The 72089-nt window shown below is 45.7% G+C and overlaps 1 protein-coding gene across 1 annotated transcript; it reads left to right on the top strand.

The window, feature by feature from the left end:
• Nucleotides 1-19565: 19565 nt before the first annotated feature.
• LOC136543892 (uncharacterized) lies at nt 19566-52188 on the top strand. The gene is made up of 8 exons (XM_066536219.1): nt 19566-21284; nt 21733-21908; nt 22437-22447; nt 22533-22861; nt 23960-24074; nt 49349-49704; nt 51307-51466; nt 51815-52188. Exons 1-8 carry the CDS (start codon nt 19566-19568, stop codon nt 52186-52188), a joined length of 3240 nt encoding a protein of 1079 aa, XP_066392316.1.
• The last annotated feature ends 19901 nt before the right edge of the window (nt 52189-72089 follow it).

Raw genomic sequence — 72089 nt, 5'->3', positions numbered from 1 at the left:
AACCCCAAAAGTTGCAGGTAGCTCAAGTTTGTATGCATTATCATTAATCCTTTCTAACACTTTAAAAGGACCATCGGCTCTAGGCAGCAACTTAGACTTTCGCAAATCAGGGAACCTATCTTTTCTCAAATGGAGCCAAACTAGATCACCAGGTTCAAAAATGACATGTTTCTTCCCTTTGCTACCAGCTAGTTTATACTTTGCATTCATGCACTCTATTTTCTCTTTAGTGGTTTCATGCAATTTTAAGATCAGTTCAGCATGTTGTTTAGCATCAAAGTTCACTCGCTCCGAGGTCAGAAGAGGTAACAAATCAATAGGAGCACGTGGCACAAACCCATAAACTATCTCAAAAGGGCTTTTCTTAGTGGTAGAATGCTGTGAACGATTATAAGCAAACTCAACATGAGGCAAGCACTCTTCCCACATTTTTATATTCTTTTTCAAAACAGCCCTAAGCAAAGTAGATAATGTTCTATTGACAACCTCAGTTTGTCCATCAGTTTGGGGATGACAAGTAGTGGAAAATAAAAGCTTAGTCCCTAGCTTAGCCCACAAAGTTCTCCAAAAATGACTAAGAAATTTTGCATCCCGATCAGAAACAATGGTGTTAGGCACACCGTGCAATCGAACAATCTTACGAAAGAACAAATCAGCAACATGTGTAGCATCATCGCTCTTATGACATGGTATGAAATGTGCCATTTTAGAAAATCTGTCCACAACAACAAACACACTATCCCTCCCCTTCTTTGTTCTAGGCAGTCCTAAAACAAAGTCCATTGAAATATCTTCCCATGGTGCACTTGGAACAGGAAGAGGCATGTATAAACCATGAGGATTAAGGTGTGACTTAGCTTTCTGGCATGTTGTGCAGCGAGCAACGAACCTCTCCACGTCTCTCCTCATCTTGGGCCAAAAGAAATGACCAGCAAGGATGTCCACTGTCTTTTTCACACCAAAATGTCCCATGAGTCCTCCTCCATGCGCTTCTTGCAACAATAACAAACGCACGGAGCTAGCTAGAATGCATAGCTTGTTAGCTCTAAAGACAAACCCGTTGGTGAGGACGAATCTGTTCCATGTTTTCCCCTCTTGGCAATTCAGCAATACATCTTTGAAATCATTGTCATGTGCATATTGTTCCTTAATAGTTTCCAAACCAAAGATTTTAAAGTCAAGTTGTGAAAGCATGTTGTAACATCTAGACAAAGCATCAGCAATTATATTTTCCTTCCCCTTTTTGTGTTTGATGACATAAGGAAAGGACTCGATGAATTCAACCCACTTGGCATGTCTACGGTTCAGTTTTGCTTGACTACGGATGTGTTTCAATGATTCATGATCAGAATGTATGACAAACTCTTTGGGCCACAAATAATGCTGCCATGTTTCCAAAGTCCGAACTAGAGCAAGCAATTCCTTATCATAAGTAGAATAGTTCAAACTAGGGCCACTCAACTTTTCACTGAAATATGCCACAGGTTTTCCCTCTTGTAACAGCACACCACCCAACCCAATTCCACTAGCATCACATTCAAGCTCAAAGGTTTTGTTGAAATCAGGAAGTTGGAGTAAAGGTGCATGAGTTAACTTATCTTTGAGCGTGTTGAAAGCATCCTGTTGGGCTGCAGCCCAAGTGAAGGTTGCACCCTTCTTGGTGAGTTCATGCAGCGGGGCTGCAATGGTGCTGAAGTCCTTCACAAATCAACGGTAGAAACCAGCAAGTCCTAGCAAACTCCGCACTTGTGTGACCGTGCAGGGAACAGGCCAGCTGTGTATGGCCTCAACCTTGGCTTGATCAACTTTGATTCCCTGCGGTGTCACAACATATCCAAGAAAAGAGACTCGATCTGTGCAAAAGGTGCACTTCTCAAGATTGCCAAACAAGTGTGCATCCCGAAGAGCATTGAAAATGGCATGCAAATGATCAAGATGTTCCTCTAATGATCTACTATATATCAAGATGTCATCAAAGTATACCACTACAAATCTGCCAATAAAAGAGCGTAAAACCTCGTTCATTAATCTCATGAAAGTGCTGGGTGCATTAGTCAATCCAAAGGGCATGACAAGCCATTCATATAAACCAAACTTAGTTTTAAACGCTGTTTTCCATTCATCTCCTAGCTTCATACGAATCTGGTGGTAACCACTACGCAAATCAATTTTAGAGAACACAATTGAGCCACTCAATTCATCAAGCATATCATCTAACCTTGGAATAGGATGACGATATCTGATTGTGATGTTGTTTATCACTCTACAATCAACACACATGCGCCATGATCCATCCTTCTTAGGAACTAAAAGCATGGGAATGGCACAAGGGCTAAGAGACTCACGCACATAACCTTTGTTGAGCAATTCTTGTACTTGTCTCTGAATCTCTTTTGTCTCGTCCGGGTTGGTCCTATACGGCGCATGATTAGGCAAGGAAGCCCCTGGGATGAGGTCAATCTGGTGTTCAATCCCTCAAATTGGTGGCAGCCCCGGTGGTACCTCCTTTGGAAAAACATCGGCATACTCTTGCAAAAGATTAGTGACAGCAGGAGGCAAAGAAATAGATGTATCTTCGAGTGAAAATAAAGTTTCTTTGCAAACCAAAACATAGCAAACAGTAGTACTAGCATCAATCTCATCCAAATCAGATTTGGTGGCAAAGTAACAAGAGCCTTTCAGCTTGATCTCATTTTTATTATGATGAACAGATTTGCTAGACTTCTTCTTATGTTTCTCAAGTTCATTAGCGACAATCTGATTTTCACTAGCAACAGCCTGATTCTTAAGTTTGCTAGATCTAGCAAGTTCATCTCTTAGAATAGACTCAGGGGACATGGGGTGCAACACAATCTTCTTGTCATTATGCATAAAAGAGTATTGATTTGTTTTACCAGAGTGCAAGGAATCTTTATCAAACTGCCATGGTCTACCTAACAACATAGAGCATGCTTGCATAGGCACAACATCGCAGTCAATGGAATCATGATAAGAACCAATGGCAAACTCTACCCTTACCAATCGGGTTACCTTCACCTTGCCGCTGCTGTTAAGCCACTGAATGTAGTAAGGCTGCGGGTGTGGTTTTGTGCTCAATGAAAGCTTCTCCACCATTTGAGCACTTGCCAAGTTGTTGCAGCTTCCTCCATCTATGATCACACGGCAAGAGCGTTCCTTGATCACACACTTGGTTTGAAACAAAGTGTGGCGCTGATTTTGTTCAGCCCTCTCCATTTGGGCACTTAGCACCCGCTGCACCATGAGGCTCTCATAGTGCTCAGCAGCTTCAGCCCAAATGTGCTCTTCGTCTTGTTGGAAATCATCTCCTTCCGCTACATTGTTAGCAGCAAGCAAAGCATATGTTTCTTCATCAAAATCACTAGCAGAGGAATACCCACCATCAGCTCGCACAATCATCACACGTGTGCTTGGGCAGTCCTTGCGTATGTGGCCATATCCTTTGCAGCGTAGGCACTGAATATCCCTTGTTCTCCCTGTGGATACCACCGAGGATGAACTCTTGGCAGATGTAGCCGTTGCTCCTCTAGTTGGTTCACTTGGGCATGGTACAGAATTTGTTGTAGAGGAGCATGGCTTGATGGTCGAGGAAGATTGTGGGGGTGCACGCGTTGACGGTGCAGCAGCATTGGAGGGTGTCCACGGGCTAGCACGACCTGCAGGAATGTTAGCCCTCATGCTAGCTCGTCGTCCCTGCACTTCTCGTTCAGCTTTACAAGCAAGGTGAAATAAACGATTGACAGAATTATATTCCTTATAAGCTAGAATGTCCTGAATCTCCCAGTTCAGCCCACCCATAAATCTAGCTATGGCACCATCCTCATTTTCCTCTAGCCCGCAACGAAGCATACCCATTTGTAGCTCTTGATAGTACTCTTCTACAGATTTGGATCCTTGCCTCAATTGTTGCAACTTATGTAAAAGATCACGGGCATAATAAGAAGGAACAAATCTGGCCCGCATGACCCGTTTCAAAGCATCCCAAGTTGGTGTGTTATTTGGGTTCTTACGATGGTATTCAGACCACCAAACAGAGGCAAAGTCAGTAAACTCACTAGTTGCAGCCCTAACACGTTTGTCCTCAGGGAAATCATGGCAAGTAAATTTCTGATCAACAGCTAATTCCCAACTAAGGTACATATCAGGATTATACCTCCCATCAAAAGCAGGTATGGTGAATTTAATCTTGCCAAATGAGTCATCGGCACGTACCTCTTGCCGTGGTCGGCGAGGACCTATCTCATGGCGGCGGCGATGTTGTTTGATGCGTCGATGACCATTCAGCTCCTCATCAAGCTTAGTGTCCGCTGCATATTCTTCTTCATCATGACCAGCAGCACTGCCCATGGTGTTGTTGTTGTTGTGATTGCGTCGTTCGAAACCATCACAGCGATTATGTTCCATCCTCTCCAATCGCTCCAAGACACCTACAAGAGATGTATTAACAGAACCAAGAGTGCCTTCCAAGGAAGCCAACTTGGTGTTGGTCTCAATCTGAGCCGTCTCCAATTGACCAAGGCGCTCATTGGTGACACGGACATCCTCATCAAGGTGTTCAGCATGGAGCCTCACTTTGCGTTCAAAGTGTTGCAGCAAGGCTTTTGATCGAGGTGATTGTGGAGGGGTCCTTTCACCTTCTCCTGCCATGGTTAGTATGTAGCAAGGGAATCACAAGAAAATATGTCCTACCAACTAACTGAATTAGGTGGCAACAATTTTCATTCTCTCAGCATGTGCAACCGAGTTCTTACATGTCCTTACCTTGCTATGCAGATGGTGTTGGCGACGACAAGAACAACACAAGTAGTAGCAAGTAGAACCCTATGACGTTGTAGATAATTTGTGGAGCTGTAGGTGGCTTAAAAAATCAAGGTACAACTGGAACCACATTAGTCAATGCAAGTTGAATAAGTGTTCAAAGATAGTATCGTGCTGGTCCTAGGCTAACCCGTGCTAGAGACGCGAGCCTAGACACAAATGTTGTCACCAAACAGTAGCAAACAATGGAAATGATGAGAGTAAATAGCATCAACTTAACCCTTCTTTTTTTCTTTCTTTCTTTCTTTCTTTCCTCCTTTTCCTTTCTTTTTCTTTTCTATTTTCTTTTCTTTTCTTTTCTTTTCGACAAGTAGCGCACAAACTGAACTTTTGCAATATGATTATAACAAGAATGCAGCAAGTAGCATAGACTTTCTTTTACTAGGGATAAGGATTGCAACAAGTAGTACAAATATGCAATTTGAACTCTCTTATTTTTAGAACTGAGTGTACTCAGATTTGCACCAAAAGGACAGGTGCATAAGGTAGTGTTTGTGTAGGCGCGACTAAAGGTGATGGTGGTGAGGGTTTCAGCGAAAAGGTGGAGAGAGCAGCGGCTGAAGTGGGGGGGGGGGGGGGAAGGCAACAACGGACTGTGTGGTGACTAAAACGTGACAAGAACTCGAAACTCTAAAGGATTAGAACCTAAGAACCAGCACTTGACACCACGATGTAAAGCACAAACTCAACAAGCAAAGAACTAAGCAGATCAGCAAGGCTCAAACTTGTGTTTGGAATTTCAGTTCTATCCTATTTTTATATTTCTGGACTATAGGTAAAGTAATGAACGGTAAATCACTCACCAAAGAACCTTGCTCTGATTACCACATGATGGGACTAGGGGTTGTTCCTGATCTTTTGGTGAGTGTGGATAAACTCGATTTGGGTGGATTCGACGTTGGCTGTCCGACTACAACGACCACAAGGTTGTTGCGCCTTAGCAACAGGTACACCGGCTCCGATTGTGATGTTCTTGCTGTGCCAAGAACACCAAGAACCTGCAAGCAACCGAGAACAAGCAAGAACAAGATGAACAAGCAAATAACTCACGGATTTAAGCCAAAGGATGAATCTGAATCACAAGTTGGGGTCTTGAAACAAGCAAATCGGGTGGTCTAGCCGACACACGCGTTTACAAGGAAGAAGCAGCAGCTATCTTGCATCTAAACAAAACCCACCCTCATTCTGATGGCTGCTGGCTCTATTTATAAGGAGGAGAGCACAAGGGGGAGTGGGAAACCCTAATCTGGGCGTCCCTCAAAGGGTTGTAGTTAGTACAAGGCCCAGGCCCAAGCTGTAGGTCTCTACGTCCTTTGGCTTGCTGCACACAGCTTCGGTAGATTCTGATAGTGGGGTTGGACCCATGTGAAAGAGGACGACGCGCTCTTTCCAACAAGTCAAAAACCAGCTTCATTGGATCTCATATCAAGGAGTTATGGTACTTTTGATGGAGTGTCCCCTGCTGTCTCGAGATGAGCTGTGCGCCCCATTAATGATGATTCCCACTTGTTCGTCTGCTCCATCCTCATCATGGGGTCTAAACATGAGGCAATGGAGTCTTGACCAACATTCCTAAGAATAAGACAATCATCACCATGATTTAGTAGCATCCAATTCTGAGACGAGTTTGTATGAACAGCGATGAACGACTTTACCTGATAATTAAGTTGTCATGCTCGAGCTCTTGTCATCGGACCTTGTTGTGCAGCAGGTGTGGTTGTATCAATGGAAGGGATGTCCTCATCAAACACAGTCTCCAAACAGAAAGAAGGGATATTCCACATGACCCACATCACCTAGGAGTTCCATCAGTTAAGTCCAAAATGATTTGTAAGCCTATGGTACATCTAGCGCAAACAATGCACCTTTCTTGCACCGACACTAACACTCTCTCCAAACGGAATGAAGTGAGATTCCACATGACCCACGTCACCTAGGAGTTCCATCAGGTGCGTCCAAAATGATTTCCGATCCAATGTTACGTTTGATGCAAACCGTGCACCTATCTTGCGTCAAGATTAGCACCATGTCTGAAAGGCCAAAATGAGCTTCCAGTTGACCCTATGGTACGTCTAGCACAAACGATGCACCAATCTTGCACCAACATTAACACTGTCTCCAAACAGAAAGAAGTGAGATTCCACATGACCCACATCACCTAGGAGTTCCATCGGGTGCGTCCAAAACGATTTCTGAGCCAATGGTACGTTCCACGGAAACCGTGCTCCTATCTTGCGTCAAGATTTGCACTATATTCAAAAGGCCGAAACGAGATTCCACTTGAGCCTCGTCACCTAGTGGTACCATCGGGTGCGTCCAAAATGATTTATATGCCTAAGGTACAAGTAGCGCAAACCATGCACCTATCTTGCACCGACAGCAACACTGTCTCCAGATGGAAAGAAGTGAGATTCCACATGACCCATGTCACCTAGGAATTCCATCGGGTGCGTCCAAAATGATTTATAAGCCTATGGTACATCTAGCGCAAACCATGCACCCATCTTGCACCGACACTAACACTATCTCCAAACGGAATGAAGTGAGATTCCACATGACCCACGTCACCTAGGAGTTCCATCTGGTGCGTCCAAAACGATTTGTAAGCCTATGGTACATCTAGCGCAAACCATGCACCCATCTTGCACCGACATTGACACTGTCTCCAAACAGAATGAAGTGAGATTCCACAAGACCCACATCACCTAACCGACACCAACACTGTCTCTAAACAGAAAGAAGTGATATTCCACATGACCCATGTCACCTAAAAGTTCCAACGGTTGCGTCCAAAATGATTTGTAAGCCTATGGTACATCTAGTGCAAACCATGCACCTATCTTGCACCAACACTAACACAGTCTCCAAATGGAATGAAGTGAGATTCCATATGACCCACGTCACCTAGGAGATCCATTGGGTGCGTCTAAAATGATTTCCGATCCAATGGTATGTTTGACGCAAACCGTGCACCTTTCTTGCGTCAAGATTAGCACCATGTCCAAAAGGCCGAAACGAGCTTCTAGTTGAGGCTATGGTACGTCTATTGCAAACCAAGTACCTATCTTGGACCGACATTAACATTGTCTCCAAACAAAAAGAAGTGAGATTCCACATAACCCACAGCACCTAGGAGTTCCAACGGGTACGTCCAAAATAATTTCTGAGCCAATGGTACATTCCACGCAAACCGTGCACCTATCTTGCGTCGAGATTAGCACTATATCGGAAAGCCTGAAACGAGCTTCCACTTGAGCCTCGTCACCTGGTGGTACCATCGAGTGCGTGCAAAACGGTTTATAAGCCTATGGTACATCTAGCGCAAACCATGCACCTATTTTGCACCGACACCAACACTGTCTCCAAACGGAAAGAAGTGAGATTCCACATGACCCACATCACCAAGGAGTTCCATCGGATGCGTCCAAAATGATTTGTAAGCCTATGGTACATCTAGCACAAACCATGCACCCATCTTGCACTGACACTAACACTGTCTACAAGTGGAATGGAGTGAGATTCCACATGACCCACGTCACCTAACCGACACCAACACTGTCTCCAAAGGGAAAGAAGCAAGATTCCACATGACCCACGTCACATAGGAGTTCCATCGGGTGCGTCCAAAACGATTTGTAAGCCTATGGTACATCTAGCACAAACCATGCACCCATCGTGCACCGACACTAACACTGTCTCCAAACAGAATGAAGTGAGATTCCACAAGAGCCACGTCACCTAACCGACACCAACACTGTCTCCAAATGGAAAGAAGTGATATTCCACATGACCCACGTCACCTAGGAGTTCCATCGGTTGCGTCCAAAATGATTTGTAAGCCCATGGTACATCTAGTGCAAACCATGCACCCATCTTGCACCGACACTAACACTATCTCCAAATGGAATGAAGTGAGATTCCACATGACCCACGTCACCTAACAGACACCAACAATGTCTCCAAATGGAAAGAAGCGATATTCCACAAGACCCACATCACCTAGGAGTTCCATCGGTTGCGTCCAAAACGATTTGTAAGCCTATGGTACATCTAGCACAAATAATGCACCTTTCTTGCACCGACACTAACACTGTCTCCAAATGGAATGAAGTGAGATTCCACATGACCCATGTCACCTAGGAGTTCCATCGGGTGTGTCCAAAATGATTTCTGATCCAATGGTACGTTTGATGCAAACCGTGCATCTATCTTGTGTCAAGATTAGCACCATGTCCGAAAGGCCAAAACGAGCTTCCAGTTGACCCTATGGTACGTCTAGCGCAAACCATGCACCTATCTTGCACCGACATTAACACTGTCTCCAAACGGAAAGAAGTGAGATTCCACATCACCCACATCACCTAGGAGTTCCATCGGGTGCGTCCAAAACGATTTCTGAGCCAATGGTACGTTCCACAGAAACCGTGCTCCTATCTTGCGTCAAGATTTGCACTATATCCGAAAGGCCGAAACGAGATTCCACTTGAGCCTCGTCACCTAGTGGTACCATCGGGTGCATCCAAAATGATTTATATGCCTAAGGTACATGTAGCGCAAACCATGCACCTATCTTGCACCGACACCAACACTGTCTCCAACGGAAAGAAGTGAGATTCCACATGACGCATGTCACCTAGGAGTTCCATCGGGTGCGTCCAAAATGATTTATAAGCCTGTGGTACATCTAGTGCAAACCATGCACCCATCTGGCACCAACACTAACACTGTCTCCAAACGGAATGAAGTGAGATTCCTTATGACCCACGTCACCTAACTGACACCAACACTGTCTCCAAACGGAAAGAAGCGATATTTCACATGACCCACGTCACCTAGGAGTTCCATCAGGTGCGTCCAAAACAATTTGTAATCCTGGGGTACATCTAGTGCAAACCATGCATCTATCTTGCACCGACACTAACACTGTCTGCAAACGGAATGAATTGAGATTCCACATGACCCACATCACCTAGGAGTTCCATCGGGTGCATCCAAAACGATTTCTGAGCCAATGGTACGTTCCACGCAAACCGTGCACCTATCTTGCGTCAAGATTAGCACTATATCTAAAAGTCCAAAACAAGCTTCTACTTGAGCCTCGTCACCTAGTGGTACCATCGAGTGCGTACAAAACAATTTATAAGCCTATGGTACGTCTAGCGCAAACCATTCACCTATCTTGCACCGACACTAACACTGTTCCAAACAGAATTAAGTGAGATTCCACATGACCCACGTCACCTAACCAACACCAACTCTATCTCCAAACGGAAAGAAGCGATATTCCACATGACCCACGTCACCTAGGAGTTCCATCGGTTGCGTCCAAAATGATTTGTAAGCCCATGGTACATCTAGTGCAAACCATGCACCCATCTTGCACCGACACTAACACTATCTCCAAATGGAATGAAGTGAGATTCCACATGACCCACGTCACCTAACAGACACCAACAATGTCTCCAAATGGAAAGAAGCGATATTCCACAAGACCCACATCACCTAGGAGTTCCATCGGTTGCGTCCAAAACGATTTGTAAGCCTATGGTACATCTAGCACAAATAATGCACCTTTCTTGCACCGACACTAACACTGTCTCCAAATGGAATGAAGTGAGATTCCACATGACCCATGTCACCTAGAGTTCCATCGGGTGTGTCCTAAAATGATTTCTGATCCAATGTACGTTTGATGCAAAACCGTGCATCTATCTTGTGTCAAGATTAGCACCATGTCCGAAAGGCCAAACGAGGCTTCCAGTTGACCCTAGGTTACGTCTAGCGCAAAACCATGCACCTATCTTGCACCGACATTAACACTCTGTACTCCAAACGGAAAGAAGTGAGATTCCACATCATACCCACATCACCTAGGAGTTCCAATCGGGTGCGTCCAAAACGATTTCTGAGCCAATGGTACGTTCCACAGCAAACCGTGCTCCTATCGTTGCGTCAAGATTGCACTATATCAGAAAGTCGAAACGAGATTCCACTTGAGCCTCGTCACCTAGTGGTACCATCGGGTGCAGCAAAATGATTTATAGCCTAAGGTACAGTAGCGCAAACCATGCCACCTATCTTGCACCGACACCAACACTGTCTCCAAACGGAAAGAAGTGAGATTCCACATGACGCATGTCACCTAGGAGTTCCATCGGGTGCGTCCAAAATGATTTATAAGCCTGTGGTACATCTAGTGCAAACCATGCACCCATCTGGCACCAACACTAACACTGTCTCCAAACGGAATGAAGTGAGATTCCTTATGACCCACGTCACCTAACTGACACCAACACTGTCTCCAAATGGAAAGAAGCGATATTTCACATGACCCACGTCACCTAGGAGTTCCATCAGGTGCGTCCAAAACAATTTGTAATCCTGGGGTACATCTAGTGCAAACCATGCATCTATCTTGCACCGACACTAACACTGTCTGCAAACGGAATGAATTGAGATTCCACATGACCCACATCACCTAGGAGTTCCATCGGGTGCATCCAAAACGATTTCTGAGCCAATGGTACGTTCCACGCAAACCGTGCACCTATCTTGCGTCAAGATTAGCACTATATCTAAAAGTCCAAAACAAGCTTCTACTTGAGCCTCGTCACCTAGTGGTACCATCGAGTGCGTACAAAACAATTTATAAGCCTATGGTACGTCTAGTGCAAACCATTCACCTATCTTGCACCGACACTAACACTGTTCCAAACAGAATTAAGTGAGATTCCACATGACCCACGTCACCTAACCAACACCAACTCTATCTCCAAACAGAAAGAAGCGATATTCCACATGACCCACGTCACCTAGGAGTTCCATCGGTTGCATCCAAAACGATTTGTAAGCCTATGGTACATCTAGCACAAACATGCACCTTTTTGCACCAACACTAACACTGTCTCCAAATGGAATGAAGTGAGATTCCATATGACCCACGTCACCTAGGAGATCCATCGGGTGCGTCTAAAATGATTTCCGATCCAATGGTACGTTTGACACAAACCGTGCACCTTTCTTGCGTCAAGATTAGCTCCATGTCCAAAAGGCCGAAACGAGCTTCCAGTTGAGCCGATGGTACGTCTAGTGCAAACCATGTACCTATCTTGCACCGACATTAACATTGACTCCAAACGGAAAGAAGTGAGATTCCACATGACCCACAACACCTAGGAGTTCCAACGGGTGCGTCCAAAACAATTTCTGAGCCAATGGTACATTCCACGCAAACCGTGCACCTATCTTGCATTGAGATTAGCACTATATTCGAAAGTCTAAAACGAGCTTCCACTTGAGCCTCGTCACCTAGTGGTACCATCGAGCGCGAGCAAAACAATTTATAAGCCTATGGTACGTCTAGCGCAAACCATGCACCTATCTTGCACCGACACCAACACTGTCTCCAAACGGAAAGAAGTGATATTCCACATGACCCACGTCACCAAGGAGTTCCATCGGGTGCGTCCAAAACGATTTGTAAGCCTATGGTACATCTAGCGCAAACCATGCACCCATCTTGCACCGACACTAACATTGTCTCCAAATGGAATGGAGTGAGATTCCACATGACCCACGTCACCTAACTGACTCCAACACTGTCTCCAAACAGAAAGAAGCAAGATTCCACATGACCCACATCACCTAGGAGTTCCATCGGGTGCGTCCAAAACGATTTGTAAGCCTATGGTACGTCTAGCGCAAACCAAGCACCCATCGTGCACCGACACTAACACTGTCTCCAAACGGAATGAAGTGAGATTCCACAAGAGCCACGTCACCTAACCGACACCAACACTGTCTCCAAACAGAAAGAAGTGATATTCCACATGACCCACGTCACCTAGGAGTTCCATCGGTTGCGTCCAAAACGATTTGTAAGCCTATGGTACATCTAGCGCAAACCATGCACCCATCTTGCACTGACACTAACACTGTCTCCAAACGGAATGAAGTGAGATTCCACATGACCCATGTCACCTAACCGACACCAACACTATCTCCAAATGGAAAGAAGTGATATTCCACATGACCCACGTCACCTAGGAGTTCCATCGGTTGCATCCAAAATGATTTGTAAGCCTATGGTACATCTAGCGCAAATAATGCACCTTTCTTGCACCGACACTAACACTGTCTCCAAATGGAATGAAGTGAGATTCCACATGACCCACGTCACCTAGGAGTTCCATCGGGTGTGTCCAAAATGATTTCTGAGCCAATGGTACGTTCCACAGAAACCATGCTCCTATCTTGCATCAAGATTTGCACTATATCTGAAAGGCCGAAACGAGATTCCACTTGAGCCTCGTCACATAGTGGTACCATCAGGTGCATCCAAAATGATTTATATGCCTAAGGTACATGTAGCGCAAACCATGCACCTATCTTGCACCGACACCAACACTGTCACCAAATGGAAAGAAGTGAGATTCCACATGACCCACGTCACCTAACCGACACTAACACTGTCTCCAAACAGAAAGAAGCGATATTCCACATGACCCATGTCACCTAGGAGTTCCATCGGTTGCGTCCAAAATGATTTGTAAGCCTATGGTACATCTAGCGCAAACCATGCACCTTTCTTGCACCGACACTAACACTGTCTCCAAACAGAATGAAGTGAGATTCCACATGACCCACGTCACCTAGGAGTTCTATCGGGCGCGTCCAAAATGATTTCTGATCCAATGGTACATTTGACGCAAACCGTGCACCTATCTTGCGTCAAGATTAGCACCATGTCTAAAAGGCTGAAACAAGCTTCCAGTTGAGCCTATGGTACGTCTAGTGCAAACCATCTACCTATCTTGCACCGGCATTAACATTGTCTCCAAACAGAAAGAAGTGAGATTCCACATGACCCACGTCACCTAGGAGTTCCATCGGTTGCGTCCAAAATGATTTGTAAGCCTATGGTACATCTAGCGCAAACCATGCACCTTTCTTGCACCGACACTAACACTGTCTCCAAACAGAATGAAGTGAGATTCCACATGACCCACGTCACCTAGGAGTTCCATCGGTTGCGTCCAAAACGATTTGTAAGCCTATGGTCCAAAACGATCTGAAAGTCCAAAACGAGCTTCCGCTTGAGCCTCGTCACCTAGTGGTACCATCGAGCACGTGCAAAATGATTTATAAGCCTATGGTTCGTCTAGTGCAAACTATGCACCTATCTTGCACCGACACCAACACAGTCTCCAAATGGAAAGAAGTGAGATTCCACATGACCCACGTCACCTAGGAGTTCCATCGGGTCTGACCAAAATGATTTGTAAGGCTATGGTACATCTAGCACAAACCATGCACCCATCCTGCACCGACACTAACACTATCTCCAAATGGAATGAAGTGAGATTCCACATGACCCACGTCACCTAACCGACACCAACACTATCTCCAAACGGAAAGAAGCGCAATTCCACATGACCCACGTCACCTAGGAGTTCCATTGGGTGCGTCCAAAATGATTTGTAAGCCTATGGTACATCTAGCACAAACCATGCACCCATCTTGCACCGAATCTAACACTGTCTCCAAACAGAATGAAGTGAGATTCCACAAGACCCACGTCACCTAACCGACACCAACACTGTCTCCAAACGGAAAGAAGCGATATTCCACATGACCCATGTCACCTAGGAGTTCCATCAGTTGCGTCCAAAACGATTTGTAAGCGTATGGTACATCTAGCACAAACCATGCACCCATCTTGCACCGACACTAACACTGTCTCCAAACAGAATGAAGTGAGATTCCACATGACCCACGTCACCTAACAGACACCAACACTATCTCCAAACGGAAAGAAGCGATATTCCACATGACCCACGTCACCTAGGAGTTCCATCGGGTGCGTCCAAAATGATTTGTAAGCCTATGGTACATCTAGCGCAAACCATGCACGTATCTTGCACCAACACTAACACTGTCTCCAAACGGAATGAAGTGAGATTCCACATGACCCACGTCACCAAGGAGTTCCATCGGGTGCGTCCAAAATGATTTCTGATCTAATGGTATGTTTGACGCAAACTGTGCACCTTTCTTGCGTCAAGATTAGCACCATGTCTGAAAGGCCGAAACGAGCTTCTAGTTGAGCCTATGGTACGTCTAGTGCAAACCATGTACCTATCTTGCACCGACATTAACATTGTCTCCAAACGGAAAGAAGTGAGATTCCACATGACCCACAACACCTAGGAGTTCCAACGGGTGCGTCCAAAATGATTTCTGAGCCAATGGTACATTCCACGCAAACCGTGCACCTATCTTGCGTCGAGATTAGCACTATATCCGAAAGTCCAAAATGAGCTTCCACTTGAGCCTCATCACCTAGTGGTACCATCGGGCGTGTGCAAAACGATTTATAAGCCTATGGTACGTCTAGCGCAAACCATGCACCTATCTTCCACCGACACCAACATAGTCTCCAAATGGAAAGAAGCGAGATTCCACATGACCCACGTCATCTAGGAGTTCCATCGGGTGCGTACAAAATGATTTGTAAGCCTATGGTACATCTTGCGCAAACCATGCACCCATCTTGCACCGACACTAACACTATCGCCAAATGGAATGAAGTGAGATTCCACATGACCCACGTCACCTAACCGACACCAACACTGTCTCCAAACAGAAAGAAGCGATATTCCACATGACCCACGTCACCTAGGAGTGCCATCGGTTGCATCCAAAATGATTTGTAAGCCTATGGTACGTCTAGCGCAAACCATGCACCTATCTTGCACCAACATTAACACTGCCTCCAAACGGAAAGAAGTGAGATTCCACATGACCCACATCACCTAGGAGTTCCATCGGGTGAGTCCAAAATGATTTTTGAGCCAATGGTACGTTCCACGCAAACCGTGCTCCTATCTTGTGTCAAGATTTGCACTATATCCGAAAGACCAAAATGAGCTTCCACTTGAGCCTCGTCACCTAGTGGTACCATCGGGTGCGTCCAAAACGATTTGTAAGCCTATGATACATCTAGCGCAAACCATGCACCTATCTTGCACCGACACTAACACTGTCTCCTAATGGAAAGAAGTGAGATTCCACATGTCCCACATCTCCTTGGAGTTCCATCGGGTGCGTCCAAAATGATGTCTGATCCTATGGTACACTCGACGCAAACCGTGCACCTATCTTGCGTCAAGATTAGCACTATATCCGAAAGGCCAAAACAAGCTTCCACATGAGCCTCGTCACCTAGTGGTACCCTCGAGTATGTCCAAAATGATTTATAAGCCTAAGGTACATGTAGCGCAAATCATGCACCTATCTTGCACCGACACCAACACTATCTCCAAACGGAAAGAAGTGAGATTCGACATGACCCATCTCACCTAGGAGTTCCATTGGGTGCGTCGAAAATGATTTATAAGCCTGTGGTACATCTAGCACAAACCATGCACCCATCTTGCACCGACACTAACACTGTCTCCAAACAGAATGAAGTGAGATTCCATATGACCCACGTCACCTAACCGACACCAACACTGTCTCCAAATGGAAAGAAGCGATATTTCACATGACCCACGTCACCTAGGAGTTCCATCAGGTGCATCTAAAACAATTTGTAAGCCTATGGTACATCTAGCGCAAACCATGCACCTATCTTGCACCGACACTAACACTGTCCACAAAAGGAATGAAGTGAGATTCCACGTGACCCACATCACCTCGGAGTTCCATTGGGTGCGTCCAAAATGATTTTCGATCCAAAGGTACGTTTGACGCAAACCGTGCACCTTTCTTGCGTCAAGATTAGCACTATGTCCGAAAGGCTGAAACGAGCTTCCAGTTGAGCCTATGGTACGTCTAGTGTAAACCATGCACCTATCTTGCACCGACATTAACACTGTCTCCAAACGGAAAGAAGTGAGATTCCACATGACCCACATCACCTTGGAGTTCCATCGGGTGCGTCCAAAACGATTTATGAGCCAATGGTACGTTCCACGCAAACCGTGCACCTATCTTACGTCAAGATTAGCACTATATCTAAAAGTCTGAAACGAGCTTCCACTTGAGCCTCGTCACCTAGTGGTACCATCGAGTGCGTACAAAACAATTTATAAGCCTAAGGTACGTCTAGCGCAAACCATGCACCGACACTAACACTGTCTCCAAACGGAATGAAGTGAGATTCCACATGACCCATGTCACCTAACCGACACCAACACTATCTCCAATGGAAAGAAGCGATATTCCACATGACCCACGTCACCTAGGAGTTCCATCGGTTGCGTCCAAAACGATTTGTAAGCCTATGGTACATCTAGCGCAAACCATGCACCCATCTTGCACCGAATCTAACACTGTCTCCAAACAGAATGAAGTGAGATTCCACAAGACCCACGTCACCTAGGAGTTCCATTGGGTGCGTCCAAAATAATTTCCGATCCAATGGTACGTTTGACGCAAACCGTGCACCTTTCTTGCGTCAAGATTAGCACCATGTCCGAAAGGCCGAAACGAGCTTCCAGTTGAGCCTATGGTACATCTAGTGCAAACCATGTACCTATCTTGCACCGACATTAACATTGTCTCCAAACAGAAAGAAGTGAGATTCCACATGACCCACAACACCTAGGAGTTCCAACGGGTGCATCCAAAATGATTTCTGAGCCAATGGTACATTCCACGCAAACCGTGCACCTATCTTGCGTCGAGATTAGCACTATATCCGAAAATCCGAAACGAGCTTCCACTCGAGCCTCGTCACCTAGTGGTACCATCGAGTGCATGCAAAACGATTTATAAGCCTATGGTATGTCTAGCGCAAACCATGCGCCTATCTTGCACCGACACCAACACAGTCTCCAAATGGAAAGAAGTTAATGAGGACATTCCTAGCATTTACTCATCTTCAAATGAAACTCCACTTGATATAGCTGGTCCAATTACAAGAAGTAGAGCTAAACAATTGGAGAAGGAAATTCATTCTCAGGTGAACGCTAACCTTATGTTTAATAATCAGTTTATGTTGAATGAGCCTATGCTTTTGAGTTCTTGTTCCAATGTCCTTAGGAATGATGGAGTGTATGAACCAGCATGGGATGAAGATGGATTCAAGCCTCTGGACATTTGAACCAAGAAGCCTATGGTGTGCAAGAATAAAATGGTGGTTCATCACCTTTGCATGGAAATGCAACCAGAAGCTAGATGACTGATACATGGTACGAATTCCAAACATCACCGCGGACAGAATACAAGGAGTTAGACGGTGTTCTATATGTGGATGGAAGCGTCTTCAAGTCTACTTTCCAGCCCATCAAACGGCTCATTATTTGGACTTCCCAATAAAGAGTTATGCTCATTTTAGTAACTGCTATCAGAAGCTGAAAGACGCGCGAACCAGCCACGAAATCCACTGGTGCATGCGCATGCTGCCATTTACTCCAAGCTGAACGTCCCTATCCCTATATATATCTTGTACAAGACAATGAAAGGTCAGATCTTGATTGGTTGAATTCAGAATACACAAACTCATGGAGTTTTGTTTATGCGTGAGTCTTGAGAGGCTTGCAACACTTGTTCTTTCGATTCCTGAGGGAGTTGTAGAACGCCGAACTGCAGTTCACCCAGTTCGTGCCCTCACGTCTATAGGGCGTGATTGCGTGGGCTGTTTCGTCGGTACATGGAAGGGTGATTGTCTCGGTAGTTCGTCGTGTGGACAGCCTCGCGGTGCACTGCCTCTTCACCAGGTCACGCAGCGACAAGTTATCAAGTTCGCAGATCCTACATGAAGATCGGGCCACACAACTTGCTACACGCGTTGCATAGGCGTGTGCGCATCATCTGGTACCAGAGCCTCCATTTACTCATTAGGATTGTTCTTGTTTTTGGTAGGATAGAGTTTATATACCTACTGTCCACTAATAGCCAAAAAAGAAAACCTACAGCCCAAATTCATACGTGCTACTGATTTTGTAGTTTGCTTTATCGAGTTTTAATCCTTTAAGATTTGTCTAGTTGCTGAATTTTTCTTTTCCACATCATTCTAGTTTTTATCATTGTTCTAATCATCAAATCGCTTGCTGCATGTACCCACCCATCCCACCCTTGTTCTGATCGTCATTGCTTGCTGCATATATATAAATAAAAAAAAACCCACCCGTTCCACCCTTGTTTTCTACCCGCCACAAATTCCCCACCCGAGTTTCTTGTTTTTGTGCTGCGCCGTCCATCTTAGTTGATCCTTATGTGCCCCTTTAGTTGAAAGTTGTGCTGCGTTTCTCACAAAGGTTAAAAGAAAAGATGTATATGGGTCAAAAGAAGGACTAAAAACAATGAGTTCTTGTTCAAAAAAAAGGGAAAGAAAAGAAATAAAAGAGAATTGTGTTCAGCACACCACAAAGGGGTTTGGGCAGCAACAAGTTTCGGTTGGTGCAATTGGTGTTCATCTATCCACTTCCTACATCTTGTTCCTTTCATTGAGTATCTTTTCCTTTATATTCAGCAACTTAGACTTGAGTTCTTGGATTATTATTCGGTTTTGCATTACTACATTTCAGCGCATTCCATTTACATATTACCCCACCAAGCTCCACTTAAAAGCACCGTGAGCTGTTGCACCGTAGTCTCTTCACTCTTCCACTACAGATTGCAGCCCCAGTTCTTGCCCTTTCCAGGAAGAGAAAGAACTTGTTCAGCAAGTGGTGAGGGAGTGATTCCACATATATATTGTCCTTTTTTTCCCCTCTACTAATATGGCAGGACGTGGAGATGGTGCCGCTGTTTCGGTGGACGAATTCCAGGAGCTGCGTACACAAATGAATGATTTGATGCAACAACTACAAACTCTCCAATTGAACATGCCTCATAGAGAACCACCACCAAATGAGGATGATAACAATGAGGATAACGAGGCACCACATCGTGCCGCTGGTCATGGACATGGACGTGGTGGGTTTGGCCATGGTTTTGGTCGTGCTCGGCGCGTTCTAGTTGGAGGTAGAGCTAATGATGGTGATGATGATATGTTGTCCGACATGGATGATCATCGGCATGGTGTCCATCATGGTTATCGTGACCTCCATCGTCGTCGTGATGCTGATGGTTTAAGCAAAGTGAAAGTGTCTATTCCAAAATTTAACGGAAAGGAAAGTGCTGATGATTATTTTGAGTGGGAGACCAAGGTTGATCAGATCTTTGATTTCTATACTTACCCTCCTATCAAGAAAGCAAAGCTTGCTGCAATTGAGTTCACAGGTTATGCAATCACTTGGTGGAATCAAGTGTGTGCTGATTTCCGCCGTGTTGGACATGATCGTATTACTTGGGATGACATGAAACGAGAAATGAGGCGGAGATTTGTTCCTGCCCATTATTCTTGTGAGCTACATTTGAGGCTGAAACGTCTTGTCCAAGGTCATCGTAGTGTGGATGAATATTTTCAGGAAATGGAAATGTGTCTACTTCATACCGGTATCACTGAAGATGAGGAATCAACGATGGCTCGATTTCTGGTTGGTCTTAATAAACCAATCGCAGACAAGGTGGACATGACTAATTACAACACCATGGATGAATTGCTACATTTTGCAAAAAGGGCAGAACGACAGCTTGCTGAATCTTATAAGAACCGTGCTTCATTTTCAGCTCCTCATAGTTCTACTCCATGGCGCCATTCACAGCAGCATGGGTCAGAGGTGCACACACCTTCGTCTCGTGCAACTTCTCATTCAATTTCAACGTCTGCCAAACATTTTGATTCAAGAGGCAAAGTTGTAAATTCCAATCAGTCCAGCTCCTCTGTTATAGTAGCCCAATGGAAGACAAGCAAGATTGAGTGTTTTAAGTGTGGTGGTCATGGACATAAGCAAGCTGAATGTCCCAATCGGCGTACCATTATTGCACTTGCTGATGGTTCTTATGATTCTCAAAGTGAAGAGGATGAAGAGTTTAACAATGTATTTGTAGATCTAAATCTTGATACTTGTGAGTATTCAGCTGAGGATGGTACATTTGAGCTAGGTCTGAATTGTTTAGCCATTCAACCTATTCCAACTTTTGCTCACAATAACATGCTACAAGATATTATTTCTCCATCTTCTGACAAGATTACTAGTGCTGATTTTGATGAGTTGATTGCTGATTTTCTTGATTTGGAGCCTTCTACAATGAATACACCATCTCCTTCTTTGGTGGTTAGGAGAGTTCTTTCCACTCAGTTTGTTGCTGCTGATCAAGGACAACGCCATAATTTGTTTCAGTCCCGATGCAAAGTGAAAGGACAAGTGTGCCGTTTCATCATAGATGGTGGGAGCTGCAATAATATTGTTAGTGCTTTGCTTGTTGAGAAGCTTGGTTTGCAGCCACGTCGCCATCCACATCCATACCACATGCAATGGTTGAATAATTCCGGGACAGTTAAGGTTTCAACCATGATTCGTTTGTCATTTTCCATTGGTGATTATCATGGAGAGGTTGATTGTGATATTGTCCCCATGCAAGCATGCTATTTGCTGCTTGGTCGGCCCCTGGCAATTTGATGTGGATTCGGTGCATTTTGGACGGTCTAACAAATACACTTTCATTGCCAATGACAAGAAGGTGGTTCTTGTTCCATTATCTCCAGAGGAGATACATGTTTCAGATGTGGCTCGCATGAAAAGAGAGGAATCTGAAAAAAGAAAACTGAGTGAGACCCACAACACTAGTAAGGAAGATAGTTCTAAAGCATCCAGCCACATAAAGCCTCATTCCACTTTAAAACAGCCACACCAAACTGAGTGCTTATTTGTGAGCAGGAGTGATTTGAGAGATGTGACAAACACTACAGCCCCATTCTTTGTACTGTTGTACAAGGAGGTTTTACTTTCCACTAACGACTTACCTTGCTCGCTGCCTAGTGTTGTTCTTGATTTGTTACAGGACTTTGAGGATGTTTTTCCTGATGAGCTACCAGCTGGACTTCCCCCACTTCGCGGCATTGAGCATCAAATTGACTTGGTCCCTGGTGCTTCTCTTCCCAACCGTCCAGCATACCGCACAAACCTCGAAGAAACAAAGGAAATTCAGCAACAGGTAAAAGAGCTTTTGGACAAAGGGTATGTTCATGAATCCTTATCACCATGTGTTGTTCCTGTTTTGTTAGTTCCAAAGAAAGATGGTTCTTGGTGTATGTGTGTTGCTTGTCGTGCTATCAATGCTATAACTGTTCGATATCGTCACCCTATTCCAAGGCTTGATGACATGTTAGATGAGCTGAGTGGTTCAACTATTTTCACCAAGATTGATTTACATAGTGGTTATCATCAAATTCGAATGAAAATAGGTGATGAATGGAAAACAGCATTTAAAACTAAATTTGGTCTCTATGAATGGCTTGTGATGCCCTTTGGTTTGACAAATGCTCCTTCAACTTTTATGCGTTTGATGAATCATGTGTTTCATTGGCAAATTTGTTGTTGTTTATTTTGATGATATCCTGATCTATAGCAGATCATTTGATGAACACCTTGATCATATCTGTCAAGTTCTTGCTGTTTTGAGAGCTGACAAATTGTATGGAAACATTACTAAATGCACATTTTGCACAGACCGTGTTGTTTTTCTTGGATTCGTTGTTTTTGCAGATGGAATTCAAGTTGATGAAGAAAAGATTAAAGCAATAAAGGATTGGCCTACACCAACAAATGTGAGTCAAGTTTGAAGTTTTCATGGTCTTGCAGGTTTTTACAGGCGTTTTGTTAAAGATTTCAGCACCATCGCTGCACCCCTCAACAATTTGACAAAGAAGGATGTTCCATTCAAGTGGGGTGATGAACAAGACCAAGCCTTCAATGAGCTGAAAACAAAGCTTTGTGAAGCACCACTGCTACAACTTCCTGATTTTGGTAAGACATTTGAGATCGAATGTGATGCAAGTGGTATTGGCATAGGAGGTGTACTACTTCAAGAAGGTAAACCTATTGCCTACTTTTCTGAAAAGTTGAATGGTCCACATCTAAATTATTCTGTCTATGATAAAGAGCTTTATGCCTTAGTTCAAGTTTTGGAAGTTTGGCAACATTATTTGTTACCTAAAGAATTTGTCATCCATTCTGATCATGAAGCTTTGAAATATCTAAAAAGTCAAGGCAAACTGAACCGTAGACATGCTAAATGGATTGAGTTCATTGAAACATTTCCCTATGTTGTAAAACATAAGCGTGGAAAAGATAACATTGTTGCCGATGCCTTATCACGGAGATGTGGTTTGGTTACATAATTAGATACAAAAGTGCTTGGTTTGGAATCCATTAAAACACTCTATGCAGCTGATTCTGATTTTAAAGAACCTTTCTCTCATTGCATTGCTGGAAAAGGCTGGGACAAGTATTATGTGCATGATGGGTTTTTATTTCGGACTAACAAACTATGCATTCCAGCGTGCTCGATTCGTCAAGTTCTTTTGCAGGAAGCACATGTTGGTGGCTTAGCTGGTCATTTTGGCATCAAAAAGACATTGGACATGCTCTCTGATCATTTCTTTTGGCCACATATGCGACGTGATGTCCAGCGACATGTTGCACGCTGCATAATCTGCTTGAAAGCTAAGTACCGCCTTAATCCCCATGGTCTTTATACTCCATTACCAGTTCTGAATGTACCTTGGGACGATATATCCATGGATTTTATGTTGGGGTTACCTCGGTCTCAGAGGGGGAGGGATTCTATCTTTGTTGTTGTTGTTGACCGATTCTCTAAAATGGCACATTTTATTCATAAGAACGACGATGCTTCACACGTTGCTGGTTTGTTTTTTAGGGAGATCGTTCGTTTACATGGAGAACCAAGGACTATTATTTCAGACCGGGATACAAAATTTCTAAGCTATTTTTGGAAGACATTATGGGCTAAACTTGGTACGAAGTTGTTATTTTCCACCACTTGTCATCCGCAAACCGATGGGCAAACTGAAGTTGTCAACCGTACCTTGTCCACCATGTTGCGTGCTGTGTTGAAAAAGAATTTGAAGCAGTGGGAAGACTACCTTCCACATGTTGAATTTTCTTATAACAGGGCAGTCCATTCCACAACAAACTTTTGTCCATTTGAAATTGTTTATGGGTTTAAACCGCAAACTCCCATGGATCTTTTGCCTTTACCATTACAGGAACAAGTTAACTTGGATGCAGCAAAGAGATCGGATTTTCTCAAGAAGCTACATGATGAGACAAGAAGGAATATCGAGAAGAAATCAGCACAATATGCAAAGCAAGCGAACAAAGGTAAGAAGAATGTTACATTCTAGCCCGGAGACCTCGTGTGGTTGCATCTACGCAAGGATCGATTTCCACAACAGCGCAAGAGTAAGTTGTCTCCAAGGGGTGATGGTCCGTTCAAGGTTTTACACAAGATAAATGATAATGCTTACAAAATTGAGCTGCCACCTGAATATTCCAATGTGAGTACAACATTCAATGTCAAAGACTTGCTTCCATTTGTTGTTGAGCCTGAGTCGAGGATGACTCCTTCTCAAGAGGGGGAGGCTAATGTGGACATTCCAAGCATTCACTAATCTTCAAATGAAACTCCACTTGATATAGCTGGTCCAATTACAAGAAGTAGAGCTAAACAATTGGAGAAGGAAATTCATTCTCAGGTGAACGCTAACCTTATGTTTAATAATCAGTTTATGTTGAATGAGCCTATGCTTTTGAGTTCTTGTTCCAATGTCCTTAGGAATGATGGAGTGTATGAACTAGCATGGGATGAAGATGGATTCAAGCCTCTGGACATTTGAACCAAGAAGCCTATGGTGTGCAAGAATAAAATGGTGGTTCATCACCTTTGCATGGAAATGCAACCAGAAGCTAGATGACTGATACATGGTACGAATTCCAAGCATCACCGCGGACAGAATACAAGGAGTTAGATGGTGTTCTATATGTGGATGGAAGCATATTCAAGTCTACTTTCCAGCCCATCAAACGGCTCATCATTTGGACTTCCCAATAAAGAGTTATGCTCATTTTAGTAACTGCTATCAGAAGCTGAAAGACGCGTGAACCAGCCATGAAATCCACTGGTGCATGCGCATGCTGCCATTTACTCCAAGCTGAATGTCCCTATCCCTATATATATACTAGACAATGAAAGGTCAGATCTTGATTGGTTGAATTCAGAATACACAAACTCGTGGAGTTTTGTTTATGCGTGAGTCTTGAGAGGCTTGCAACACTTGTTCCTTCGATTCCTGAGGGAGTTGTAAAACGCCGAACTACGGTTCACCCAGTTTGTGCCTTCACGTCTATAGGGCGTGATTGCGTGGGCTGTTTCGTCGGTACGTGGAAGGGTGATTGTCTCGGTAGTTTGTCGCGTGGACAGCCTTGCGGTGCACTGCCTCTTCACCAGGTCACGCAGCAACAAGTTATCAAGTTCGCGGATCCTACGAGAAGATCGGGCCACACAACTTGCTACACGCGTTGCATAGGCGTGTGCGCATTAGAAGTAAGATTCCACATGACCCACGTCACCTAGGAGTTCCATCGGGTGCGTCCAAAATGATTTGTAAGCCTAAGGTACATCTAGCGCAAACCATGCACCCATCTTGCACCGACACTAACACTATCTAAAAATGGAATGAAGTGTGATTCCACATGACCCACGTCACCTAACCAACACCAACACTGTCTCCAAATGGAAAGAAGCGAGATTCCACATGACCCACGTCACCTAGGAGTTCCATCGGGTGCGTCCAAAATGATTTGTAAGCCTATGGTACATCTAGCGCAAACCATGCACCCATCTTGCACCGACACTAACACTGTCTCCGAACGAAATGAAGTGACATTCCACAAGACCCACGTCACCTAATCGACACCAACACTGTCTCCAAATGGAAAGAAGTGATATTCCACATGACCCACGTCACCTAGGAGTTCCATCGGTTGCGTCCAAAACGATTTGTAAGCCTATGGTACATCTAGCGCAAACCATGCACCTTTCTTGCACTGACACTAACACTATCTCCAAATGGAATGAAGTGAGATTCCACATGACCCACGTCACGTAGGAGTTCCACCAGGTGCCTCCAAAATGATTTCTGATCCAATGGTACGTTTGATGCAAACCGTGCACCTATCTTGCATCAAGATTAGCACCATGTCCGAAAGGCCAAAACGAGCTTCCAGTTGACCCTATGGTACATCTAGCGCAAACCATGCACCAATCTTGCACCGACATTAACACTGTCTCCAAACAGAAAGAAGTGAGATTCCACATGACCCACATCACCTAGGAGTTCCATTGGGTGCGTCCAAAACGATTTCTGAGCCAATGGTACATTCCACGCAAACCGTGCTCCTATCTTGCGTCAAGATTTGCACTATATCCGAAAGGCCGCAAACTGTGCTCCTATCTTGCGTCAAGATTTGCACTATATCCGAAAGGCCGAAATGAGCTTCCACTTCAGCCTTGTCACCTAGTGGTACCATCGGGTGCGTCCAAAACAATTTGTAAGCCTATGTTACATCTAGCGCAAACCATGCACCTATATTGCACCGACACTAACACTATCTCCTAATGGAAAGAAGTGAGATTCCACATGTCCCACGTCTCCTAGGAGTTCCATCGGGTGCGTCCAAAATGATGTCCGATCCTATGGTACGTTCGACGTAAACCGTGCACCTATCTTGTGTCAAGATTAGCACTATATCCGAAAGGCCGAAACAAGCTTCCACTTGAGCCTCATCACCTAGTGGTACCCTCGAGTGCATCCAAAATGATGTATAAGCCTAAGGTACATGTAGTGCAAACCATGCACCTATCTTGCACCGACACCGACACTGTCTCCAAACAGAAAGAAGTGAGATTCTACATGACCCATGTCACCTAGGAGTTCTATCGGGTGCGTCCAAAATGTTTTATAAGCCTATGGTACATCTAGCGCAAACCATGCACCCATCTTGCATCGACACTAACACTGTCTCCAAATGGAATGAAGTGAGATTCCATATGACCCACGTCACCTAACTGACACCAACACTGTCTCCAAACGGAAAGAAGCGATATTTCACATGACCCACGTCACCTCGGAGTTCCATCAGGTGCATCCAAAACAATTTGTAAGCCTATGGTACATCTAGCACAAACCATGCACCCATCTTGCACCGACATTAACACTGTCTCCAAACGGAATGAAGTGAGATTCCACACAACCCACGTCACCAAACTGACACCAACACTGTCTCCAAATGGAAAGAAGTGATATTCCACATGACCCACGTCACCTAGGAGTTCCATCGGTTGTGTCCAAAACAATTTGTAAGCCTATGGTACATCTAGCGCAAACCATGCACCCATCTTGCACCAACACTTACACTGTCTCCAAACGGAATGAAGTGAGATTCCACATGGCCCACATCACCTAACCGACACCAACACTGTCTCCAAATGGAAAGAAGCGATATTCCACATGACCCACGTCACCTAGGAGTTCCATCAGTTCTGTCCAAAATGATTTGTAAGCCTATGGTACATCTAGCGCAAACCATGCACCTATCTTGCACCATCACTAACAGTGTCTCCAAACAGAATGAAGTGAGATTCCACAAGACCCACATCACTAGGAGTTCCATCGGGTGCGTCCAAAATGATTTCTGATCCAATGGTACGTTTGATGCAAACCGTGCACCTATCTTGCGTCAAGGTTAGCACCATGTCTGAAAGGCCGAAACAGCTTCTAGTTGAGCCTATGGTACATATAGTGCAAACCATGCACCTATCTTGCACCGACATTAACACTGTCTCCAAACAAAAAGAAGTGAGATTCCACATCACCTAGGAGTTCCATCGGGTGCGTCCAAAACGATTTCTGAGCCAATGGTACGTTCCACGCAAACCGTGCACCTATCTTGCATCAAGATTAGCACTATATCTAAAAGTCCGAAACGAGCTTCCACTTGAGCCTCGTCACCTAGTGGTACATCGAGTGCGTACAAAACAATTTATAAGCCTATGGTACGTCTAGCGCAAACCATGCACCTATCTTGCACCGACACTAACACTGTCTCCAAACGAAATGAAGTGAGATCCCACATGACCCACGTCACCTAACCGACACCAACACTGTCTCCAAACGGAAAGAAGCGATATTCCATATGACCCACGTCACCTAGGAGTTCCATCGGTTGCGTCCAAAATGATTTGTAAGCCTATGGTACATCTGGCGCAAACCATGCACCTATCTTGCACCAACACTAACACTGTCTCCAAATAGAATGAAGTTAGATTCCACATGACCCACGTCACCTAGAAGTTCCATCGGGTGCGTCCAAAATGATTTTCGATCCAATAGTACGTTTGACGCAAACCGTGCACCTTTCTTGCGTCAAGATTAGCACCATGTCCGAAAGGCCAAAACGAGCTTCCAGTTGAGCCTACGGTACGTCTAGTGCAAACCATGTACCTATCTTGCACCGACATTAACATGGTCTCCAAACAGAAAGAAGTGAGATTCCACATGACCCACAACACCTAGGAGTTCCAACGGGTGCGTCCAAAACGATTTCTGAGCCAATGGTACATTCCACGCAAACCGTGCACCTATCTTGCGTCGAGATTAGCAATATATCTGAAAGCCAAAACGAGCTTCCACTTGAGCCTCGTCACCTAGTGGTACCATCGAGCGCGTGCAAAACGATTTATAAGCCTATGGTATGTCTAGCGCAAACCATGCACCTATCTTGCACCGACACCAACACAGTCTCCAAATGGAAAGAAGCGAGATTCCACATGACCCACGTCACCTAGGAGTTCTATCGGGTGCATCCAAAATGATTTGTAAGCCTATGGTACATCTAGTGCAAACCATGCACCTATGTTGCACCGACACTAACACTGTCTCCAAATGGAATGAAGTGAGATTCCACATGACCCACGTCACCTAACCGACACCAACACTGTCTCCAAACGGAAAGAAGTGAGATTCCACATGACCCACGTCACCTAGGAGTTCCATTGGGTGCGTCCAAAACGATTTGTAAGCCTATGGTACATCTAGCGCAACCATGCACCCATCTTGCACCGACACTAACACCGTCTCCAAACTGAATGAAGTGAGATTCCACAAGACCCACGTCACCTAACCGACACCAACACCGTCTCCAAATGGAAAGAAGCGATATTCCACATGACCCATGTCACCTAGGAGTTCCATCGGTTGCGTCCGAAATGATTTGTAAGCCTATGGTACATCTAGCGCAAACCATGCACCTATCTTGCACCAACACTAACATTGTCTCCAAATAGAATGAAGTGAAATTCCACATGACCCACATCACCTAGAAGTTCCTTCAGGTGCGTCCAAAATGATTTCTAAACCAATGGTACGTTTGACGCAAACCGTGCACCTTTCTTGCGTCAAGATTAGCACCTTGTCCGAAAGGCCAAAACGAGCTTCCAGTTGAGCCTATGGTACGTCTAGTGCAAATCATGCACCCATCTTGCACCGACATTAACACTGTCTCCAAACGGAAAGAAGTGAGATTCCACATGACCCACATCACCTAGGAGTTCCATGAGGTGCGTCCTAAATGATTTTTGAGCCAATGGTACGTTCCACGCAAACCGTGCACCTATCTTGCGTCAAAATTAGCACTATATCTAAAAGTCTGAAACGAGCTTCCACTTGAGCCTCATCACCTAGTGGTACCATCGAGTGCGTACAAAACAATTTATAAGCCTATGGTACGTCTAGCACAAACCACGCACCTATCTTGCACTGACACTAACACTGTCTCCAAACTGAATGAAGTGAGATTCCACATCACCCACGTCACCTAACCAACACCAACGCTGTCTCCAAACGGAAAGAAGCGATATTCCACATGACCCACGTCACCTAGGAGTTCCATCGGTTGCGTCCAAAATGATTTGTAAGCCTATGGTACATCTAGCGCAAACCATGCACCTATCTTGCACCAACACTAACACTGTCTCCAAACAGAATGAAGTGAGATTCCAAATGACCCACATCACCTAGGAGTTCCATCGGGTGCGTCCAAAATGATTTCCGATCCAATGGTACATTTGACGCAAACCGTGCACCTTTCTTGCGTCAAGATTAGCACCATGTCTGAAAGGCCGAAACGAGCTTCCAGTTGAGCCTATGGTACGTCTAGTGCGAACCATGTACCTATCTTGCACCGACATTAACTTTGTCTCTAAACAGAAAGAAGTGAGATTCCACATGACCCACAACACCTAGGAGTTCCAGCGGGTGCATCCAAAATGATTTCTGAGCCAATGGTACATTCCACGCAAACCGTGCACCTATCTTGCGTCGAGATTAGCACTATATCTGAAAGCCAAAATGAGCTTCCACTTGAGCCTCGTCACCTAGTGGTACCATCGAGCGCGTGCAAAACGATTTATATGCCTATGGTATGTCTAGCGCAAACCATGCACCTATCTTGCACCGACACCAACACAGTCTCCAAATGGAAATATGCGAGATTCCACATGACCCACGTCACCTAGGAGTTCTATCGGGTGCATCCAAAATGATTTGTAAGCCTATGGCACATCTAGCGCAAACCATGCACCCATCTTGCATCGACACTAACACTGTCTCCAAATGGAATGAAGTGAGATTCCACATGACCCACATCACCTAACCGACACCAACACTATCTCCAAACGGAAAGAAGCGAGATTCCACATGACCCACGTCACCTAGGAGTTCCATCGGGTGCATCCAAAACGATTTGTAAGCCTATGGTACATCTAGCGCAAACCATGCACCCATCTTGCACCGACACTAACACTGTCTCCAAATAGAATGAAATGAGATTCCACAAGACCCACGTCACCTAACCGACACCAACACTATCTCCAAATGGAAAGAAGCGATATTCCACATGACCCACGTCACCTAGGAGTTCCATCGGTTGCATCCGAAATGATTGGTAAGCCTATGGTACATCTAGCGCAAACCATGCACCTATCTTGCACCAACATTAACACTGTCTCCAAACGGAAAGAAGTGAGATTTCACATGACCCACATCACCTAGGAGTTCCATCGGGTGCGTCCAAAACGATTTCTGAGCCAACGGTACGTTCCACGCAAACCGTGCTCCTATCTTGCATCAAGATTTGCACTATATCCAAAAAGGCCGAAACGAGATTCCACTTGAGCCTAATCACCTAGTGGTACCATCGGGTGCATCCAAAATGATTTGTAAGCCTATGTTACATCTAGCGCAAACCATGCACCTATCTTGCACCGACACTAACACTGTCTCCTAATGGAAAGAAGTGAGGTTCCACATGTCCCACGTCTCCTAGGAGTTCCATTGGGTGCGTCCAAAATGATGTCCGATCCTATGGTACGTTCGACGCAAACCGTGCACCTATCTTGCGTCAAGATTAGCACTATATCCGAAAAGCCGAAACGAGCTTCCACTTGAGCCTCGTCACCTAGTGGTACCCTCGAGTGCGTCCAAAATGATTTATAAGCCTATGGTACATGTAGCGCAAACCATGCACCTATCTTGCACTGACACCAACACTGTCTCCAAACGGAAAGAAGTGAGATTCCACATGACCCATGTCACCTAGGAGTTCCATTGGGTGTGTCCAAAATGATTTATAAGCCTGTGGTACATCTAGCACAAACCATGCACCCATCTTGCACTGACACTAGCACTGTCTCCAAACGGAATGAAGTGAGATTCCATATGACCCACATCACCTAACCGACACCAACACTATCTCCAAACGGAAAGAAGCGATATTTCACATGACCCACGTCACCTAGGAGTTCCATTAGGTGCATCCAAAATGATTTGTAAGCCTATGGTACATCTAGCGCAAACCATGCACCTATCTTGCACCGACACTAACACTGTCTACAACCGGAATGAAGTGAGATTCCACAAGACCCACGTCACCTAGGAGTTCCATTGGGTGCGTCCAAAATAACTTCTGATCCAAAGGTATGTTTGACGCAAACCGTGCACCTTTCTTGCGTCAAGATTAACACCATGTCCGAAAGGCCAAAACGAGCTTATAGTTGAGCCCATGGTACGTCTAGTGCAAACTATGCACCTATCTTGCACCGACATTAACACTGTCTCCAAACGGAAAGAAGTGAGATTCCACATGACCCACATCACCTAGGAGTTCCGTCGGGTGCGTCCTAAATGATTTCTGAGCCAATGGTACGTTCCACGCAAACCGTGCACCTATCTTGCGTCAAGATTACCACTATATCTAAAAGTCTGAAACGAGCTTCCACTTGAGCCTCGTCACCTAGTGGTACCTTCGAGTGCGTACAAAACAATTTATAAGCCTATGGTACATCTAGCGCAAACCATGCACCTATCTTGCACCAACACTAACACTGTCTCCAAACAGAATGAAGTGAGATTCCACATGACCCACATCACCTAACCGACACCAACACTGTCTCCAAACAGTAAGAAGCGATATTCCACATGACCCATGTCTCCTTGGAGTTCCATCGGTTGCGTCCAAAATTATTTGTAAGCCTATGGTACATCTAGCACAAACCATGCACCTAGCTTGCACCAACACAAACACTGTCTCCAAACAGAATTAAGTGAGATTCCACATGACCCACGTCACCTAGGAGTTCCATCGGGTGTGTCCAAAATGATTTCCGATCCAATGGTACATTTGACGCAAACCGTGCACCTTTCTTGTGTCAAGATTAGCACCATGTCCGAAAGGCCAAAACAAGCTTCCAGTTGAGCCTATGGTACGTCTAGTGCAAACCATGTACCTATCTTGCACCGACATTAACATTGTCTCCAAATAGAAAGAAGTGAGATTCCACATGACCCACAACACCTAGGAGTTCCAACGGGTGCGTCCAAAACGATTTCTGAGCCAATGGTACATTCCACGCAAACCGTGCACCTATCTTGCGTCGAGATTAGCACTATATCTGAAAGTCCGAAATGAGCTTCCACTTGAGCCTTGTCACCTAGTGGTACCATCGAGCGCGTGCAAAACGATTTATAAGCCTATGGTACGTCTAGCGCAAACCAAGCACCAATCTTGCACCAACACCAACACAATCTCCAAATGGAAAGAAGTGAGATTCCACATGACCCACGTCACCTAAGAGTTACATCGGGTGCGTCCAAAATGATTTGTAAGCCTATGGTACATCTAGTGCAAGCCATGCACCCATCTTGCACCGAATCTAACACTGTCTCCAAACAGAATGAAGTGAGAATCCACAAGACCCATGTCACCTAACCAACACCAACACTGTCTCCAAACGGAAAGAAGCGATATTCCACATGACCCACATCACCTAGGAGTTCCACCGGTTGTGTCCAAAATGATTTGTAAGCCTATGGTACATCTAGCACAAGCCATGCACCCATCTTGCACCGACACTAACACTATCTCCAAACAGAATAAAGTGAGATTCCACAAGACCCACGTCACCTAACCAACACCAACACTGTATCCAAATGGAAAGAAGCGAGATTCCACATGACCCACGTCACCTAGGAGTTCCATCGGGTGCGTCCAAAATGATTTTTAAGCCTGTGGTACATCTAGCGCAAACCATGCACCCATCTTGCACCGACACTAAAACTGTCTCCAAATGGAATGAATTGAGATTCCACAAGACCCACGTCACCTAACCGACACCAACACTGTCTCCAAACAGAAAGAAGCTATATTCCACATGACCCACGTCACCTAGGAGTTCCATCAAGTGCATCCAAAATGATTTGTAAGCCTATGGTACATCTAGCGCAAACCATGCACCTATCTTGCACCGACACTAACACTGTCCACAAATGGAATGAAGTGAGATTCCAGAAGACCCACGTCACCTAGGAGTTCCATTGGGTGCGTCCAAAATAATTTCCGATCCAAAGGTACGTTTGACACAAACCGTGCACCTTTCTTCCATCAAGATTAGCACCATGTCCGAAAGGACGAAACGAGCTTCCAGTAGAGCCTATGGTACGTCTAGTGCAAACCATGCACCTATCTTGCACCGACATTAACTCTGTCTCCAAACGGAAAGAAGTGAGATTCCACATGACCCACATCACCTAGGAGTTCCATCGGCTGCGTCCTAAATGATTTCTGAGCCAATGGTATGTTCCACGCAAACCGTGCACCTATCTTGCGTCAAGATTACCACTATATCTAAAAGTCCAAAACGAGCTTCCACTTGAGCCTCGTCACCTAGTGGTACATCGAGTGCGTACAAAACAATTTATAAGCCTATGGTATGTCTAGCGCAAACCATGCACCTATCTTGCACCGACACTAATACTGTCTTCAAACGGAATGAAGTGAGATTCCACATGACCCACGTCACCTAACCAACACCAACACTATCTCCAAACGGAAAGAAGCGATATTCCACATGACCCACGTCACCTAGGAGTTCCATCGGTTGCGTCCAAAATGATTTGTAAGCCTATGGTACATCTAGCACAAACCATGCACCTATCTTGCACCAACACTAACACTGTCTCCAAACAGAATTAAGTGAGATTCCACATGACCCACGTCACCTAGGAGTTCCATCGGGTGTGTCCAAAATGATTTCCGATCCAATGGTATGTTTGACGCAAACCGTGCACCTTTCTTGCGTCAAGATTAGCACCAAGCTCGAAAGGCCGAAACGAGCTTCCAGTTGAGCCTATGGTACGTCTAGTGCAAACCATGTACCTATCTTGCACCGACATTAACATTGTCTCCAAACAGAAAGAAGTGAGATTCCACATGACCCACAACACCTAGTAGTTCCAACAGGTGCGTCCAAAACGATTTCTGAGCCAATGGTACATTCCACGCAAACCGTGCACCTATCTTGCGTCGAGATTAGCACTATATCCAAAAGTCCAAAACGAGCTTCCACTTGAGCCTTGTCACCTAGTGGTACCATCGAGCGCGTGCAAAACGATTTATAAGCCTATGGTACGTCTAGCGCAAACCATGCACCAATCTTGCACCAACACCAACACAATCTCCAAATGGAAAGAAGTGAGATTCCACATGACCCACGTCACCTAGGAGTTACATCGGGTGAGTCCAAAATGATTTGTAAGCCTATGGTACATCTAGTGCAAGCCATGCACCCATCTTGCACCGAATCTAACACTGTCTCCAAACAGAATGAAGTGAGAATCCACAAGACCCATGTCACCTAACCGACACCAACACTGTCTCCAAACGGAAAGAAGCGATATTCCACATGACCCACATCACCTAGGAGTTCCATCGGTTGCGTCCAAAATGATTTGTAAGCCTATGGTACATCTAGCGCAAGCCATGCACCCATCTTGCACCGACACTAACACTATCTCCAAACAGAATGAAGTGAGATTCCACAAGACCCACGTCACCTAACTGAAACCAACACTGTCTCCAAATGGAAAGAAGCGAGATTCCACATGACCCACGTCACCTACGAGTTCCATCGGTTGCGTCCAAAACAATTTGTAAGCCAATGGTACATCTAGCGCAAACCATGCACCCATCTTGCACCGACACTAAAACTGTCTCCAAATGGAATGAAGTGAGATTCCACAAGACCCACGTCACCTAACCGACACCAACACTGTCTCCAAACAGAAAGAAGCTATATTCCACATGACCCACGTCACCTAGGAGTTCCATCAAGTGCATCCAAAATGATTTGTAAGCCTATGGTACATCTAGCGCAAACCATGCACCTATCTTGCACCGACACTAACACTGTCTACAAACGGAATGAAGTGAGATTCCACGAGACCCACGTCACCTAGGAGTTCCATTAGGTGCGTCCAAAATAATTTCTGATCCAAAGGTACGTTTGACACAAACCGTGCACCTTTCTTCCGTCAAGATTAGCACCATGTCCGAAAGGCCAAAACGAGCTTCCAGTAGAGCCTATGGTACGTCTAGTGCAAACCATGCACCTATCTTGCACCGACATTAACTCTGTCTCCAAACGGAAAGAAGTGAGATTCCACATGACCCACATCACCTAGGAGTTCCATCGGCTGCGTCCTAAATGATTTCTGAGAAAATGGTATGTTCCACGCAAACCGTGCACCTATCTTGCGTCAAGATTACCACTATATCTAAAAGTCCAAAACGAGCTTCCACTTGAGCCTCGTCACCTAGTGGTACATCGAGTGCGTACAAAACAATTTATAAGCCTATGGTACGTCTAGCACAAACCATGCACCTATCTTGCACCGACACTAACACTGTCTTCAAACGGAATGAAGTGAGATTCCACATGACCCATGTCACCTAACCGACACCAACACTGTCTCCAAACGGAAAGAAGCGATATTCCACATGACCCACGTCACCTCAGAGTTCCATCGGTTGCGTCCAAAATGATTTGTAAACCTATGGTACATCTAGCACAAACCATACACCTATCTTGCACCAACACTAACACTGTCTCCAAACAGAATGAAGTGAGATTCCACATGACCCACGTCACCTAGGAGTTCCATCGGGTGTGTCCAAAATGATTTCCAATCCAATGGTATGTTTGACGCAAACCGTGCACCTTTCTTGAGTCAAGATTAGCACCATGTCCGAAAGGCCAAAACGAGCTTCCAGTTGAGCCTATGGTACGTCTAGTGCAAACCATGTACCTATCTTGCACCGACATTAACATTGTCTCCAAACAGAAAGAAGTGAGATTCCACATGACCCACAACACCTAGGAGTTCCAACGGGTGCGTCCAAAATGATTTCTGAGCCAATGGTACATTCCACGCAAACCGTGCACCTATCTTGCGTCGAGATTAGCACTATATCCAAAAGTCCAAAATGAGCTTCCACTTGAGCCTCATCACCTAGTGGTACCGTCGAGCGCATGCAAAACGATTTATAAGCCTATGGTACATCTAGCGCAAACCATGCACCAATCTTGCACCGACACCAACACAATCTCCAAATGGAAAGAAGTGAGATTCCACATGACCCACATCACCTAGGAGTTACATCGGGGGCGTCCAAAATGATTTGTAAGCCTAAGGTACATCTAGTGCAAGCCATGCACCCATCTTGCACCGAATCTAACACTGTCTCCAAACAGAATGAAGTGAGAATCCACAAGACCCATGTCTCCTAACCGACACCAACACTGTCTCCAAATGGAAAGAAGCGATATTCCACTTGACCCACATCACCTAGGAGTTTCATCGGTTGTGTCCAAAATGATTTGTAAGCCTATGGTACATCTAGCGCAAGCCATGCACCCATCTTGCACCGACACTAACACTATCTCCAAACAGAATGAAGTGAGATTCCACAAGACCCATGTCACCTAACCGACACCAACACTGTCTCCAAATGGAAAGAAGCGAGATTCCACATGACCCACGTCACCTAGGAGGTCCATCGGGTGCGTCCAAAATGATTTGTAAGCCTATGGTACATCAAGCGCAAACCATGCACCCATCTTGCACCGACACTAAAACTGACTCCAAATGGAATGAAGTGAGATTCCACAAGACCCACGTCACCTAACCGACACCAACACTGTCTCCAAACAGAAAGAAGCTATATTCCACATGACCCATGTCACCTAGGAGTTCCATCGGTTGCGTCCAAAATGATTTGTAAGCCTATGGTACATCTAGCACAAACCATGCACCTATCTTGCACCAACACTAACACAGTCTCCAAACAGAATGAAGTGAGATTCCACATGACCCACGTCACCTAGGAGTTCCATCGGGTGTGTCCAAAATGATTTCCGATCCAATGGTACGTTTGACGCAAACCGTGCACCTTTCTTGCGTCAAGATTAGCACCATGTCCGAAAGGCCGAAACGAGCTTCCAGTTGAGCCTATGGTACGTCTAGTGCAAACCATGTACCTATCTTGCACCGACATTAGCATTGTCTCTAAACAGAAAGAAGTGAGATTCCACATGACCCACAACACCTAGGAGTTCCAACGGGTGCGTCCAAAATGATTTCTGAGCCAATGGTACATTCCACGCAAACCATGCACCTATCTTGCGTCGAGATTAGCACTATATCCGAAAGTCCGAAACGAGCTTCCACTTGAGCCTCATCACCTAGTGGTACCATCGAGCGTGTGCAAAACGATTTATAAGCCTATGGTATGTCTAGCACAAACCATGCACCAATCTTGCACCGACACCAACACAATCTCCAAATGGAAAGAAGCGATATTCCACAAGACCCACGTCACCTAGGAGTTCCATCGGGTGCGTCCAAAACGATTTGTAAGCCTATGGTACATCTAGCGCAAGCCATGCACCCATCTTGCACCGATACTAACACTGTCTCCAAACAAAATGAAGTGAGATTCCACAAGACCCACGTCACCTAACCGAAACCAACACTGTCTCCAAATGGAAAGAAGCGAGATTCCACATGCCCCACGTCACCTAGGAGTTCCATTGGGTGCATCCAAAACGATTTGTAAGCCTATGGTACATCTAGCGCAAACCATGCACCCATCTTGCACCGACAATAAAACTATCTCCAAATGGAATGAAGTGAGATTTCACAAGACCCATGTCACCTAACCGACACTAACACTGTCTCCAAACAGAAAGAAGCTATATTCCACATGACCCACGTCACATAGGAGTTCCATCAGGTGTGTCCAAAATGATTTGTAAGCCTATGGTACATCTAGCGCATACCATGCACCTATCTTGCATCGACACTAACACTGTCTGCAAACAAAATGAAGTGAGATTCCACAAGACCCATGTCACCTAGGAGTTCCATTGGGTGCGTCCAAAATAATTTCCGATCCAAAGGTACGTTTGACGCAAACCGTGCACCTTTCTTCCGTCAAGATTAGCACCATGTCCGAAAGGCCGAAACGAGCTTCCAGTAGAGCCTATGGTACGTCTAGTGCAAACCATGCACCTATCTTGCACCGACATTAACTCTGTCTCCAAACGGAAAGAAGTGAGATTCCACATGACCCACATCACCTAGGAGTTCCATCGGCTGCGTCCTAAATGATTTCTGAGCCAATGGTATGTTCCACGCAAACCGTGCACCTATCTTGCGTCAAGATTACCACTATATCTAAAAGTCCAAAACGAGCTTCCACTTGAGCCTCGTCACCTAGTGGTACATCGAGTGCGTACAAAACAATTTATAAGCCTATGGTATGTCTAGCGCAAACCATGCACCTATCTTGCACCGACACTAACACTGTCTCCAAACAGAATGAAGTGATATTCCACATGACCCACGTCACCTAACCAACACCAACACTATCTCCAAACGGAAAGAAGCGATATTCCACATGACCCACGTCACCTAGGAGTTCCATCGGTTGCGTCCAAAATGATTTGTAAGCCTATGGTACATCTAGCACAAACCATGCACCTATCTTGCACCAACACTAACACTGTCTCCAAACAGAATTAAGTGAGATTCCACATGACCCACGTCACCTAGGAGTTCCATCGGGTGTGTCCAAAATGATTTCCGATCCAATGGTATGTTTGACGCAAACCGTGCACCTTTCTTGCGTCAAGATTAGCACCAAGCTCGAAAGGCCGAAACGAGCTTCCAGTTGAGCCTATGGTACGTCTAGTGCAAACCATGTACCTATCTTGCACCGACATTAACATTGTCTCCAAACAGAAAGAAGTGAGATTCCACATGACCCACAACACCTAGTAGTTCCAACGGGTGCGTCCAAAACGATTTCTGAGCCAATGGTACATTCCACGCAAACCGTGCACCTATCTTGCGTCGAGATTAGCACTATATCCAAAAGTCCAAAACGAGCTTCCACTTGAGCCTTGTCACCTAGTGGTACCATCGAGCGCGTGCAAAACGATTTATAAGCCTATGGTACGTCTAGCGCAAACCATGCACCAATCTTGCACCAACACCAACACAATCTCCAAATGGAAAGAAGTGAGATTCCACATGACCCACGTCACCTAGGAGTTACATCGGGTGAGTCCAAAATGATTTGTAAGCCTATGGTACATCTAGTGCAAGCCATGCACCCATCTTGCACCGAATCTAACACTGTCTCCAAACAGAATGAAGTGAGAATCCACAAGACCCATGTCACCTAACCGACACCAACACTGTCTCCAAACGGAAAGAAGCGATATTCCACATGACCCACATCACCTAGGAGTTCCATCGGTTGCGTCCAAAATGATTTGTAAGCCTATGGTACATCTAGCGCAAGCCATGCACCCATCTTGCACCGACACTAACACTATCTCCAAACAGAATGAAGTGAGATTCCACAAGACCCACGTCACCTAACTGAAACCAACACTGTCTCCAAATGGAAAGAAGCGAGATTCCACATGACCCACGTCACCTATGAGTTCCATCGGTTGCGTCCAAAACGATTTGTAAGCCAATGGTACATCTAGCGCAAACCATGCACCCATCTTGCACCGACACTAAAACTGTCTCCAAATGGAATTAAGTGAGATTCCACAAGACCCACGTCACCTAACCGACACCAACACTGTCTCCAAACAGAAAGAAGCTATATTCCACATGACCCACGTCACCTAGGAGTTCCATCAAGTGCATCCAAAATGATTTGTAAGCCTATGGTACATCTAGCGCAAACCATGCACCTATCTTGCACCGACACTAACACTGTCTACAAACGGAATGAAGTGAGATTCCACGAGACCCACGTCACCTAGGAGTTCCATTAGGTGCGTCCAAAATAATTTCTGATCCAAAGGTACGTTTGACACAAACTGTGCACCTTTCTTCCATCAAGATTAGCACCATGTCCGAAAGGCCGAAACGAGCTTCCAGTAGAGCCTATGGTACGTCTAGTGCAAACCATGCACCTATCTTGCACCGACATTAACTCTGTCTCCAAACGGAAAGAAGTGAGATTCCACATGACCCACATCACCTAGGAGTTCCATCGGCTGCGTCCTAAATGATTTCTGAGAAAATGGTATGTTCCACGCAAACCGTGCACCTATCTTGCGTCAAGATTACACTATATCTAAAAGTCCAAAATGAGCTTCCACTTGAGCCTCGTCACCTAGTGGTACATCGAGTGCGTACAAAACAATTTATAAGCCTATGGTACGTCTAGCACAAACCATGCACCTATCTTGCACCGACACTAACACTGTCTTCAAACGGAATGAAGTGAGATTCCACATGACCCATGTCACCTAACCGACACCAACACTGTCTCCAAACGGAAAGAAGCGATATTCCACATGACCCACGTCACCTCGGAGTTCCATCGGTTGCGTCCAAAATGATTTGTAAACCTATGGTACATCTAGCACAAACCATACACCAATCTTGCACCAACACTAACACTGTCTCCAAACAGAATGAAGTGAGATTCCACATGACCCACGTCACCTAGGAGTTCCATCGGGTGTGTCCAAAATGATTTCCAATCCAATGGTATGTTTGACGCAAACCGTGCACCTTTCTTGAGTCAAGATTAGCACCATGTCCGAAAGGCCAAAACGAGCTTCCAGTTGAGCCTATGGTACGTCTAGTGCAAACCATGTACCTATCTTGCACCGACATTAACATTGTCTCCAAACAGAAAGAAGTGAGATTCCACATGACCCACAACACCTAGGAGTTCCAACGGGTGCGTCCAAAATGATTTCTGAGCCAATGGTACATTCCACGCAAACCGTGCACCTATCTTGCATCGAGATTAGCACTATATCCAAAAGTCCAAAATGAGCTTCCACTTGAGCCTCGTCACCTAGTGGTACCGTCGAGCGCATGCAAAACGATTTATAAGCCTATGGTACATCTAGCGCAAACCATGCACCAATCTTGCACCGACACCAACACAATCTCCAAATGGAAAGAAGTGAGATTCCACATGACCCACATCACCTAGGAGTTACATCGGGTGCGTCCAAAATGATTTGTAAGCCTAAGGTACATCTAGTGCAAGCCATGCACCCATCTTGCACCGAATCTAACACTGTCTCCAAACAGAATGAAGTGAGAATCCACAAGACCCATGTCTCCTAACCGACACCAACACTGTCTCCAAATGGAAAGAAGCGATATTCCACTTGACCCATATCACCTAGGAGTTTCATCGGTTGTGTCCAAAATGATTTGTAAGCCTATGGTACATCTAGCGCAAGCCATGCACCCATCTTGCACCGACACTAACACTATCTCCAAACAGAATGAAGTGAGATTCCACAAGACCCATGTCACCTAACCGACACCAACACTGTCTCCAAATGGAAAGAAGCGAGATTCCACATGACCCACGTCACCTAGGAGTTCCATCGGGTGCGTCCAAAATGATTTGTAAGCCTATGGTACATCAAGCGCAAACCATGCACCCATCTTGCACCGACACTAAAACTGACTCCAAATGGAATGAAGTGAGATTCCACAAGACCCACGTCACCTAACCGACACCAACACTGTCTCCAAACAGAAAGAAGCTATATTCCACATGACCCACGTCACCTAGGAGTTCCATCGGTTGCATCCAAAATGATTTTTAAGCCTATGGTACATCTAGCACAAACCATGCACCTATCTTGCACCAACACTAACACAGTCTCCAAACAGAATGAAGTGAGATTCCACATGACCCACGTCACCTAGGAGTTCCATCGGGTGTGTCCAAAATGATTTCCGATCCAATGGTACGTTTGACGCAAACCGTGCACCTTTCTTGCGTCAAGATTAGCACCATGTCCGAAAGGCCGAAACGAGCTTCCAGTTGAGCCTATGGTACGTCTAGTGCAAACCATGTACCTATCTTGCACCGACATTAGCATTGTCTCTAAACAGAAAGAAGTGAGATTCCACATGACCCACAACACCTAGGAGTTCCAACGGGTGCGTCCAAAATGATTTCTGAGCCAATGGTACATTCCACGCAAACCATGCACCTATCTTGCGTCGAGATTAGCACTATATCCGAAAGTCCAAAACGAGCTTCCACTTGAGCCTCATCACCTAGTGGTACCATCGAGCGTGTGCAAAACAATTTATAAGCCTATGGTATGTCTAGCACAAACCATGCACCAATCTTGCACCGACACCAACACAATCTCCAAATGGAAAGAAGCGATATTCCACAAGACCCACGTCACCTAGGAGTTCCATCGGGTGCGTCCAAAACGATTTGTAAGCCTATGGTACATCTAGCGCAAGCCATGCACCCATCTTGCACCGATACTAACACTGTCTCCAAACAGAATGAAGTGAGATTCCACAAGACCCACGTCACCTAACCGAAACCAACACTGTCTCCAAATGGAAAGAAGCGAGATTCCACATGCCCCACGTCACCTAGGAGTTCCATTGGGTGCGTCCAAAATGATTTGTAAGCCTATGGTACATCTAGCGCAAACCATGCACCCATCTTGCACCGACAATAAAACTATCTCCAAATGGAATGAAGTGAGATTTCACAAGACCCACGTCACCTAACCGACACTAACACTGTCTCCAAACAGAAAGAAGCTATATTCCACATGACCCACGTCACGTAGGAGTTCCATCAGGTGCGTCCAAAATGATTTGTAAGCCTATGGTACATCTAGCGCATACCATGCACCTATCTTGCACCGACACTAACACTGTCTGCAAACAGAATGAAGTGAGATTCCACAAGACCCATGTCACCTAGGAGTTCCATTGGGTGCGTCTAAAATAATTTCTGATCCAAAGGTACGTTTGACGCAAATCGTGCACCTTTCTTGCGTCAAGATTGACACCATGTCCAAAAGGCCGAAACGAGCTTCTAGTTGAGCCTATGGTACATCTAGTGCAAACCATGCACCTATCTTGCACCAACATTAACTTTGTCTCCAAACAGAAAGAAGTGAGATTCCACATGACCCACATCACCTAGGAGTTCCATCGGGTGCGTCCTGATTGATTTCTGAGCCAATGGTATGTTCCACGCAAACCGTGCACCTATCTTGCGTGAAGATTACCACTATATCTAAAAGTCCAAAACGAGCTTCCACTTGAGCCTCCTCACCTAGTGGTACATCAAGTGCGTACAAAACAATTTATAAGCCTATGGTACGTTTAGCACAAACCATGCACCTATCTTGCACCGACATTAACTCTGTCTCCAAACGGAAAGAAGTGAGATTCCACATGACCCACATCACCTAGGAGTTCCATCGGCTGCGTCCTAAATGATTTCTGAGAAAATGGTATGTTCCACGCAAACCGTGCACCTATCTTGCGTCAAGATTACACTATATCTAAAAGTCCAAAATGAGCTTCCACTTGAGCCTCGTCACCTAGTGGTACATCGAGTGCGTACAAAACAATTTATAAGCCTATGGTACGTCTAGCACAAACCATGCACCTATCTTGCACCGACACTAACACTGTCTTCAAACGGAATGAAGTGAGATTCCACATGACCCATGTCACCTAACCGACACCAACACTGTCTCCAAACGGAAAGAAGCGATATTCCACATGACCCACGTCACCTCGGAGTTCCATCGGTTGCGTCCAAAATGATTTGTAAACCTATGGTACATCTAGCACAAACCATACACCAATCTTGCACCAACACTAACACTGTCTCCAAACAGAATGAAGTGAGATTCCACATGACCCACGTCACCTAGGAGTTCCATCGGGTGTGTCCAAAATGATTTCCAATCCAATGGTATGTTTGACGCAAACCGTGCACCTTTCTTGAGTCAAGATTAGCACCATGTCCGAAAGGCCAAAACGAGCTTCCAGTTGAGCCTATGGTACGTCTAGTGCAAACCATGTACCTATCTTGCACCGACATTAACATTGTCTCCAAACAGAAAGAAGTGAGATTCCACATGACCCACAACACCTAGGAGTTCCAACGGGTGCGTCCAAAATGATTTCTGAGCCAATGGTACATTCCACGCAAACCGTGCACCTATCTTGCGTCGAGATTAGCACTATATCCAAAAGTCCAAAATGAGCTTCCACTTGAGCCTCGTCACCTAGTGGTACCGTCGAGCGCATGCAAAACGATTTATAAGCCTATGGTACATCTAGCGCAAACCATGCACCAATCTTGCACCGACACCAACACAATCTCCAAATGGAAAGAAGTGAGATTCCACATGACCCACATCACCTAGGAGTTACATCGGGTGCGTCCAAAATGATTTGTAAGCCTAAGGTACATCTAGTGCAAGCCATGCACCCATCTTGCACCGAATCTAACACTGTCTCCAAACAGAATGAAGTGAGAATCCACAAGACCCATGTCTCCTAACCGACACCAACACTGTCTCCAAATGGAAAGAAGCGATATTCCACTTGACCCATATCACCTAGGAGTTTCATCGGTTGTGTCCAAAATGATTTGTAAGCCTATGGTACATCTAGCGCAAGCCATGCACCCATCTTGCACCGACACTAACACTATCTCCAAACAGAATGAAGTGAGATTCCACAAGACCCATGTCACCTAACCGACACCAACACTGTCTCCAAATGGAAAGAAGCGAGATTCCACATGACCCACGTCACCTAGGAGTTCCATCGGGTGCGTCCAAAATGATTTGTAAGCCTATGGTACATCAAGCGCAAACCATGCACCCATCTTGCACCGACACTAAAACTGACTCCAAATGGAATGAAGTGAGATTCCACAAGACCCACGTCACCTAACCGACACCAACACTGTCTCCAAACAGAAAGAAGCTATATTCCACATGACCCACGTCACCTAGGAGTTCCATCGGTTGCATCCAAAATGATTTTTAAGCCTATGGTACATCTAGCACAAACCATGCACCTATCTTGCACCAACACTAACACAGTCTCCAAACAGAATGAAGTGAGATTCCACATGACCCACGTCACCTAGGAGTTCCATCGGGTGTGTCCAAAATGATTTCCGATCCAATGGTACGTTTGACGCAAACCGTGCACCTTTCTTGCGTCAAGATTAGCACCATGTCCGAAAGGCCGAAACGAGCTTCCAGTTGAGCCTATGGTACGTCTAGTGCAAACCATGTACCTATCTTGCACCGACATTAGCATTGTCTCTAAACAGAAAGAAGTGAGATTCCACATGACCCACAACACCTAGGAGTTCCAACGGGTGCGTCCAAAATGATTTCTGAGCCAATGGTACATTCCACGCAAACCATGCACCTATCTTGCGTCGAGATTAGCACTATATCCGAAAGTCCGAAACGAGCTTCCACTTGAGCCTCATCACCTAGTGGTACCATCGAGCGTGTGCAAAACAATTTATAAGCCTATGGTATGTCTAGCACAAACCATGCACCAATCTTGCACCGACACCAACACAATCTCCAAATGGAAAGAAGCGATATTCCACAAGACCCACGTCACCTAGGAGTTCCATCGGGTGCGTCCAAAACGATTTGTAAGCCTATGGTACATCTAGCGCAAGCCATGCACCCATCTTGCACCGATACTAACACTGTCTCCAAACAGAATGAAGTGAGATTCCACAAGACCCACGTCACCTAACCGAAACCAACACTGTCTCCAAATGGAAAGAAGCGAGATTCCACATGCCCCACGTCACCTAGGAGTTCCATTGGGTGCGTCCAAAATGATTTGTAAGCCTATGGTACATCTAGCGCAAACCATGCACCCATCTTGCACCGACAATAAAACTATCTCCAAATGGAATGAAGTGAGATTTCACAAGACCCACGTCACCTAACCGACACTAACACTGTCTCCAAACAGAAAGAAGCTATATTCCGCATGACCCACGTCACGTAGGAGTTCCATCAGGTGCGTCCAAAATGATTTGTAAGCCTATGGTACATCTAGCGCATACCATGCACCTATCTTGCACCGACACTAACACTGTCTGCAAACAGAATGAAGTGAGATTCCACAAGACCCATGTCACCTAGGAGTTCCATTGGGTGCGTCTAAAATAATTTCTGATCCAAAGGTACGTTTGACGCAAACCGTGCACCTTTCTTGCGTCAAGATTGACACCATGTCCAAAAGGCCGAAACGAGCTTCTAGTTGAGCCTATGGTACATCTAGTGCAAACCATGCACCTATCTTGCACCAACATTAACTTTGTCTCCAAACAGAAAGAAGTGAGATTCCACATGACCCACATCACCTAGGAGTTCCATCGGGTGCGTCCTGATTGATTTCTGAGCCAATGGTATGTTCCACGCAAACCGTGCACCTATCTTGCGTGAAGATTACCACTATATCTAAAAGTCCAAAACGAGCTTCCACTTGAGCCTCCTCACCTAGTGGTACATCAAGTGCGTACAAAACAATTTATAAGCCTATGGTACGTTTAGCACAAACCATGCACCTATCTTGCACCGACACTAACACTGTCTCCAAACAGAATGAAGTGATATTCCACATGACCCACGTCACCTAGGAGTTCTATCGGGTGCGTCCAAAATGATTTCCGATCCAATGGTACGTTTGACGCAAACCGTACACCTATCTTGCGTCAAGATTAGCACCATGTCCGAAAGGCCGAAACGAGCTTCCAGTTGAGCCTATGGTACGTCTAGTGCAAACCATGTACCTATCTTGCACCGACATTAACATTGTCTCCAAACGGAAAGAAGTGAGATTCCACATGACCCACAACACCTAGGAGTTCCAACGGGTGCGTCCAAAATGATTTCTGAGCCAATGGTACATTCCACGCAAACCGTGCACCTATCTTGCGTCGAGATTAGCACTGATGAGGACATCAACACCGACACGGGAATGGCTACTCCAACTGAACCAGCACAGGCGCCACCAGGACCCATCACTCGAGCTCGTGCACGTGAATTAAACTTCGTGATGATTTTGAAGAATGAAGGACCAGAAGTTTCCTAAGTGCATGCGCCATCTATGCTCATGATGAACCTACCCAGAATAATGTCTAGGTGCTGCGCCACCTATGTGTTTTTAGTTTTGTCAAGAAATAACCAGGAAGGTGCTGCACCATCTAAATCAGGAAAGGGAATCAATGAGATGGTGTGTGGCTGTTTGGGCGCCTATTCCTTGCCTTGTGGGCAAGCTGGGCGTCCTCCTTCCTCCCTCCTCCCCCTATTTAGCCAAGGGCTGCGCCCCCTCTTTGGCTTGGGTTTTGTTTTGCTTAAGTTAGCCATTGCTACTTCCGAAGCTTCGTCTTCGTGTAATTCAGAACCCCACCTTCGAGTAATATTCAGGGTTGCTCGCCTCAAATTCTTGCTTGTTCTTCGATTGCATGCAGGAATTGATCTTCGTGATCAGGTTGATCTCGCACCAGCAAGGTCAATAACCATCGGGAGTTGGTTCAGCGATTGCTAAGGCGCCACGGACTTGTTCGTCGTAGTCGGATCGCGAGGGTCGACACCCACCAAATCGTAGTTATCCTCCACTCACCGAAAGATCGGGTACTCCAGCTCTATCAAGTGGTATCAAATTTCAGGTTGCTCGGTGAGATCTATCCCTTTATTTGTAGTTTTGTTCATCGTCCTATCATCCACCAGAAAAGCCAACAAAAAAACGTTTCAGGTTAGAACCACTGTCCAAGACCTTTTGAGCCTTTGCATCTTTCATTCAGTTTACTGCTTTGTTGAGTTTTTGGTTGCATCGCTGTGTCGTGTTGCTGGTCTTGGCGTCTAGTCCATTAGAGTTTTGAGTTCCTGTCACGTATTAGTTCACATCTTTGCACTTGATCCTCCTTTTCCTTTGTCCTCCATGCTCTTGTAATCTTTCCCACGTCATAGACCCCCTTGTGCACGCCAATTTCCCACCTACAAAAGGAAAGTAATTTATTTCGGGTCTTGATTTATCTCGGCAAGGACACAGGCATTAGCTGTTGCATCCGTAGTCCGTTTGGGAAGTTTAGGTACAATTTGGAAAGCATATTTCGTGCCCTTTCCAACGGATACTCACTTGCCTTGCGATTCATTTTGGGCGTATCACAGGAGATCATGCGAGATCAGGCAGTCTGTGGCTACACGAAAGGAAAGAGTTCCTGATTTCCTTTTGTTTTCCTTTTTGAGTTGTGCAACGTGTTGGCAGTGTCATCAAACTGAAAAAGGCTAGAGGTGCATAAAACAAAAACAAGAGCCGCACCAAAAAAAAAAAACAAAAGGCAAAAGGTGCAAAAAGAGCCGCACACAAAAAAAAAAAACAAGAGATGCCAAGGGTGTGTACTCGCTGTCTTTTACTCTTTGTTCTTGCAATTCTGTGTCTATCTTTGTGCGTGGGCTCACGTCTCTAGTATGGTCTAGCCTAGGACCAGCACAACACCAGCTTTGAGTGATTATTCAACTTTGCCTTTGCTGAATGCTTGTGCTACTCCTTGCTACAAATTGAAGCCTTCCCATAGCTCCACAAATTTTCTACAGCGATCAAGCTCTGTGTCCTCTGGCAATCGCTCCATTCAATCTTTGGAAGGTTGTACCGCTGGTTGCAAGTCACCCCTGCGAGCTTGGTAAGAACGGGTAAGAGTTTGATAACAGCTTTAGTTTGAGTGCCTTGATCAGCACCACTTCCTATTAGCTTTAGGACACATACTTGTTTTCGTGTTCGTTGTTTTTCCACTAACAATGTCAGGGGAGCCAGCTGATCAGGACACCATGCCTCACTCCCCACGCACTAAAGGCATCATTCACCACTTTAATCGCAAGATGAACGAGCATGTGGAGGGCTTGGCAGAGGAGATTAGGATCGCCAACGAGCAAGTGGGTCAATTTCAGGACGCTCAAATGGCCACAAATGCTACGCTTGCGGAGATGCAGCAAGCACAAGCTGCCCACGCCACCAGCCTTGCCACGCTCACTACACGCCTTGATGAGTTGGTACAACAACTTGCTGATCAACGTGCGGACTTTGATTATGGTGGTGATACCGAGATCGACGACCAGGACCGCCATGGAGGGCGCCACCGCAACCGCCGTGGTGAGCGTGTGGTACGTAATCGAAACGACTCATTTACTAAGATTAAGTTCACAATTCCTTCATTTAATGGCAAATATGATCCGGGTGCGTATCTTGATTGGGAACTTGCGGTAGATCAGAAATTTCATTGTCATGATGTTCCTGCACAATATCAAGTTAGGGCTGCTACTAGTGAGTTTACAGATTTCGCATCAATTTGGTGGCGTGAGCATCGCAGCAAACACCCTAATAACATTCCCACAACTTGGGAGCAATTAAAAACTGTCATGCGACACCGATTTGTTCCTTCCTATTATGCACGAGACTTGCTTAATAAAATGCAGCGTTTTCAGCAAGGAACCAAATCTGTAGAAGAGTATTATCAGGAGTTGCAAACCGGCATGATTCGTTGTGGTTTAGTTGAGACTAATGATGCTGCGATGGCACGATTTCGTGGTGGTTTGAACCGTGAAATTCAGGATATTCTTGATTATAAGCACTACGATGATATTACTACTTTGTTTGCATTTGCTTGCAAAGCTGAATGTGAAGTGCAGGGACGACGAGCAAGGACCCATTCTAACTCTTTTGCAGGTCGCACTACTTTGACCCATTCAACCCCTACGACGCCCTATACACCTAGTAGTACGTCACGTGACAAGGCAGCAGCTCCACCTCCAGCGCCCCCTTCAGTTAATAAGAGCGCCTCCTCTTCCACTAGCCGCACAAAGGACATTCAATGCCATCGTTGCAAAGGTTATGGGCATATGATACGGGACTGCCCCAACAAGCGTACGTTGATTATACGTGACGATGGTGAGTATTCTTCCGCTAGTGATTCCGATGAAACTATATATGCTATGCTTGCTGCTGACGTTTCAGGACATGTGGAAGAACACGTGGCTGCCACTGACGCCGACAAGTATGAGAGTCTTGTTGTGCAGCGAGTCCTCAGTACACAAGTTGCATAGCCTGAGCAGAACCAGCGCCACACTTTGTTCCACACCAAAGGCGTTGTGCAAGAACGATCCATTCGCATCATCATTGACGGCGGTAGTTGCAACAATTTGGCAAGTTCGGATCTGGTGGAGAAGTTGTCTCTCCAAACGCGTCCACATCCACATCCCTACCACATTCAATGGCTCAACCAGGGTGGCAAACTCAAGGTAACACGCTCGGTTCGTGTTCACTTCTCCATGGGTTCTTATTCTGATTATACTGATTGCGATGTTGTTCCTATGGAGGCATGTTCGTTGTTGCTTGGTAGGCCGTGGCAATATGATACTGATTGTTTACATCATGGTCGCACAAATCATTATTCATTACTGTTTAAGGGCAAGAAAATTATTCTTCATCCAATGACCCCTGAACAGATTGTGAAAGATGACATTGCTAGGGCTACTAAAGCATTAAAACAATGCCAACAACAACCAGCCATGTCTAAAGAAATTAAGCTACATGCTCCTGTTTTACTTGCTACGCGTGCTGATTTTGATGAACTACATGTTGATAAGATGCCTTGCTATGCGCTTGTATGTTCTCATGTGCTGGTTTCACTCGATGATGCATCATCTTTGGATATACCCCCTGCTGTTACTAAGCTTTTGCAGGACTTTGCCGATGTGTTTCCGAAGGACTTACCACCAGGTCTTCCTCCCATTCGTGGCATTGAGCACCAGATCGACCTCATCCCGGGCGCCCAGCTTCCAAACCGCGCCCCGTACCGTACCAATCCTGATGAGACAAAGGAGATTCAGTGCCAAGTCCAAGCACTACTTGATAAAGGCTACATTCGTGAGTCTCTTAGCCCTTGCTCTGTTCCTGTGCTACTTGTCCCAAAGAAAGATGGTACCTGGCGCATGTGTGTAGATTGTCGAGCGATTAACAATATCACAATTCGTTATCGTTATCCTATACCTCGCCTTGATGATATGCTTGATGAGCTTAGCGGTGCTGTTATATTCTCCAAGGTAGATTTGCGTAGCGGGTACCATCAGATTAGAATGAAACTTGGGGACGAATGGAAGACGGCTTTTAAAACAAAATTTGGCTTATATGAATGGTTAGTTATGCCGTTTGGACTGACTAATGCTCCCAGCACGTTTATGCGCTTAATGAATGAAGTTTTGAGGCCTTTCATAGGCTTGTTTGTGGTTGTTTATTTTGATGATATTCTGATTTACAGCAAGTCTAGGGAAGAGCATTTGGAACATTTGCATGCTATTTTTGATGCTTTGCGCGCTGCCCGCTTGTTTGGTAACTTGGACAAGTGCGACTTCTACACACAACGTGTTTCGTTTCTTGGCTATGTTGTTACTCCACAGGGCATTGAGGTGGACAGCAGCAAGATTGACGCCATCCAGAGCTGGCCCACGCCAACAACAGTTACGCAGATTCGGAGTTTTCTTGGGCTTGCAGGTTTCTACCGACGGTTCGTGCGTGACTTCAGCTCCATTGCCGCCCCGTTGCATGAGCTCACCAAGAAGGGCGTTCCTTTCTCCTGGGGTGTGGCATAGGACGAGGCATTCACCATTCTAAAAGATAAGTTGACACATGCCCCCTTACTACAGCTACCTGATTTCAATAAGATGTTTGAACTTGAATGCGATGCTAGTGGTATTGGGTTAGGCGGTGTTTTGCTGCAAGCGGGCAAGCCAGTTGCTTACTTTAGCGAAAAATTAAGCGGTGCTAGTCTGAATTATTCCACTTATGATAAGGAGCTTTTCGCTTTGGTTCGCACACTTCAAACATGGCAGCACTATCTTTGGCCTCGTGAGTTTATAATTCATTCTGATCATGAGGCATTAAAACATATTCGTAGCCAAACTAATCTGAACCGTCGGCATGCTAAGTGGGTCGAATTCATAGAGTCTTTTCCTTACATCATCAAACACAAGAACGGGAAAGACAACATTATTGCTGATGCTTTGTCGCGTAGATATACCATGCTGTCCCAGTTAGACTTTAAAATTTTTGGTTTACAAACTGTGAAAGAACAATACGCCGATGATCCTGGCTTTAAGGACATCATGCTGCATTGCAAGGATGGTAAACCATGGGGTAAATTCCATGTCACCGATGGGTTTTTGTTCCGCGCTAACAAGCTATGTATTCCCGCAAGCTCGGTTCGTCTTTTGCTGTTGCAGGAAGCGCATGGTGGCGGCCTCATGGGACACTTTGGCGTTTACAAGACACAGGAGATTTTGGCCGCGCACTTCTTTTGGCCCCAGATGCGCCGCGACGTGGAGCGTTTTGTTGCACGCTGCACCACGTGCCAGAAAGCTAAGTCACACCTGAACAACCACGGTTTGTATATGCCGTTACCTGTCCCTACTTCTCCTTGGCTAGATATTTCTATGGATTTTGTTTTGGGCTTACCTCGAACTAAGAAGGGGAGGGATAGTATCTTTGTGGTTGTTGATCGATTCTCTAAAATGGCTCACTTCATACCATGTCATAAAACTGATGATGCTAGCAGCGTTGCTGAGTTGTTCTTTTGCGAGATTATTCGTTTACATGGTGTTCCAAATACAATAGTCTCAGATCGCGATGCTAAGTTCCTAAGTCATTTTTGGAGATCTCTTTGGAATAAACTAGGAACTAAATTGCTTTTCAGCACCACTTGTCACCCACAAACAGATGGGCAAACTGAGGTTGTGAACAGAACCTTATCTACCATGCTTAGGGCTGTGTTAGACAAGAATCTGAAACTTTGGGAGGATTGTTTGCCCCATGTCGAGTTTGCTTACAATCGTGCTACACATTCCTCCACGAAAATGTGCCCTTTTCAGGTTGTCTATGGTTACATTCCACGGGCGCCAATTGACTTGCTGTCCTTTAACCCTTTGGACGCCCCACATGTCGATGCTATTGCACGTGTTCAACAAATGTTGGACATCCATGAGCAAACACAGCAGAACATTGCGCACACTAATGCTAAAAATCAGGCTGTTGGTAGTAAAGGACGTAAACTTGTTACTTTTGAACCTGGTGACTTGGTTTGGTTGCATTTGCGCAAGGATCGCTTTCCTAGTTTGCGCAAGTCTAAGCTGATGCCCCGTGCTGCTGGTCCCTTCAAGGTGTTAAAGAAAATCAATGATAATGCTTATATACTTGACCTGCCTGCAGACTATGGTGTTTCCTCTAGTTTTAATGTTGCAGATTTGAAACCATATGCGGGCGAGGGTGAGGAGATGCCGTCGAGGACGACTTCGATTCAAGAAGGGGAGGATGATGAGGACATCAACACCGACACGGGAATGGCTACTCCAACTGAACCAGCACAGGCGCCACCAGGACCCATCACTCGAGCTCGTGCACGTGAATTAAACTTCGTGATGATTTTGAAGAATGAAGGACCAGAAGTTTCCTAAGTGCATGCGCCATCTATGCTCATGATGAACCTGCCCAGAATAATGTCTAGGTGCTGCGCCACCTATGTGTTTTTAGTTTTGTCAAGAAATAACCAGGAAGGTGCTGCACCATCTAAATCAGGAAAGGGAATCAATGAGATGGTGTGTGGCTGTTTGGGCGCCTATTCCTTGCCTTGTGGGCAGGCTGGGCGTCCTCCTTCCTCCCTCCTCCCCCTATTTAGCCAAGGGCTGCGCCCCCTCTTTGGCTTGGGTTTTGTTTTGCTTAAGTTAGCCATTGCTACTTCCGAAGCTTCGTCTTCGTGTAATTCAGAACCCCACCTTCGAGTAATATTCAGGGTTGCTCGCCTCAAATTCTTGCTTGTTCTTCGATTGCATGCAGGAATTGATCTTCGTGATCAGGTTGATCTCGCACCAGCAAGGTCAATAACCATCGGGAGTTGGTTCAGCGATTGCTAAGGCGCCACGGACTTGTTCGTCGTAGTCGGATCGCGAGGGTCGACACCCACCAAATCGTAGTTATCCTCCACTCACCGAAAGATCGGGTACTCCAGCTCTATCAAGCACTATATCCGAAAGTCTGAAATGAGCTTCCACTTGAGCCTCGTCACCTAGTGGTACCATCAAGTGCATCCAAAACGATTTATAAGCCAAAGGTACATGTAGCGCAAACCATGCACCTATCTTGCACCGACGCCAACACTGTCTCCAAATGGAAAGAAGTGAGATTCCACATGACCCACGTCACCTAGGAGTTCCATCGGGTGCGTCCAAAATGATTTGTAAGCCTATGGTACATCTAGCGCAAGCCATGCACCTATCTTGCACTGAATCTAACACTGTCTCCAAACAGAATGAAGTGAGATTCCACAAGACCCACGTCACCTAACCGACACCAACACTGTCTCCAAACGGAAAGAAGCGATATTCCACATGACCCACATCACCTAGGAGTTCCATTGGTTGCGTCCAAAATGATTTGTAAGCCTATGGTACATCTAGCGCAAGCCATGCACCCATCTTGCACCGACACTAACACTGTCTCCAAATAGGATGAAGTGAGATTCCACAAGACCCACGTCAGCTAACCAAAACCAACACTGTCTCCAAATGGAAAGAAGCGAGATTCCACATGACCCACATCACCTAGGAGTTCCATCGGGTGTGTCCAAAATGATTTGTAAGCCTATGGTACATCTAGCACAAACCATGCACCCATCTTACACCGACACTAACACTGTCTCCAAACGGAATGAAGTGAGATTCCACAAGACCCACGTCACCTAACCGACACCAACACTGTCTCCAAACGGAAAGAAGCGATATTTCACAGGACCCACGTCACCTAGGAGTTCCATCAGGTGCGTACAAAATGATTTGTAAGCCTATGGTACATCTAGCGCAAACCATGCACCTATCTTGCACCGACACTAACACTGTCTGCAAATGGAATGAAGTGAGATTCCACAAGACCCACGTCACCTAGGAGTTCCATTGGGTGCGTCCAAAATAATTTCCGATCCAAAGGTACGTTTGACGCAAACCGTGCACCTTTCTTGCGTCAAGATTAGCACCATGTCCGAAAGGCCAAAACGAGCTTCTAGTTGAGCCTATGGTACGTCTAGTGCAAACCATGTACCTATCTTGCACCGACATTAACATTGTCTCCAAATGGAAAGAAGTGAGATTCCACATGACCCACAACACCTAGGAGTTCCAACGGGTGCGTCCAAAACGATTTCTGAGCCAATGGTACATTCCACGCAAACCATGCACCTATCTTGCATCAAGATTAGCACTATATCTGAAAGTCCGAAACGAGCTTCCACTTGAGCCTCATCACCTAGTGGTACCATCGAGCACGTGCAAAATGATTTATAAGCCTATGGTACGTCTAGCACAAACCATGCACCAATCTTGCACCGACACCAACACAATCTCCAAATGGAAAGAAGTGAGATTCCACATGACCCACGTCACCTAGGAGTTCCATCGGGTGCGTCCAAAATGATTTGTAAGCCTATGGTACATCTAGCGCAAGCCATGCACCCATCTTGCACCGAATCTAACACTGTCTCCAAACAGAATGAAGTGAGATTCCACAAGACCCACGTCACCTAATCGACACCAACACTGTCTCCAAACGGAAAGAAGCGATATTCCACATGACCCACATCACCTAGGAGTTCCATTGGTTGCGTCCAAAACGATTTGTAAGCCTATGGTACATCTAGCACAAGCCATGCACTCATCTTGCACCGATACTAACACTGTCTCCAAACAGAATGAAGTGAGATTCCACAAGACCCACGTCACCTAACCGAAACCAACACTGTCTCCAAATGGAAAGAAGCGAGATTCCACATGACCCACGTCACCTAGAAGTTCCATCAGGTGCGTCCAAAACGATTTGTAAGCCTATGGTACATCTAGCACAAACCATGCACCCATCTTGCACCGACAATAAAACTATCTCCAAATGGAATGAAGTGAGATTTCACAAGACCCACGTCACCTAACCGACACCAACACTGTCTCCAAATAGAAAGAAGCTATATTCCACATGACCCACGTCACGTAGGAGTTCCATCAGGTGCATCCAAAATGATTTGTAAGCCTATGGTACATCTAGCGCAAACCATGCACCTATCTTGCACCGACACTAACACTGTCTGCAAACAGAATGAAGTGAGATTCCACAAGACCCACGTCACCTAGGAGTTCCATTGGGTGTGTCCAAAATAATTTCCGATCCAATGGTACGTTTGACGCAAACCGTGCACCTTTCTTGCGTCAAGATTGACACCATGTCCGAAAGGCTGAAATGAGCTTCCAGTTGAGCCTATGTACCACATCTAGTGCAAACCATGCACCTATCTTGCACCAACATTAACTTTGTCTCCAAACGGAAAGAAGTGAGATTCCACATGTCCCACATCACCTAGGAGTTCCATCGGGTGCGTCCTGATTGATTTCTGAGCCAATGGTATGTTCCACGCAAACTGTGCACCTATCTTGCGTGAAGATTACCACTATATCTAAAAGTCTAAAACGAGCTTCCACTTGAGCCTCCTCACCTAGTGGTACATCGAGTGCGTACAAAACAATTTATAAGCCTATGGTACGTCTAGCGCAAACCATGCACCTATCTTGCACCGACACTAACACTGTCTCCAAACAGAATGAAGTGAGATTCCACATGACCCATGTCACCTAGGAGTTCTATCGGGTGCGTCCAAAATGATTTCCGATCCAATGGTATGTTTGACGCAAACCGTACACCTATCTTGCGTCAAGATTAGCACCATGTCCGAAAGGCCGAAACGAGCTTCCAGTTGAGCCTACGGTACGTCTAGTGCAAACCATGTACCTATCTTGCACCGACATTAACATTGTCTCCAAACGGAAAGAAGTGAGATTCCACATGACCCACAACACCTAGGAGTTCCAACGGGTGCGTCCAAAATGATTTCTGAGCCAATGGTACATTCCACGCAAACCGTGCACCTATCTTGCGTCGAGATTAGCACTATATCCGAAAGTCTGAAATGAGCTTCCACTTGAGCCTCGTCACCTAGTGGTACCATCGAGCGCGTGCAAAACGATTTATAAGCCTATGGTACGTCTAGCGCAAACCATGCACCAATCTTGCACTGACACCAACACATTCTCCAAATGGAAAGAAGTGAGATTCCACAAGACCCACGTCACCTAGGAGTTCCATCGGGTGCGTCCAAAATGATTTGTAAGCCTATGGTACATCTAGCGCAAGCCATGCACCTATCTTGCACTGAATCTAACACTGTCTCCAAACAGAATGAAGTGAGATTCCACAAGACCCACGTCACCTAACCGACACCAACACTGTCTCCAAACGGAAAGAAGCGATATTCCACATGACCAACATCACCTAGGAGTTCCATTGGTTGCGTCCAAAATGATTTGTAAGCCTATGGTACATCTAGCGCAAGCCATGCACCCATCTTGCACCGACACTAACACTGTCTCCAAATAGGATGAAGTGAGATTCCACAAGACCCACGTCAGCTAATCAAAACCAACACTGTCTCCAAATGGAAAGAAGCGAGATTCCACATGACCCACGTCACCTAGGAGTTCCATCGGGTGTGTCCAAAATGATTTGTAAGCCTATGGTACATCTAGCACAAACCATGCACCCATCTTACACCAACACTAACACTGTCTCCAAATGGAATGAAGTGAGATTCCACAAGACCCACGTCACCTAACCGACACCAACACTGTCTTCAAACGGAAAGAAGCGATATTTCACAGGACCCACATCACCTAGGAGTTCCATCAGGTGCGTACAAAATGATTTGTAAGCCTATGGTACATCTAGCGCAAACCATGCACCTATCTTGCACCGACACTAACACTGTCTGCAAACGGAATGAAGTGAGATTCCACAAGACCCACGTCACCTAGGAGTTCCATTGGGTGCGTCCAAAATAATTTCCGATCCAAAGGTACGTTTGACGCAAACCGTGCACCTTTCTTGCGTCAAGATTAGCACCATGTCCGAAAGGCTGAAACGAGCTTCTAGTTGAGCCTATGGTACGTCTAGTGCAAACCATGTACCTATCTTGCACCGACATTAACATTGTCTCCAAACGGAAAGAAGTGAGATTCCACATGACCCACAACACCTAGGAGTTCCAACGGGTGCGTCCAAAACGATTTCTGAGCCAATGGTACATTCCACGCAAACCATGCACCTATCTTGCGTCAAGATTAGCACTATATCTGAAAGTCCGAAACGAGCTTCCACTTGAGCCTCATCACCTAGTGGTACCATCGAGCACGTGCAAAATGATTTGTAAGCCTATGGTATGTCTAGCACAAACCATGCACCAATCTTGCACCGACACCAACACAATCTCCAAATGGAAAGAAGTGAGATTCCACATGACCCACGTCACCTAGGAGTTCCATCGGGTGCGTCCAAAATGATTTGTAAGCCTTTGGTACATCTAGCACAAGCCATGCACCCATCTTGCACCGAATCTAACACTGTCTCCAAACAGAATGAAGTGAGATTCCACAAGACCCACGTCACCTAATCGACACCAACACTGTCTCCAAACGGAAAGAAGCGATATTCCACATGACCCACATCACCTAGGAGTTCCATCGGTTGTGTCCAAAACGATTTGTAAGCCTATGGTACATCTAGCGCAAGCCATGCACCCATCTTGCACCGATACTAACACTGTCTCCAAACAGAATGAAGTGAGATTCCACAAGACCCACGTCAGCTAACCAAAACCAACACTGTCTCCAAATGGAAAGAAGCGAGATTCCACATGACCCACGTCACCTAGGAGTTCCATCGGGTGTGTCCAAAATGATTTGTAAGCCTATGGTACATCTAGCACAAACCATGCACCCATCTTACACCGACACTAACACTGTCTCCAAACGGAATGAAGTGAGATTCCACAAGACCCACGTCACCTAACCAACACCAACACTGTCTCCAAACAGAAAGAAGCGATATTTCACAGGACCCACATCACCTAGGAGTTCCATCAGGTGCGTACAAAATGATTTGTAAGCCTATGGTACATCTAGCGCAAACCATGCACCTATCTTGCACCGACACTAACACTGTCTGCAAACGGAATGAAGTGAGATTCCACAAGACCCACGTCACCTAGGAGTTCCATTGGGTGCGTCCAAAATAATTTCCGATCCAAAGGTACGTTTGACGCAAACCGTGCACCTTTCTTGCGTCAAGATTAGCACCATGTCCGAAAGGCCGAAACGAGCTTCTAGTTGAGCCTATGGTACGTCTAGTGCAAACCATGTACCTATCTTGCACCGACATTAACATTGTCTCCAAACGGAAAGAAGTGAGATTCCACATGACCCACAACACCTAGGAGTTCCAACGGGTCCGTCCAAAACGATTTCTGAGCCAATGGTACATTCCACGCAAACCATGCACCTATCTTGCGTCAAGATTAGCACTATATCTGAAAGTCCGAAACGAGCTTCCACTTGAGCCTCATCACCTAGTGGTACCATCGAGCACGTGCATAACGATTTATAAGCCTATGGTACGTCTAGCACAAACCATGCACCAATCTTGCACCGACACCAACACAATCTCCAAATGGAAAGAAGTGAGATTCCACATGACCAACGTCACCTAGGAGTTCCATCGGGTGCGTCCAAAATGATTTGTAAGCCTATGGTACATCTAGCACAAGCCATGCACCCATCTTGCACCGAATCTAACACTGTCTCCAAACAGAATGAACTGAGATTCCACAAGACCCACGTCACCTAATCGAGACCAACACCGTCTCCAAACGGAAAGAAGCGATATTCCACATGACCCACATCACCTAGGAGTTCCATCGGTTGCGTCCAAAACGATTTGTAAGCCTATGGTACATCTAGCGCAAGCCATGCACCCATCTTGCACCGATACTAACACTATCTCCAAACAGAATGAAGTGAGATTCCACAAGACCCACGTCACCTAACCGAAACCAACACTGTCTCCAAATGGAAAGAAGCGAGATTCCACATGACCCACGTCACCTAGGAGTTCCATCGGGTGCGTCCAAAACGATTTGTAAGCCTATGGTACATCTAGCACAAACCATGCACCCATCTTGCACCGATAATAAAACTATCTCCAAATGGAATGAAGTGAGATTTCACAAGACCCACGTCACCTAACCGACACCAACACTGTCTCCAAACAGAAAGAAGCTATATTCCACATGACCCACGTCACATAGGAGTTCCATCAGGTGCATCCAAAATGATTTGTAAGCCTATGGTACATCTAGCGCAAACCATGCACCTATCTTGCACCGACACTAACACTGTCTGCAAATAGAATGAAGTGAGATTCCACAAGACCCACGTCACCTAGGAGTTCCATTGGGTGTGTCCAAAATAATTTCCGATCCAATGGTACGTTTGACGCAAACCGTGCACCTTTCTTGCGTCAAGATTGACACCATGTCCGAAAGGCCGAAACGAGCTTCCAGTTGAGCCTATGGTACATCTAGTGCAAACCATGCACCTATCTTGCACCAACATTAACTTTGTCTCCAAACGGAAAGAAGTGAGATTCCACATGACCCACATCACCTAGGAGTTCCATCGGGTGCGTCCTGATTGATTTCTGAGCCAATGGTATGTTCCACGCAAACCGTGCACCTATCTTGCGTGAAGATTACCACTATATCTAAAAGTCCAAAACGAGCTTCCACTTGAGCCTCCTCACCTAGTGGTACATCGAGTGCGTACAAAACAATTTATAAGCCTATGGTACGTCTAGCGCAAACCACGCACCTATCTTGCACCGACACTAACACTGTCTCCAAATAGAATGAAGTGAGATTCCACATGACCCATGTCACCTAGGAGTTCTATCGGGTGCGTCCAAAATGATTTCCGATCCAATGGTATGTTTGACGCAAACCGTACACCTATCTTGCGTCAAGATTAGCACCATGTCCGAAAGGCCGAAACGAGCTTCCAGTTGAGCCTATGGTACGTCTAGTGCAAACCATGTACCTATCTTGCACCGACATTAACATTGTCTCCAAACGGAAAGAAGTGAGATTCCACATGACCCACAACACCTAGGAGTTCCAACGGGTGCGTCCAAAATGATTTCTGAGCCAATGGTACATTCCACGCAAACCGTGCACCTATCTTGCGTTGAGATTAGCACTATATCCGAAAGTCTGAAATGAGCTTCCACTTGAGCCTCGTCACCTAGTGGTACCATCGAGCGCGTGCAAAACGATTTATAAGCCTATGGTACGTCTAGCGCAAACCATGCACCAATCTTGCACTGACACCAACACATTCTCCAAATGGAAAGAAGTGAGATTCCACATGACCCACGTCACCTAGGAGTTCCATCGGGTGCGTCCAAAATGATTTGTAAGCCTATGGTACATCTAGCGCAAGCCATGCACCTATCTTGCACTGAATCTAACACTATCTCCAAATAGAATGAAGTCAGAATCCACAAGACCCACGTCACCTAACCGACACCAACACTGTCTCCAAACGGAAAGAAGCGATATTCCACATGACCCACATCACCTAGGAGTTCCATTGGTTGCGTCCAAAATGATTTGTAAGCCTATGGTACATCTAGCGCAAGCCATGCACCCATCTTGCACCGACACTAACACTGTCTCCAAATAGGATGAAGTGAGATTCCACAAGACCCACGTCAGCTAACCAAAACCAACACTGTCTCCAAATGGAAAGAAGCGAGATTCCACATGACCCACGTCACCTAGGAGTTCCATCGGGTGTGTCCAAAATGATTTGTAAGCCTATGGTACATCTAGCACAAACCATGCACCCATCTTACACCGACACTAACACTGTCTCCAAACAGAATGAAGTGAGATTCCACAAGACCCACGTCACCTAACCAACACCAACACTGTCTCCAAACGGAAAGAAGCGATATTTCACAGGACCCACATCACCTAGGAGTTCCATCAGGTGCGTACAAAATGATTTGTAAGCCTATGGTACATCTAGCGCAAACCATGCACCTATCTTGCACCGACACTAACACTGTCTGCAAACGGAATGAAGTGAGATTCCACAAGACCCACGTCACCTAGGAGTTCCATTGGGTGCGTCCAAAATAATTTCCGATCCAAAGGTACGTTTGACGCAAACCGTGCACCTTTCTTGCGTCAAGATTAGCACCATGTCCGAAAGGCCGAAACGAGCTTCTAGTTGAGCCTATGGTACGTCTAGTGCAAACCATGTACCTATCTTGCACCGACATTAACATTGTCTCCAAACGGAAAGAAGTGAGATTCCACATGACCCACAACACCTAGGAGTTCCAACGGGTCCGTCCAAAACGATTTCTGAGCCAATGGTACATTCCACGCAAACCATGCACCTATCTTGCGTCAAGATTAGCACTATATCTGAAAGTCCGAAACGAGCTTCCACTTGAGCCTCATCACCTAGTGGTACCATCGAGCACGTGCATAACGATTTATAAGCCTATGGTACGTCTAGCACAAACCATGCACCAATCTTGCACCGACACCAACACAATCTCCAAATGGAAAGAAGTGAGATTCCACATGACCAACGTCACCTAGGAGTTCCATCGGGTGCGTCCAAAATGATTTGTAAGCCTATGGTACATCTAGCACAAGCCATGCACCCATCTTGCACCGAATCTAACACTGTCTCCAAACAGAATGAACTGAGATTCCACAAGACCCACGTCACCTAATCGAGACCAACACCGTCTCCAAACGGAAAGAAGCGATATTCCACATGACCCACATCACCTAGGAGTTCCATCGGTTGCGTCCAAAACGATTTGTAAGCCTATGGTACATCTAGCGCAAGCCATGCACCCATCTTGCACCGATACTAACACTATCTCCAAACAGAATGAAGTGAGATTCCACAAGACCCACGTCACCTAACCGAAACCAACACTGTCTCCAAATGGAAAGAAGCGAGATTCCACATGACCCACGTCACCTAGGAGTTCCATCGGGTGCGTCCAAAACGATTTGTAAGCCTATGGTACATCTAGCACAAACCATGCACCCATCTTGCACCGATAATAAAACTATCTCCAAATGGAATGAAGTGAGATTTCACAAGACCCACGTCACCTAACCGACACCAACACTGTCTCCAAACAGAAAGAAGCTATATTCCACATGACCCACGTCACGTAGGAGTTCCATCAGGTGCATCCAAAATGATTTGTAAGCCTATGGTACATCTAGCGCAAACCATGCACCTATCTTGCACCGACACTAACACTGTCTGCAAATAGAATGAAGTGAGATTCCACAAGACCCACGTCACCTAGGAGTTCCATTGGGTGTGTCCAAAATAATTTCCGATCCAATGGTACGTTTGACGCAAACCGTGCACCTTTCTTGCGTCAAGATTGACACCATGTCCGAAAGGCCGAAACGAGCTTCCAGTTGAGCCTATGGTACATCTAGTGCAAACCATGCACCTATCTTGCACCAACATTAACTTTGTCTCCAAACGGAAAGAAGTGAGATTCCACATGACCCACATCACCTAGGAGTTCCATCGGGTGCGTCCTGATTGATTTCTGAGCCAATGGTATGTTCCACGCAAACCGTGCACCTATCTTGCGTGAAGATTACCACTATATCTAAAAGTCCAAAACGAGCTTCCACTTGAGCCTCCTCACCTAGTGGTACATCGAGTGCGTACAAAACAATTTATAAGCCTATGGTACGTCTAGCGCAAACCATGCACCTATCTTGCACCGACACTAACACTGTCTCCAAACAGAATGAAGTGAGATTCCACATGACCCATGTCACCTAGGAGTTCTATCGGGTGCGTCCAAAATGATTTCCGATCCAATGGTACGTTTGACGCAAACCGTACACCTATCTTGCGTCAAGATTAGCACCATGTCCGAAAGGCCAAAACGAGCTTCCAGTTGAGCCTATGGTACGTCTAGTGCAAACCATGTACCTATCTTGCACCGACATTAACATTGTCTCCAAACGGAAAGAAGTGAGATTCCACATGACCCACAACACCTAGGAGTTCCAACGGGTGCGTCCAAAATGATTTCTGAGCCAATGGTACATTCCACGCAAACCGTGCACCTATCTTGCGTCGAGATTAGCACTATATCCGAAAGTCTGAAATGAGCTTCCACTTGAGCCTCGTCACCTAGTGGTACCATCGAGCGCGTGCAAAACGATTTATAAGCCTATGGTATGTCTAGCGCAAACCATGCACCAATCTTGCACCGACACCAACACATTCTCCAAATGGAAAGAAGTGAGATTCCACATGACCCACGTCACCTAGGAGTTCCATCGGGTGCGTCCAAAATGATTTGTAAGCCTATGGTACATCTAGTGCAAGCCATGCACCCATCTTGCACCGAATCTAACACTGTCTCCAAACAGAATGAAGTGAGATTCCACAAGACCCACGTCACCTAACCGACACCAACACTGTCTCCAAACGGAAAGAAGCGATATTCCACATGACCCACATCACCTAGGAGTTCCATTGGTTGCGTCCAAAATGATTTGTAAGCCTATGGTACATCTAGCGCAAGCCATGCACCCATCTTGCACCGACACTAACACTGTCTCCAAACAGGATGAAGTGAGATTCCACAAGACCCACGTCACCTAACCAAAACCAACACTGTCTCCAAATGGAAAGAAGCGAGATTCCACATGACCCACGTCACCTAGGAGTTCCATCGGGTGTGTCCAAAATGATTTGTAAGCCTATGGTACATCTAGCACAAACCATGCACCCATCTTACACCAACACTAACACTGTCTCCAAACGGAATGAAGTGAGATTCCACAAGACCCACGTCACCTAACCGACACCAACACTGTCTCCAAACGGAAAGAAGCGATATTTCACAGGACCCACATCACCTAGGAGTTCCATCAGGTGCGTACAAAATGATTTGTAAGCCTATGGTACATCTAGCGCAAACCGCGCACCTATCTTGCACCGACACTAACACTGTCTGCAAACGGAATGAAGTGAGATTCCACAAGACCCACGTCACCTAGAAGTTCCATTGGGTGCGTCCAAAATAATTTCAGATCCAAAGGTACGTTTGACCCAAACCGTGCACCTTTCTTGCGTCAAGATTAACACCATGTCCGAAAGGCCGAAACGAGCTTCCAGTTGAGCCTATGGTACGTCTAGTGCAAACCATGTACCTATCTTGCACCGACATTAACATTGTCTCCAAACGGAAAGAAGTGAGATTCCACATGACCCACAACACCTAGGAGTTCCAACGGGTGCGTCCAAAACGATTTCTGAGCCAATGGTACATTCCACGCAAACCATGCACCTATCTTGCGTCGAGATTAGCACTATATCCGAAAGTCCAAAACGAGCTTCCACTTGAGCCTCATCACCTAGTGGTACCATCAAGCGTGTGCAAAACGATTTATAAGCCTATGGTACGTCTAGCACAAACCATGCACCAATCTTGCACCGACACCAACACAATCTCCAAGTGGAAAGAAGTAAGATTCCACATGACCCACGTCACCTAGGAGTTCCATTGGGTGCGTCCAAAACAATTTGTAAGCCTATGGTACATCTAGCGCAAGCCATGCACCCATCTTGCACCGAATCTAACACTGTCTCCAAACAGAATGAAGTGAGATTCCACAAGACCCATGTCACCTAATCGACACCAACACTGTCTCCAAACGAAAAGAAGTGATATTCCACATGACCCACATCACCTAGGAGTTCCATCGGTTGCGTCCAAAACGATTTGTAAGCCTATGGTACATCTAGCGCAAGCCATGCACCCATCTTGCACCGATACTAACACTGTCTCCAAATAGAATGAAGTGAGATTCCACAAGACCCACGTCACCTAACCAAAACCAACACTGTCTCCAAATGGAAAGAAGCAAGATTCCACATGACCCACGTCACCTAGGAGTTCCATCGGGTGCGTCCAAAACGATTTGTAAGCCTATGGTACATCTAGCGCAAAACATGCACCCATCTTGCACCGACAATAAAACTATCTCCAAATGGAATGAAGTGAGATTTCACAAGACCCACATCACCTAACCAACACCAACACTGTCTCCAAACAGAAAGAAGCTATATTCCACATGACCCACGTCACGTAGGAGTTCCATCAGGTGCATCCAAAATGATTTGTAAGCCTATGGTACATCTAGCGCAAACCATGCACCTATCTTGCACCGACACTAACACTGTCTGCAAACAGAATGAAGTGAGGTTCCACAAGACCCACGTCACCTAGGAGTTCCATTGGGTGCGTCCAAAATAATTTCCGATCCAAAGGTACGTTTGACGCAAACCGTGCACCTTTCTTGCGTCAAGATTGACACCATGTCCGAAAGGCCGAAACGAGCTTCCAGTTGAGCCTATGGTACATCTAGTGCAAACCATGCACCTATCTTGCACCAACATTAACTTTGTCTCCAAACGGAAAGAAGTGAGATTCCACATGACCCACATCACCTAGGAGTTCCATCGGGTGCGTCCTTATTGATTTCTGAGCCAATGGTATGTTCCACGCAAACCGTGCACCTATCTTGCGTGAAGATTACCACTATATCTAAAAGTCCAAAATGAGCTTCCACTTGAGCCTCCTCACCTAGTGGTACATCGAGTGTGTACAAAACAATTTATAAGCCTATGATACGTCTAGCGCAAACCATGCACCTATCTTGCACCGACACTAACACTGTCTCCAAACAGAATGAAGTGAGATTCCACATGACCCACGTCACCTAGGAGTTCTATCGGGTGCGTCCAAAATGATTTCCGATCCAATGGTACGTTTGACGCAAACCGTACACCTATCTTGCATCAAGATTAGCACCATGTCCGAAAGGCCGAAACGAGCTTCCATTTGAGCCTATGGTACGTCTAGTGCAAACCATGTACCTATCTTGCACCAACATTAACATTGTCTCCAAACGGAAAGAAGTGAGATTCCACATGACCCACAACACCTCGGAGTTCCAACGGGTGCGTCCAAAATGATTTCTGAGCCAATGGTACATTCCACGCAAACCGTGCACCTATCTTGCGTCGAGATTAGCACTATATCCAAAAGTCTAAAATGAGCTTCCACTTGAGCCTCGTCACCTAGTGGTACCATCGAGCGTGTGCAAAACGATTTATAAGCCTATGGTACGTCTAGCGCAAACCATGCACCAATCTTGCACTGACACCAACACATTCTCCAAATGGAAAGAAGTGAGATTCCACATGACCCACATCACCTAGGAGTTCCATCGGGTGCGTCCAAAATGATTTGTAAGCCTATGGTACATCTAGCGCAAGCCATGCGCCCATCTTGCACCGAATCTAACACTGTCTCCAAACAGAATGAAGTGAGATTCCACAAGACCCACATCACCTAACCGACACCAACACTGTCTCCAAACAGAAAGAAGCGATATTCCACATGACCCACATCACCTAAGAGTTCCATTGGTTGCGTCCAAAATGATTTGTAAGCCTATGGTACATCTAGCGCAAGCCATGCACCCATCTTGCACCGACACTAACACTGTCTCCAAACAGGATGAAGTGAGATTCCACAAGACCCACGTCACCTAACCGAAACCAACACTGTCTCCAAATGGAAAGAAGCGAGATTCCACATGACCCACATCACCTAGGAGTTCCATCGGGTGTGTCCAAAATGATTTGTAAGCCTATGGTACATCTAGCACAAACCATGCACCCATCTTACACCGACACTAACACTGTCTCCAAACGGAATGAAGTGAGATTCCACAAGACCCACATCACCTAACCGACACCAACACTGTCTCCAAACGGAAAGAAGCGATATTTCACAGGACCCACGTCACCTAGGAGTTCCATCAGGTGCGTACAAAATGATTTGTAAGCCTATGGTACATCTAGCGCAAACCATGCATCTATCTTGCACCGACACTAACACTGTCTGCAAACGGAATGAAGTGAGATTCCACAAGACCCATGTCACCTAGGAGTTCCATTGGGTGCGTCCAAAATAATTTCTGATCCAAAGGTACATTTGACGCAAACCGTGCACCTTTCTTGCGTCAAGATTAACACCATGTCCGAAAGGCCGAAACGAGCTTCCAGTTGAGCCTATGGTACGTCTCGTGCAAACAATGCACCTATCTTGCACCGACATTAACTCTGTCTCCAAACGGAATGAAGTGAGATTCCACATGACCCACATCACCTAGGAGTTCCATCGGGTGCGTCCTGAATGATTTCTGAGCCAATGGTATGTTCCACGCAAACCGTGCACCTATCTTGCGTCGAGATTAGCACTATATCTGAAAGTCCGAAACGAGCTTCCACTTGAGCCTCATCACCTAGTGGTACCATCGAGCGCGTGCAAAACGATTTATAAGCCTATGGTGCGTCTAGCACAAACCATGCACCAATCTTGCACCGACACCAACACAATCTCCAAATGGAAAGAAGTGAGATTCCACATGACCCACGTCACCTAGGAGTTCCATCGGGTGCGTCCAAAACGATTTGTAAGCCTATGGTACATCTAGCGCAAGCCGTGCACCCATCTTGCACCGAATCTAACACTGTCTCCAAACAGAATGAAGTGAGATTCCACAAGACCCATGTCACCTAATCGACACCAACACTGTCTCCAAACAAAAAGAAGTGATATTCCACATGACCCACATCACCTAGGGGTTCCATCGGTTGCGTCCAAAACGATTTGTAAGCCTATGGTACATCTAGCGCAAGCCATGCACCCATCTTGCACCGATACTAACACTGTCTCCAAATAGAATGAAGTGAGATTCCACAAGACCCACGTCACCTAACTGAAACCAACACTGTCTCCAAATGGAAAGAAGCGAGATTCCACATGACCCACGTCACCTAGGAGTTCCATCGAGTGTGTCCAAAACGATTTGTAAGCCTATGGTACATCTAGCGCAAACCATGCACCCATCTTGCACCGACAATAAAACTATCTCCAAATGGAATGGAGTGAGATTTCACAAGACCCACGTCACCAAACCGACACCAACACTGTCTCCAAACATAAAGAAGCTATATTCCACATGACCCATGTCACATAGGAGTTCCATCAGGTGCATCCAAAATGATTTGTAAGCCTATGGTACATCTAGCGCAAACCATGCACCTATCTTGCACCGACACTAACACTGTCTGCAAACAGAATGAAGTGAGATTCCACAAGACCCACGTCACCTAGGAGTTTCATTGGGTGCGTCCAAAATAATTTCCGATCCAAAGGTACATTTGACGCAAACCGTGCACCTTTCTTGCGTCAAGATTGACACCATGTCCGAAAGGCCGAAATGAGCTTCCAGTTGAGCCTATGGTACATCTAGTGCAAACCATGCACCTATCTTGCACCAACATTAACTTTGTCTCCAATCGGAAAGAAGTGAGATTCCACATGACCCACATCACCTAGGAGTTCCATCGGGTGCGTCCTGATTGATTTCTGAGCCAATGGTATGTTCCACGCAAACCGTGCACCTATCTTGCGTGAAGATTACCACTATATCTAAAAGTCCAAAATGAGCTTCCACTTGAGCCTCCTCACCTAGTGGTACATCGAGTGTGTACAAAACAATTTATAAGCCTATGGTACATCTAGCGCAAACCATGCACCTATCTTGCACCGACACTAACACTGTCTCCAAACAGAATGAAGTGAGATTCCACATGACCCACGTCACCTAGGAGTTCTATCGGGTGCGTCCAAAATGATTTCCGATCCAATGGTACGTTTGACGCAAACCGTACACCTATCTTGCGTCAAGATTAGCACCATGTCCGAAAGGCCAAAACGAGCTTCCAGTTGAGCCTATGGTACGTCTAGTGCAAACCATGTACCTATCTTGCACCGACATTAACATTGTCTCCAAACGGAAAGAAGTGAAATTCCACATGACCCACAACACCTAGGAGTTCCAACGGGTGCGTCCAAAATGATTTCTGAGCCAATGGTACATTCCACGCAAACCGTGCACCTATCTTGCGTCGAGATTAGCACTATATCCAAAAGTCTAAAATGAGCTTCCACTTGAGCCTCGTCACCTAGTGGTACCATCGAGCGTGTGCAAAACGATTTATAAGCCTATGGTACGTCTAGCGCAAACCATGCACCAATCTTGCACCGACACCAACACATTCTCCAAATGGAAAGAAGTGAGATTCCACATGACCCACGTCACCTAGGAGTTCCATCGGGTGCGTCCAAAACGATTTGTAAGCCTATGGTACATTTAGCGCAAGCCGTATCTTGCACCGAATCTAACACTGTCTCCAAACAGAATGAAGTGAGATTACACAAGACCCACGTCACCTAACCGACACCAACACTGTCTCCAAACGGAAAGAAGCGATATTCCACATGACCCACATCACCTAGGAGTTCCATCGGTTGCGTCCAAAACGATTTGTAAGCCTATGGTACATCTAGCGCAAGCCATGCACCCATCTTGCACCGACACTAACACTGTCTCCAAACAGAATGAAGTGAGACACCACAAGACCCACGTCACCTAACCAAAACCAACACTGTCTCCAAATGGAAAGAAGCGAGATTCCACATGACCCACGTCACCTAGGAGTTCCATCGGGTGTGTCCAAAATGATTTGTAAGCCTATGGTCCATCTAGCGCAAACCATGCACCCAACTTGCACCGACACTAACACTGTCTCCAAACAGAATGAAGTGAGATTCCACAAGACCCACGTCACCTAACCGACACCAACCCCGTCTCCAAACGGAAAGAAGCGATATTCCACATGACCCACGTCACCTAGGAGTTCCATCGGGTGTGTCCAAAATGATTTCTGATCCAATGGTACGTTTGATGCAAACCGTGCACCTTTCTTGCGTCAAGATTAGCACCATGTCCGAAAGGCCAAAACGAGCTTCTAGTTGAGCCTATGGTACGTATAGTGCAAACCATGCACCTATCTTGCACCGACATTAACACTGTCTCCAAAAGGAAAGAAGTGAGATTCCACATGACCCACATCACCTAGGAGTTCCATCGGGTGCGTCCAAAACGATTTCTGAGCCAATGGTACGTTCCACGCAAACCGTGCACCTATCTTGCGTCAAGATTAGCACTATATCTAAATGTCCAAAATGAGCTTCCACTTGAGCCTCGTCACCTAGTGGTACATCGAGTGCGTACAAAACAATTTATAAGCCTATGGTACGTCTAGCGCAAACCATGCACCTATCTTGCACCGACACTAACATTGTCTCCAAACGGAATGAAGTGAGATTCCACATGACACATGCCACCTAACCAACACCAACACTATCTCCAAATAGAAAGAAGCGATATTCCACATGACCCACGTCACCTAGGAGTTCCATCGGTTGCGTCCAAAATGATTTGTAAGCCTATGGTACATCTACCACAACCCATGCACCAATCTTGCACCAACACTAACACTGTCTCCAAACGGAATGA

Source organism: Miscanthus floridulus, chromosome 3 (assembly GCF_019320115.1).
Source record: "Miscanthus floridulus cultivar M001 chromosome 3, ASM1932011v1, whole genome shotgun sequence".
NCBI lineage: Eukaryota > Viridiplantae > Streptophyta > Magnoliopsida > Poales > Poaceae > Miscanthus > Miscanthus floridulus.
The sequence above is the reverse complement of the archived record's forward strand: the minus strand, read 5'-3'. Positions and strand labels throughout refer to the sequence as shown.

Bases quoted from the DNA above. Each gene is read 5' to 3' on its own strand.
- LOC136543892 (XM_066536219.1), top strand. From the start codon at position 19,566: ATGGCAGGACGTGGAGATGGTGCCGCTGTTTCGGTGGACGAATTCCAG. The intron at 49,705-51,306 runs GTACGTAATCGA...GTGTTTCCGAAG, and splicing joins ACCGCCGTGGTGAGCGTGTG to GACTTACCACCAGGTCTTCC. The intron at 51,467-51,814 runs GTGAGTCTCTTA...GGCCTTTCATAG, and splicing joins ACTTGATAAAGGCTACATTC to GCTTGTTTGTGGTTGTTTAT.